Here is a 72,089-nt window from a genome sequence, read left to right as displayed (position 1 = left end):
GTGAGTGTTGCCAGTGGCTTTAGAACTTCCAACAAAAGTTATATCATGCCAGGTGATGATTTGGTGTTTATGAAGAATCTTACATTTTGGATGTTATGGTAAATAAATATCATTAAAACTGACTTGGGTTCAACTTAGGTAAACACCACAAATCATCATATCATATCATCTATATTATATTAAAACCACGAAAACCCTTAGTGAAATGTCATTCGCCTTTTTTACCCTTTAAAAACGAATTTTATATTGGACAAAATTGTAATTTTAGTTATTTTCCTAATATTTAGGACTTTAGAATCAAATAAAATATTATTTTTTAAATCTTTCCTTATTGATTACTATGTCAAAGTCCTAATATTTAAAACTTTAAAATTATAATCCTTTACTGAATTAATAAATTGTAAGTAATGCTTATATTTCAGAATTGTCTTTTCTATTTTGTTTGGTAGTATAATAAATTCTTAATCGAAAATAGAGTCGATCTCTCCGTCATTACAAACTAGGTTTGAAACTTTTGTAACTTTAACTTTCAAATTTTCATGGTGAAATTGTCTCTTTGTTGAACATAATTGAATTGTTAGTATCTGTTTGGAACACATTTGATTATAATGGATCAATATTAACTTTTCTTCATCGTCTTATAGTTGATGTTCTATATATCCAAAAGGTGAGATCTCATGCAATCTCTTTAAGCTCTGTTCTTTTCTTTTTTTCTTTTTTTGTAAATTCAATTTGCTTCTTGTTTCTTGCTTATGCTATATATAATATGGTTTGATTATTATTTAGGTTTAATCTTGCATAGAAAATAGGTTGTTGAGCTTAACAATTATGTACGGTAGGCTATGCATAAAATAGGTGGTTGGACAAGACACCGACTGAGTAGCCTTTTAAAAAGTTTTCGCATCTTAATGTATTTTTTTTAAAATTTCCTTTAACCTTGGTAAGTTACACAAGTTGGATAGAATTATTCTAGCAAGTTCGACGAATAAAATTAAAACTCTCTTCAATGTGTTCTAGACATAAAAGAAATTAAAATTCAATGGAAGGTATTAGAGTTTAATGGAATTCATATTAAAAGGTAAACTAATTTATTTGTTGATAGAATTATGACTGAAATTAGAATTTTAAAGCTAATGCATTCAAAATACACTCACCGTTTTTTGTTTGCATGCTTTTTTCTTTAATTAGAATATATATTTGAATTTGGAACTAAATACTTTTTAAATTACAAGAACAAATAAGTGCAAAAACCTAAGTACTATTAAATTACTTACCATGTGTACGTAAAAACGAAATGGTAAACAGAAATATAAATACATCTACTGATGGTCGAAAACTTCTACATTTCATTATCAAGTTAACTATATAGGATAAACAACCATTAGGTACATACATCTTTATTTTATAACTCAAAAGCTTAACCTTAATATTATATTTATGAATTTGTTTTATATAAAAAAAAAGGTCATATAAACTAGTGTTATATTATAAGTATAAAGCAAAAAGGTAAAAGTTAAAAGACGAACATGCCCTTATAATGCTCATGGACATTTATGCCATTAAAGAAATATACTATTATTTCTTCATACACCACTATGCAGGTTATCCTAGCTTCTCTTTGTTATGCTCAAAATAGAATTTGAAGAGTTCGAAAAGTTATTCCTCGTATGGACCAAATTCATCTTACTGTATCTAAATGGTCTTCTTCATTAATATATTTAATGATGCATTTAAAAGAAAATAAATCTCTCATGTAGTCATGTATATATATTATAGGGATGTATTAGGATAGGCGGATAAATTATACTGGATGTTTTCTTCTCTTCGTTTCAGATTCTTTTCTCTCAAATCTCTATGTGATAGTAATGGAATCACAAGAAACACCCTTTCTACATTCCTACTCGATCTCCTTATACTGTCCTGGATGATCTCTATTGCTTCATTCAAGAAAAGAAAGTTATAACCATATTCACCAATGCTCGCTGTTGTATATTCAAATAAGTATAAATCTTCTGTTACTCATTATCTACCAAAAAGAGGAAAAACTATAACAACATTTGGTTTATGTTTGTGATTTTTTCTGAAGTTTTTGAAATCTCTTTTTGGTATGAGTACTATTACGAATATTGACTAAATATTGTAGCATTTATACAACATATATTCTCTTGCATGCCATGAAACATTTTGAAGGAGCCAAATATATATTGTTACGGTTCAAACACGCTCTTCTACTTTCTTTAGTAGATAAGAGATTTCCAGTTTATGTGAATAGTCAGCTTGATTTTAGGGGCGTTAAATGTATAATATAATAAGCTGCGTTTGTAAAATTATACTCTTTTTTTACGTCAATAAATTTTCATCTATCAAAAAAAGAAGAAAGTTCTTTCCCCGAGCTTTCAGATTATAGAATTATTGATTGGCTAATAAATTTGATTTGTAAATGGTAGTCGTTCAACCGGAGGCTGCACCTCAAAAGAAAAGTCCGCCAATATGATTAGCAATTTTATTCTAATTGATGTGATTTCGAAAGAGCTTCAAGGATATTATTCATCCCAAAAAAGGTTAGTTGTAAGGTAGTCATGTAGTACTATCTGTTGGGGTAATTGGAGATTAAGTAGTAAAATGTTTATTCAGTTCATGAAATGGGAGGAGCTAAGGAAATTAAAGAAAGTAGTTCACAAGCTTATGTTTATAATTTCTTTTATATCATTTTCTCTTTGTATGTTTATTCGAGTCTGGTCATATATTTAGCTCTATACTGAGAGGTACTAAAGTTGCTCTTTTTACCATGAGGACGAATTGTTCCTTGCAAATGATATTTTGCCTAAAACCATAAAATCTTTATGGAGAGGGTCAAGGGTTGAGGTCGAGGAGGAAATTAAGGCCCCTATCCGTCCTTAATAACATTTTAAAAATCTTCCAAAATGTATCTTGGCATTTACTTTTTGAAAATTAATACGTTAATTATGATACCTATATGTACTCTCAAGCAGCTAGAACAAACCACATGATCTTCCATATTATATTCCCACCTTCTATCTTCACGTAATAACAAACATCTTACAAGCAAAATGGAGAATATGAGATTCATACAGGGTCTTATTCAGGCCAATCAATTGCCTCTTGTTTCATTTTAAAGTGTTATTCTTTATTATTTGGGATGCATATTGGATTAATTATTTGCTACTTAAGCTTAAATTGGTGTTATAATTCTTCCAAAAAGTTGCTTGGATTACTCTATCACAGAACTGATAACAATTTTGCCCATTTTGTACTTAGAGTTATTTATATTATTAAGTAATATTGCTAGCTGAAGATGCTTGCCTTTTCAATTAAAAAAAACTTATAGTGTGTCTAAATTGTGTTAGATTACAGAAAAATACACTTATATTACAACTATAGTTGGTGTTAGGATATACTTCATAGCTATTACAGGGTAAATCACAATAAAGAATGAAGGAGAGTTCGAAAAATATTGTTTATCCATCACTTTGATCTTGTATTTTTTCTTATTTAGAATGTGTTATTCCGTTTTTTGAGTTTGTATATTAAGCGCAATATACGTGTAACACATGTGTCCAAAAACTAGTTATTCTGATAATTATGAACATCAGTCAGAATATTAGAGTAACGTAAATATTACCTAATTCTAGAAATATGATTGCTCATATTTGTTTAATTCTCAAATCAAATATTTAAGCTTTTATCTAACTTACACGTACGATTTATACTGTAATACTTTTAAGATAGCGATTGTTTACCCGTAAAACGGCGTAGTTGAATTTATACGTGGTTTCTAGACAAGTGAGCTAATTTGATCCTGAAAGTAATAAAATAAGTAATGAATTATCAATACTTAGCCTTGAAATGTAGACGAAACAACAGAGATGACAATTCTGAGAACAAAGTTTTCGGGCACAGCGATGATGAAATCAAAAAGCAAGAAGCTAAAATTTTATTAATCTTTATGTAGAATATAATGTAAGTTTGCCAGAAAATTCGTGTCCTTTACAATGATAACTAACTAAGCTCACTAATTATAGCTGTGTCTAGGGAAGGAGGTCCTAGGATCGTGCCCTCCTTTAATGTCAATTATGAGGGTCATTGATGAGGATGTAATAGTGGACATAAATGCCAAATTTCCTGTAACGGGCCGTTGCTCTTAATGCTACAGAATATTCCTTATTAAATACTATTGGGCGCAAAGCATTTAACACATTTCTATGAACGTTATCCCTTCCGATGACAAGCCGAATATCTATGTTCGGTCTTCAGCCATCCTCGTCATGGGTTTCATGTGTCCTTCCTTTAGATGACCATGTATCAGATCATATTTTGCCTTATACAGATAGTCCTCCTGCTTTCTGTTGATATAACTTTGTGTTACGAGGAAGCTGGTAGAAACACTCTTTGGTGGAAATTTCTATAATTCCCTCTGTAGGCTTCTAACGGTTGATTATACGCATGTCTCTCCACGTTTAATATCTCAAACACGTGTCATCCCATGATTCAGCACAACTTTTGCCGATTAACGAGGTAATCATGGCCATGAATTTAGCCGACAAAAGTTTACTTATACGCATCATCCTTTTCCCTTATACTTCACAATTTTCCAAGATTTTGATTTGCATCTTTGTTCCTCATCTTTCCTCTAACCCTCTTCAAACAAATAACCTTTTCCTTCTTCTATTCAATGGATTCCTCTTCAAAGCGTGCCGATTCTTCAAAGAACAAAAACAAGTCCGAAGACTTGGCTCCTCCAACGGTGGGTTCCATCATCCCCGGAAGTCTTAACACCACAAAAGACTTTGAAAAAAAAAATCCCTATTGCTAACCCTCGTACATGGGCTATCAGTAGGTATCCTTCTTCCATACATATTTTTACACGTATCCCTTTACTTTGGGTACATTTTTCTTTGAATAGAGAGCTAGATTCCGTGATTGCAAAGTTTTGCCTCCGCTACCAAATATGTTTGGCATAAGTAAGTCTTTCTGTGTGAAGGACAGTTGCCTGCCTTTGATGTTTGTGCCAAGAGACCGGAGAAGAGCTAACATTAGCTCATATGATAAATATCTACTATCCCAAGATTTTTCGTAGGGGAATGATAAACCTCTGCAAATATGGCCACAATGCTCTGATGACCAGCATGGATGACAATAACGACCTTGGGTGGACGAAACGATTTGTTTCAGTTGCCACCGATAAAATCATTTCGATAAAGGCTTCATCCTTTCCGGTCTCTTGGAACCGCACTCGTAAGAATTTTCAATTAATATTTCTTGTTACTAAATATTCCTTTGTGGCTGTATTGACTCTTCATCTCGTCACTTGTTTCAACAACTCGATGGTTCCCACTAGTGGTGGAAGGTTTGGACCGGTGGGTCCAAAAGATCTTGGATGTTACGACGCCCGAAACTCGTTTGTGGAAAGTACTCACCCTTAGATATGGGTAGAAGGCCAAAAATTATGGTAATTTAAACTTACCTTGCTTCTATTTTTTATGTGAAGAACTTGGTTGAATCCTTCTGACTTGTTCATGAAATTAGGTCTACCCACAGAGTCTGTTGTTGTCCCCGAGAAGGACGTTTTGGCTGATCCTATTGATGTGGCAAGGCTGTTTCAGGAGGCGCTTACTCAAGCAAAAGTCTCCGGATCTACGTCGGGCACAAGTGTTTTATTACAGAGTCCCCGGCCGGAGAACAAGAAACCAAAAAGAATGCGCTCTTTTGTGGCCGGAGAAAAGAATAAGAGGGCGAAGACTACTGCCCCTATGTCATCTCTGGATGTTGTTATAACTAGCCCTCCTCCCGGGCCAATCATTGACACTGTTATGATTGACGATGATGGAGAATCCAGTGATAATGGGGCTTCTTTACATAGAAGGCGACATTCATCATCAACTCAACATAATGCTCAATCTGTTGGGTTAATTACACCAACCGAGGACGATACCTCGACACTTTGGGGGGGGGGGATTTGATTAAGTGGAAAATGGAAATTTTTGTCTTTGAGCCCCAATTGTTGTGCCCGGTATTGCAAGGCTAAGTATTGAGTCCATGTTGTCTTTGGTTGGCGAGCATCTAACAACCAACACTGTATTTGATGCAGCTGCTTATTACTCTTCAACTCCATCATCTTTATTTCCATCTTCACCAACACTAGTAATTGCTACGTCATTTCCATCTTCATCCACTTTTCCACCAGCAATTGCTACATCATCTCCATCGGCTGCATCTGGTCACGAAGGAGATGTTCATCCTCCCCAGTCCCTAGTTCATGGGAATTTGGGGCAAAATTATGCTGCTCATTCTGAAGATCCCCATCGAAGGAGGAATGTTACCCTTTCGATCTTTATCGAATGCAACCTGCTTTCTCGGCCAGTAGAGCTTGCTAATTATCTGAAGCCTTTGGCTTCAGAGAAAGATTGGGAAAAGGTTGAATAATTACATGCACAATGCCGCAGCGGTATGCTCCTTTCTTCCTTTGTTATTTCTTCTATTTTTATATGAACGTATTCTGAGTTTCATCTTTCTTCTTTTGTAGGCCAATTTTCTTGCTTCCGAGGGCCTTCAGCGGTTGATTCGTGACAAGGAAAACTTACTTCCACTTGGGATCAGCTTTTGGTATAGCGAGAGCTACTCGCCTCTCGGAATTGGAAGCCAAAGCTGTTGAGGCTATTGCATGGAGGCACATTTGCAGTAAAGAGAGCAAGAGGTGATTCCCTTAGTCAAGAACTTAGCCTGCTGAGGGTTAGATGTAATGAAGCCAAGGCTAAATGGGCTAATGTCCATGACATCATTCTTGCTGCAACAGAGCGTGAGACTGCCACTGCTGAAAAAGTGACTGACTTAGAGGCAGCCTTGAACTCCAAAATCGAAGATCTTGCTGTTGTGGGGGTGAAACACGCCCAGTTGTAAGAGAAGTACAAGAAACCTATCGAGCATAATAGGCTTTTTAATTCAACTGTCCGTGACCTTGATGTTAGCCTCAGATCTGTTAGGTCTGCCCGAGAAAGCCTTTCTATCGAGGTAGCTCAACTAAAAGAAGAACTTAAGCGCCGAGCGGCTTCCCTCATTGTTGAGAAAACTTATGCTATGTATAGTATGAGAAGAAAGACCTTGGAAGAGGCCAAAGCTGGTATTATTGATTTTGATGCCGAAATTGCTAAGGCCCAAGAGCTTGAGTTGGCTGCTAAAAATGGACTCCTGGCACAGTCTGATGCTCCTAGTTCTTCCGGTTCCAGTTTCAAGTTTTCAGGAACTGAAGAGGAATCAGAAGGTGATGATGCTGAAGAACAAACTGGAAAAAATGTCGAGCCATCGGTGGATCCACCTACTTCTCCCGGGGGCGCGGACATTTCTCTTCCTCCTAGTTTCGGAGATACTGTAATTTAGCTTTTCTTTTCTTTTTCCCATTCTTGTACTTTTGATGTTTTAGCACGTTCTTGTAAATAAAGACATATTTTTGCTCAAGTATTGTTTGAGGCTTATTTTCGTTTGAATATCCATACAAGTCTTTAACCTTTGCATTTGCTTAAGAATTCAGCGCATATTTTTCTGTTCACGCTTTGCTATGTATAGTCTCAGATGCTTTTTCCTCGAAGCATTTTGGTTCCGAGTATTATCCCTTTTACGTGAGGGTTTCTATAAGTATTTGCGCAAGTTTACTTTTTGCGTCCTTTCGTGTACGTCTTCAGGTGCATTTTCCCCGAAGGCATTTTAATTTCGGGAATAAATTCTTCCGAAACCAACCTTTTAATGTGAGGGTTTTCATAAGAGAGGGACCTCTTATGTTTACGGTGCTCTTGAAGAGGACATCTCTTGTTCATTACAACACTATCATTTGAACTACTTGTTTAACTTTCAAATGAAAAAGGTTAGTTCATCGTTCAGACCAGAAACAAGATAAAAACAAAAAAGGATTTCATTTCATTTATTTCCTTCTATTTTCAAAAGTATACAAGCATTTGCTATGCTAAAAAGAAATTGCCATTACTTGTGGCTATCTTGTACAACTTGTTTCTACGGGCTGGCTGCGCAGTCCCCGGTCCAGGTGACACATTTATGTTTCCAAATTTTTGTTCCTCAGTCGATGTGGCAGTTATTAATGACGTATCCTCATATCATTCCCCCCCAGTGTTCGAATGCAGAGAATGTAAATTGGAATACTGGAAGTCTTGTACCTTCAAAGATTCCACCAATGAATTGCTAGATAATCCTCAACTCGATAACATACCTTACTTTCCCCCTGGAATCTATGCTACCGAGCAAACAATTACCTAATAATCCTTTAGAGGTTTGTGCTCGTAAACGGTCGGGTAACCTTTGCTCAATTGCACACTTAACTTCCTAGCGGGAATTTGCTATAGAGCCAAAGACTATCTAACTATCCCCGAGTGGAAACTTGCTTGTTTGTCTTGCTATTAAAGATCTTATTGCTTCTATCTTTGTAGTATGCTTTCTGTCACTGCCTCATTAAAAACCTTACTAGAAAAACCCAATTGGGACAAAAACTGAATGAAGGGAAAAAGAGTACAACACATACTTTCGGATTGGATACTGTTTATCAGCAATAATATCTTTTGAGGTGCGCCATGTTCCAATTGCTAGGCAACTTGTCTCCATTTTGGTTCTCCAACTCATATGAACCTTTCCCGGTGACAACTAAAATCCGGTAGGGACCTTCCTACGTTAGACCTAGCTTCTCCGCATTGAGCTCCCGGGTATTTTGAGTTACTTTCCTTAGAACCAAATCTCCTATTTTGAAATAACAGAGTTGGTTCTTCAATTATAATACCGCTCCATTCTTTGCTTTTGAGCTTTCATTCTTACATGTGCCAAGTCCATGCGTTCCTCGAGCATCTCCAAGTTGATTAATATTGCTTCGTTGTTAGATTGCTCATATGCCTGGAAATACCTTAAGGTAGGTTCACCTACTTCCACCGAGATTATATCTTCTCCACCATACACCAGGGAAAAAGGAGTTTCTCATGTGCTCGACTTGGTCGTTGTTCAGTAGGCGCATAGAACTCCGGGTACTTCTTCGGGCCAATTGCCTTTTGCCGCTTCTAACCTTTTCTTGAGATTTTGAATAATCACATTGTTCATTGATTCCGCTTGACCATTTGCACTTGGATGATAGAGTGAAGATGTGATCCTATTTATTTTCAAATCTTCGAGGAACTTTGTAATTTTTGTGTTGATAAACTGTGGCCCATTGTTGCATGCAATATCTTTTAGTATTTCGAACCTGCAAATTATGTTTCCCACAAGAAATTGACCACTTCGCATTCCTCGATCTTCTGATAAGGACATGCTTCCACCCACTTTGAAAAATAGTCAGCCAAAATAAAAAAAAATTACCTTTTCGGGAGCCGATGGCACCGGTCTGATGATATCCATTCCTCATTTTATGAGCAACCACGGAGATAGAACCGAATGTAAAGGTTATACCGGTTGATGCACTAATGGTGTGTAGCGTTGGCACTTATCACATTTTTGTACGAAGTCTTTGGCGTCTTGTTCCATGCGGGGCAAGTAATATCTTGCCCGTACCTACTTCAGCACCAAGGAACCTGTGCCCGAGTGGTTTCCGCATATTCCTTTGTGGACCTCTCTCATGAAATAGTTAGCTTTGGATGTCCCTAAGCATCGGGCTAACGGGCCTTGGATAGATTTTCTATATAGCTGTCCTTTCTTGAAGTTGTATCATGTCGCTTTGGTGCACAATGCCCGGGATGCTTTAGGGTCTTCAAGTAACTTCCCGTGCTTGAGATAGTCGATTATTTCATTTCTCCAGTCCCAGACTAAACTAGTTGAATTTACCTCATAATAACCATCTGTATCCAGGACTAAGTTCATTAGTTGTACTACCGTCCTGGACTCCGATCCCTTTATTTCTGTCGATGAACCTAAGTTTGCCAATGCATAAGCTTTTGCATTATCCTCCCTTGTGATATGAGTAATTGACCATTCTTGGAATCGTGCCAACAGAACCTGGACCTTTACCACGTATTGTTGCATACATTCTTCTTTGGTGTCAAAGATCTCATAGACATGATTTACCACCAGCTGTGAGTCACATTTGATTTCAATGACCTCAGAGTTAAGTCCCCTAGCCATTTTGAGCCCTGCAATCAAAACTTTATACTCTGCTTCATTGTTAGTTAAAAGGTACTGTGCTAATGGCTTGCCCTAGGGTTTCCCCCAAGGCGTGATTAAGACTATTCCGAGCCTGGATCCTTTCACATTGGAAGCTCCATCCATGTATAACTTCCAAACCCCTTATGTTGACTCCAACACCATTACTACCTCCTTAGTTGGTACAGGCAGTAGTTCCGAACTGAAATCGGCCACGAAGTTAGCCAAGACTTGCGGCTCCATTGCAGTCCTTGGTTTATATTCTATGTTGAACTCACTCATTTTGATGGCCTGTTTGGCCAATCTACCTGAGATCTCGGGTTTATGGAGGATGTTCCGCAAAGGGAAAGTAGTCACCACAATTATCTGGTGGCATTGGAAGTAGGCCCTCAGTTTTCGAGCGGCAACTACGAGAGTTAAGGCCAGTTTTTCCAAATATGGGTAGCAACTTTCTGCTCCCGTTAAAATTTTGCTAACATAATAAATGGGTGATTGCATACCTTCGTTCTCTCAGACCAAAACCGCACTTACAGCAACTTCCGAGACCGCGAGGTAAACTAGCAACGTTTCACCTTATTTTGGTTTTAAAATCAATGGAGGGCTTGATAATTACTTCTTCAAATCTCTTAATGCCTGTTGGCACTCCGGTGTCCATTTGAAATTATTTTTCTTTTTGAGCAGTGCGAAGAAGCGATGCCATTTTTCTGACGACCGGGAAATGAACCTGCTTAAAGCTGTCATTCTTCCTGTAAGCCTTTGGACTTCCTTTACATTTGACAAACGATCCGGGATGTCTTCTATGGCCTTGATTTTATTGAGGTTTACCTCAATTCCCCTTTGTGAGAACAGAAATCCCAGAAACTTACCAGAACTTACCCCAAATGCACACTTCTCGGGATTAAGTTTCATATTATGTTTCCTCAGGTTGTCAAAAGTTTTTTGAAGATGTTTAAGGTGGTCACCTGCATTTAAAGACTTAACGAGCATATCATCTATATAAACTTCCATAGTCTTTCCTATTTGCTTTTCAAACACCCTATTCACGAGGCGTTGATAAGTGGCTCTAGCGTTTTTCAACCCAAATGGCATCACATTGTAATAATATGTGCCGAAATTTGTTATAAATGAAGTCTTTTCCTAATCTTCCGGGTTCATCTTGATTTGGTTATACCCGGAATAAGAATCAAGGAAACTCATTAACTCGTGCCCGGCCGTGGCATCAATCATTTGATCGATATTAGGCAGTGGGAACGATTTTCGAGCATGCCTTATTTAGATCCTTATAATCTACGCACATATGAAATTTATTGTTCTTCTTAGGAACTATACTACATTAGCTAGGCAGTCTGAATACTTTACCTCTCGAATTGAACCGATTTTAAGTAGATGGGTTACCTCTTTTTTGATGAATTTGTTCATGACTTCGGCAATAGGGTGCTTTTTTTGTCTTAGCGGAGGTATGTTGGGATCCGAACTTAACTTGTGCACGGCTATCTCCATCGGGATAGCTTGTGCTGCTGGTTAATCCTCCCTTATCTGTTTGATTCTTTCGGGTGTTGGAAACTTCAACAATTGATGATATGTTGAGGGAACGACTTTCATTTTGTGCAACCATGGTCTTCCCAGGATGATATATATCCCATATCACTATCTACTACTTCGAAAAGGGTTGTTTTCATTACTCCTTCAGCATTCGTGAGAAATAAAATCTCTCCCCAGGTCGTCACGCTCGTGAGGTTAAATCCATCTAGGAGCTTTGTGGCCTGAATAATGCCCCTGGTTAGTTTAACTTGCTCCAATACTCTCCATTATATGATATTAGTTGCCACGTTTAATTTTAAAATCTAACACATTTAAAGAAATTATCAGTGCATCGTTGTGTGGTAGAAGCAATCCTTCTACATCCTTTTCCGTAAAAGTGATATCGTCTTCCCGGAGCCTTTTACTATGAGTTATTGACACTTTTGTCTTCTTTAAGGTGACCCCATTAATTTCGTTTCCTCCGAAGATCATATTAATTGTTTGGCTTGGGGGTTCTTCTCCTACTTTTGGAGGTTCTACGTTGTCTCTGTTACTTCCATAATTGTTCTTAGCTTAGTCGCTTAAGAATTCTCTGAGGTGACCATTTTTCAATAGTGTTGCCACTTCTTCCCGAAGGTGTTGGCAGTCCCCTGTCCGGTGGCAATTTATTCTATGGTATTCATACTATAAATTAGGACTCCTCTGTTCGGGATCAGATCTCACTAGTAGCGGGAACCATGCCTCTTTGATGTTTCTCATGGATGACACCAATTCCACTTTACTAACATTGAAGTTGTATTCCGATAGCTTGGGGTAAGAAATATCTCGTGACCCTGACGTTTCTTTATCCTGCAGTGATCTGTAGTCCCAACTGCGATCAATCTTTCTGTCAATATTGAACTTGTTTGCTTTCTGGAAGCTTCTTCTACGGCCTTCAGTCCGCTCGTAGGGCAAAAACCGGCCCCTCGAAGTTCGTCTGCCCAAGTCGTTGCTTGAAACTCAAGCAGGCTTTCCTTCAATTTTTGGGAAGTGTTTGAACTTCTCGGATTTTATCTTTTGGTGAATTCTTCAGGTTCCCATTCATTCGGGACAGCGGGGAGCAACATTCTTTCCTTCTGGAACCGAGTAACGAACTCCCTTAATAACTCAGTCTCTCCTTGCGCAATTTTGAATATATCGGCCTTTCGGGGCTGTACTTTTTTGGCCCCGTCATGGGCCTTTATGAAAGAACCCGCGAGCATTTCCAAGGAATCTATGGAATGCTCGGGTAACAATGAATACCACGTCAAAGCTCCTCTTATGAGAGTTTCTCCAAATTTTTTTAACAACACAGATTCAATTTCGTGAGGAGCTAGATCATTTCCTTTTACCGCCGTTGTATAGGTAGTAATATTCTCCTGAGCGTCTGAAGTTCCATCATACTTTGGCACTTCAGGCATTTTAAACTACTTCGGGATTAATTCTGGTGCAACGCTCGGCTTGTACGACAATTGAGTATACTTCTTGGAGTTCGGGCCCTTTAGTACTGGTGGCACGCCCGGGATTTGGTCCATGCAGTAGTTTACTTCCCTCATAAATCATAAAGTTCATTCTTGAAAGGATCGTTTTTGTCATTGAGACCGGATCCTCTCCCCCCAGCCCCGTCGGAGCCAACTTCACCTTTGGGAGTGTTAATGTCGATCCTCTGCGTTGTTTGTTTTGCAGGAACATTGGAAAGAATCAGATCTCGTCTGTTCGCATTATTCAAAGCCCCCGATAGCGCCTGCTTCAACTCCGTCATAATATTGTCTTGCCAAGTTAGTTGTCCTAGAATGATTGCGTATTGCTCTTGAAAGACCCTTACCACGTCGACGACATGCTCCTTATCAGCATCATCGGGAGTCGTCTCCCGAACATGTCGAGGATACTGCCTATCATGCATCGGTGTGGCGTCATTCCCCTCGTTGTAGGTGTTATTGATCGAGTCCTCGAAGTGAGGCTTCTCTCCTTGAACCTCAGGGTTATGTGTGTCGTTAACAACATTATCTGTGATTTCTTATGATTTTTTAAGCCAAAAATACTCAAAGCACATTAGTAAAAAGGCAAGGATCAATTTAATTGCATGGTTGTCTAAGCCACACGGTGGGTGCCAAACTGTTTACCCGTAAAATAGTACAGTTATATTTATACGTAATATCTAGACAAGTAAATTAATTTGATCCTAAAAATAATAAAATAAGTAAAGAATTAAGCAATACTTAGCCTTGAATCGTAGACAAAACAGTAGAGATGACAATTTCGGGAACAAGGTTATCCGGCACAGCGATAATGAATTCAAAAAGCAAGAAAGTAAAATTGTATTAAGCTTTGTATAGAATATAATGTAAGTTTGCTAGAAAATTTATGTCCTTTACAATGATAACTACGCTCACTATTTATAGCTGTGTCTAGGAAATGAGGTCATAGGATCGTGCCCTCCAATTATGAGGGTCATTTAATGAGGATGTAACGGTGGACATAAATGCCAAATTCCCTATAATGGGCTGTTGCTCTTAATGCTGTAGAATATTCTTATTTAAATGCTACCAGGTGCAAGGCATTTAACACCTTTCTATGAACGTTCTCTGTTCCGATGACATGCATAATATCTGTATTCGGTCTTCAGCCATCCTCCACATGAGTTCCATGTATCCTTCCTTTAGATGACCATGTGTCATATCATATTTTACCTTATTCAGCGAGTGAAAACTAATCTCCCAAATTCAGACAGTCTTTGACGATAACAATAACAAACCCAATGTAGTCTCACAAATAGAGTATGAGGAGAGTGGTATGAACGCAGATCTTACCCCTACCTTGTGAAAGTAGAGATACTGTTTTTGATAAACTCTTGACTCAAAATTATATTGTAGTGAAAGAAACATGTGTTCAATGATTTAATTAGAAAATAACCAATTTTATTATCGAAATTCTTTGAACATCAATTTACTCTTACGTGGTATTCATAACTTTTGAATCATCGTTACCTTTCATTAAAAGTAACACTCAACCTAAAATGCCATCATTTGTTTCACTTAACAAAATCAACATTTTGTTAGACAAAGTAGTCAATGACATATTTGTATAGGTCAAAATCTGACCACAGTAGCCGACCCATCTCGAACCCCACCTAAGGGGCGGGATAGCGAGAACCATCATGACCTACTTCGGTCTAAGTACCTATAGTGTACAGTAAGTCAAAGACAATATTCAAGTAACGACAAAAGGCCACAGCGTGAAGGCACACCGACCAGAGAAGGTAGCCATGGTCTCAGAACTATATATAGGGGATGAATTCCCAAAGTAGGGGGGCTTTTTCGTTTTTCTCCCTCTTTCTCTCTCTCTATTCTCTACTTCTATTTTCCTTCTAAAAAGGATGTAAAATTGATCATCTTCTCTGTCTCATGAAAGAAGAAATGAAAATATCAATAAAGATTATTCGCTCTTATTTTAGTCCACTCACTATTATCTCATTCGTCTTCAGATCTGGGGTTTACTATGCTTGACTAAGATTAACCTCCTCATTATCATTAATTGTTTTAATCAAAAAGGTTTTGACATCTTTTGGTCAAACAATTTGGCGCCGTCTATGGGGATTTCTTAGCCAAATTTCCTAGTTTCTTCCTGATAAAAAACTGGAAACATAATCACCCACCAAAAAGAGCGGTAAGTAAACCTCACATGCTAATCTAGTTCATGATGCTACATATTAGTAGAAGTTACAACCAACATCCTCTCCCACACACCGGGCGATCCATGCACAAGCTAAGGAGAGCCCAACCCACACGGAGCTAGAGCACAAATGGGGGAAAAGAGAGCTGAATACGACCACCTAATTCAGAAACCACCACCCCATCAACCATTTAAACACCAGGCAAAGCGAGCAACGCTATAGATCCACCCTCATTCACCGACCTATCAGACTGGAATAAGGAAAATATCATTTTGGTTCACCCTCTATTATTTGTCCAAACAGGAACACAAACGCCATGCGGGCGAGTGAGCAAAGGAACATTCTAACTAGGGACGGGGAAAATACTACAAAATAACCGAAATATCTCCCACCTGGCACTCCAACTTCTAGAAAATGATGTCCCTTAAGTCTTACTCTTTCTCCCTAACCCAGGAGTTGTCCCAATAGGGTTTTCCTGGGAAGATTTGGATCGAGTCGATGAGGGAGACGTCACCGAGTTCAAAAGTACAATTCATCGTCACGCCCGTCAATGACATCTCTAGACCAGAAAGCAAAAGGATTAGACTGGAAAACTTCAACGTATGCACGACACGAACGTGAACAAAATATCAATGTTCTATACCCCTTGACATTACACCCTCCAATGCAAACAAAATCAAGCTAACTGGGACTCACCCCGGAAATGTAGAGGTCGAGCGAAAGTGGGACTCCTCCAGAGGATACCCGAAAGTCTCCAAAAAAAAACTAGGATTAACAACGGGTTAATGTTTCGACAAAAGAACGAAATAACACCCTTAAGACCAAGGGCCATCGCCAAAGAGTAGAGTTCGAACTCGATCGAACAATGACGGGTTAACATTTCGATGAAAGATTGAAATAACACCCTTAAGGCCAAGGGCAATCTCCAAAGAGCAGAGTTCGACCTCGATCGAACAACAACGGGTTAACATTTCGACGAAATATTGAAATAACACCCTTAAGAAGGGCCATTGCCAAAGAGAAGAGTCGACCTCGATCGAACAATGACGGGTTAACATTTCGACGAAAAATCGAAATAACACCCTTAAGGCCAAGAGCCATGGCCAAAGAGAAGAGTTTGACTTCGATCAAACAATAACGGGTTAATATTTCGATGAAAGATCGAAATAACACCCTTAAGGCCACGGGCATAACCAAAGAGCAGAGTTCAACCTCGATCGAACAACGACGGGTTAACATTTCAACGAAAGATCGAAATAACACCCTTAAGGCCAAGGGCCATCGCCAAAGAGTAGAGTTCGACCTCGATCGAACAACGACGGGTTAACATTTCAATGAAAGATCGAAATAACACCCTTAAGGCCAAGGGCCATCGCCAAAGAGAAGAGTTCGACCTCAATCGAACAACGACGGGTTAACATTTCGACGAAAGATTGAAATAACACCCTTAAGGCCAAGGTCCATCACCAAAGAGAAGGGTTCGACCTCGATCGAACAACGACGAATTAACATTTCAATGAAAGTTCGAAATAACACCCTTAAGGCCAAGGACCATCGCCAAATAGAAGAGTTAGACCTCGATCGAACAATGACGGGTTAACATTTTGATGAAAGTTCGAAATAACACCCTTAAGGCCAAGGGCCATCGCCAAAGAGCACAGTTTGACCTCGGTCGAACAACGCCGGGTTAACATTTTGACGAAAGTTCGAAATAACACCCTTAAGGCCAAGGACCATCACCAAATAGAAGAGTTCGACCTCGATCTAACAATGGCGGGTTAATATTTCGACGAAAGCTCGAAATAACACCCTTAAGGCTAAGGGCCATCGCCAAAGAGAAGGGTTCGACCTCGGTCGAACAATGACAGATTTACATTTCGATAAGAGTTCGAAATAACACCCTTAATGCCAAGGGCCATCGCCAAATAGAAGGGCTCGACCTCATTCAAACGACGACGGATTAACTTTTCGACAAATGTTCGAAACAACTCCCTTAAGGCCAATGGCCATCGCCAAAAGAGAAACGACTTTGCCCGAACCAACGGTAGTTTGGTCCTACCCGGATGACCCAAGTCATGACTGGCTTTGTCTGAAATAGCGAACATGTTATATAATCCCGTTTTGAATCAAGATCGAATCTATTCAAAATAATAAGTGACCTGTCGACCTCGCCCAAATAGGCAGATCAATGACTCCATTCAGACTCACACGATGAAGTCCTACCCAGCCCGGCTGAGATTAAATTCCCTGAAAATCAGGAATTGACCATACGGGAATCCAAAATTTCACGCCAAAATTATGTAAAGGAAAAGGAAGGAAAGTGCAAAAGACATACACCGATGAAAACTTCTTTTTAGTTAAAGCAGTTGTACAAATAGTCACAAATTACACACGGCTAAAAGTTGGGCAAGTCCAAAGGAAAAAAGGACAACACAAAAACAACAAACAAAAAAAAAAGAAGAAAAAAACAACACAAACAAAGATAAACAATTCTTTCACTCGGCACCATCACCACCATCCTCCTCATTACCCTCTATAGGAAGTCTTTCTTCAGCATCAACATCCTCGTCAGCCCCGGGCGTCGCAGGATCATATCCACAGTTAACACGAGCCTCTCGTGCCTTTACCCGTGCTCCTTCGTATGCAGCCTCAGAAACATTGCCCGCTTCCCACAAACTCTTATATATATCTTGTTGAGCTTCAACATGTACCCCAAGCTAGTGCATATAACAGGGAACAGTGGCAGAGGCAGATTTGACTTGGGCTAACAATTGCGCCTTCTCGGCCTCAAGAGCAGCGACCCGGTCCCCTAAAGCCGACGCTTCCTGGTCGATGTCACCAATACGCTCTTTGAGCCTCGCCTCCCTAAGCGTCACTGTTGCCCTCTCAGATTCCTGCTCAGATTGAAGGGCGCGGATAGTGTCCTCTAAATTAGCCGCCCTCGCTGAAGCCGCCGCCCAAGCATTCTTAATGATCTCCAACCCGGAAACCGTTCTCTCCAGTTTGGCTAACTTTCCCACCCATTCCGTACTCATCGCCTCGACTCTGATGGCATTCTGATCCATCTTGGCCTGCATCGACCGCACCTTCGCCTGAAGATGCTCACACTCTGCGGCAACCCTTTTGCCCAACTCAAGCTCTTCATCCTTTGCACAAAGTTGCTCCTAGAGCACACTATTCCTGCGAATAGCCTACATCAACTCCTGATCCCTCTTCTCCAATTCCTCACCAAGGGATCATTCACCGGCGTTCGCCTTCGGCCGCTCGTGCATCTCACAACAGTTGTTGCGGTAGCGCCGATACTTCTCCAACATCGTCATGAAAATTTTGGTCCGAGTGTCGGCCCTACGAGCACTCTCAATCTCCACCATGTACGTTTGAAAAACGAAAAAGATTGATTAAGGCCAAGGTCGTCGAAGATGAAAAGAACATAAAAGAAAGAAGAAACTTACCCTCAGGCCCATAGCGGCCACTTCATGCATCAAATCGATATCACGAATGTCCCGGAGAGCCTCGCTCTCGGTGGCGGAACACAAGAGGTCAAACTGTAGTACCAGGTGTTCCGTTTCCCCTAGGAGGTTAATATCTGATAAGATTTCAAGTATACGGGATGGGACTCCCGCATGTACCATCGAACGAGTAAGGCCCTATTCAAATATCCTAACGTCATCAGGATCAAGATCAGACTCAGATTCGTAGTCATGGACCACGATGACTTTCCCCCTCTCTGTGGCCAAAGAGGAAGCACGGCCCGGTCTAGAAGATGAAGGCCTGCCCAGAGTAACAACAGCGGCCGCAGGACTCCGACTCCCCGTCGTAGTAGTCTGTTGGTCATTTATAATGGCCGGAGTCTCTACCAGCAGGCTGATAACTGCAACCGGCTCTACTTCTGCAGACGGGTTAGCATCGTTCCCCGTCTTTGACTCCACTAAGGGGATGTCGTCCTCTAAATATATCACGTCTGACGGAGCCATTTCGAATTCCACTCGTCGTCTCTTTGACGGCCCCTTGCCATCCTCAGTACAAGAAGGCTCCCCTGTTGGGTATATAGTAGAAGTCGGAGCCCCAGATTGAGGAATAGTTTTCGTGCACACGGCTACGACTGCAGATTCAACTTGAGAATCCCTTGTCGTAGGTCTGGCAGCAGGCCTCGAAACAGGCCGAGCAGAGGACGCCGGCTGATGAAATGCAAATGGAGGAGCCCTTGCCCTTCGTACTCTCCCTGCTAACGATAAATGTCGTATAAGCAACAAAGCCAAATTGCAAAGTGGAAAACCTACTGCGGCAAAGCTGCTTACCAGTAAGGGGCTTACGTCCATATTTCTCGTAGAAGGACGACCATTCGCGAACTCCTGTCGTATGAGGAAGAATGGCGTTTATCCATTCACGGATATTTTCAGCAGGTGACGGAGGTAATCTTGCGGCTGCAAAAGCAAAAATAGTTAAATAACCGCCTAAAGGAAAGCGGTCGACTATCATTCCAACTAAAGGCACAAAACTTACGTGCAAAATTTCATCTCTCAGGGAATCCTACAGGATCCGCCACAAGGTGCTCGGTCCGCACATAAAAATAGTTTTCATAAAAGCAACTGTTAGCCCTGTTGTCCATCCTCACCACTAGACTTTTCGTCCCCCAATGTCGCATATGGATCATCGTGCCTCAGATGTGTTGAGGGGAAAAGATATCGAGCATGTGCCTCAACGTGACCTCCCGACCAGCAAGCTCTGTGAACTTGAACAGCATAAGGAACATTTTATACAAGTACGACGAAAGTTGAGCTGGACACACCTCATAGAAACGGCAGAAATTTACTACCAAGAGGGGAAGAGGAAGCGTATAACCGACAATAAAGGGATAGGCGTAGAACGCACAATATCCTGGGCGGTCGAAATGTATGATATCATCTCCTACCGCCGGCAGCATTTCGACATGGTGAGGGATCCCCCATTTTGCCCTCAACTCCGCAATCCCCGCCCTAGTCATAACAGAGGGAGCAGGTTCCGGCTCTTCTCCGGCAGGACTGTGGAAATCATTCCACGATTTTCCAGGGCGAGGCAATATTTCAGCCTCCGTCGGAACCCCTCATCTTCTATCACTTCCACTCCTCCGGGAGCAGGAACATCACTTTCCGACGTCGGAATTGCGGCAGGATTATCAGCACGGGAAGAACTACCAGCCATTTATATCGATTTAATGGAACAAAGGGCTTAAGAAAAAGAAGAGATGGGGATGAAAATTTCCGGCTAACCAAAGAGGATCGGAAATCTGAAAGTATCTGAAAAGAGGAAGATCTACAATGTTCTTTCAACAAAGGCAAGAAAGTGTGCCAATTTAATGGTGTCTTTTCTCTATTTATAGGGACATAAATTTCCCAAGCGGGAAACCCAAGAGTCGCCAATCGAAACTGATAAGGGCACTAAACGATTCAATCACCAGGAAACATGTGTCATAATGACAGTAGCCACGAACGACGTTTCAAATCGAAACAAACGCTTCGATTGCGAATGGTCGCGACGGTCCAAAGGCACTATTATAGCGCCGTCCCATTGCCTCGATTTAAAAACTACATCCAAGGCACGAACGGTCAGATTTCTCCTAAGTGTTCAGAATCATAATCTACCCGCCGGACCCACCAATAGATGACCCCGACGGAGGGAGGGACTACCTATATAGGTCAAAATCTGACCACAGTAGCCGACCCATCTCGAACCCCACCTAAGGGGCGGGATAGCGAGAACCATCATGACCTACTTCGGTCTAAGTACCTATAGTGTACAGTAAGTCAAAGACAATATTCAAGTAACGACAAAAATGCCATAGCGTGAAGGCACACCGACCGAAGAAGGTAGCCATGGTCTTAGAACTATATATAGGGAATGAATTCCCAAAGAAAAGGTGGGCCTTTTCCGGTTTTCTCTCTCTATTCTCTCCTTCTATTTTCCTTCTAAAAAGGATGTAAAATTGATCATCTTCTCTGTCTCATGAAAGAAGAAACGAAAATATCAATAAAGATTATTCTCTCTTATTTTAGTCCACTCACTATTGGGGTTTACTATGTTTGACTAAGATTAACCTACTCATTATCATTAATTATTTTAATCGAAAAGGTTTTGACATCTTTTAGTCAAACAATATTGAGTATTCTATCGCCATGTATTATCTTTATATATATAGTTGATTTCATTAAAATCTTGACCTGAATATATAAAATGAAGTAATAGAAACTAAGTGAGCTCAGAAATATCAGTTAGTGTAGATTTTACAGCATAAAGATCTTAACTACTAAGGGATTACCTAATCAAATGACAATAGCCTAATTTTCACCTGATATTATAGTAAAAACAAATGGACCATCTCTCTTTTCTTTCTGGTAATTTCTTTTCACATTATACACACATGAACTGCATCAGGAAATCATGGAAGTATCTATTCGACGTGAAAGGGAAACATAATCTGTCGTCCCTAGGTTACTTTTTTGTACGGACACACCCAATTCCTACTTAAATTTCCTTTTTCTTTTTCTGCTTTTTTCCTTTGCTATTTGTTACGTATCCGTAAGGGTGGGTAAGAGCTAGAGGAGCAAAGGATAAAAGAAACCTGGGGGGGGGGGGGGGATTGATAAAGCTTGTAAGTGATAGGACAGATCGATCGTTGGGTTAATCTTAGCTTTGAAACAATGTATAGTGTCATGTTCTGTAGCTAGCTAATTAATGGGAAGTGATCTAGATCATGAAAACAATTTAACAACTTCATTTTACCACCTTTGTCCTTTAGTTGGTACCAAACCTGTTAACGTCTAATTTCTTAATTTCTCCAAACATGTAATTAACTCCCATTCACAATAAATAGATACGCAAAATTGAAAATTTCTAGTTCCTAGCTATACTTTTGTCTTTTTTTTTCCAAGTGGTAAGTATGGTTAGGCTTTACACATTTTTCTTTGCTAGAAGAACTCTTTGATAGTTGTTTTACCATTTTCTGAGTTTGATCCTTGCCAACTACAATTTGCTTTGTCGGTCTTGTTTAACTATTACATTTCGAGGTCGTTTAAATATATGCATTGTATATCATCATAAATGAATCAACTCTTAAGTAAACCTTCGACGACGATAAACCATATAAAAAAAAAGAAGTAGACTAAAAGAGACATAAATATTTAACGTGGTTCGGTCAACCGATCTACGTCTACGGAGGAAATGAGCATTTCATTGTATAAAAAGGGAGTACAAAATATCGAGAGAACAACCTCACGAAAAGGCAAACACAAGTGACACACTAACACTTGTCCCGTAAAGTTCTCCCCCTAAACACGACTCTTAATTCCCATATGGCTATATTGTGGATGCTACTGAATGAGAAGGAAGGATCTTCAATTTATAGAAGTCCAAATCTTTTTCTACAAGAAAATGGACTAGCCAAATATGGAAGAATTATATTTTTCTTCTCGGAAAAGAAAAATCCAATTACGGTAAATATGTTGTCATTTCCTTCATGAGATAGAAACCAATTATGGTAAGAAAATCTGGACACACACCTAACAATTCTCCCCCTTGGCCTGAATTTTCTGACAAAATAAACTTGATCAACCTTCTTCACATAGCCTTCAATAGATCGCATCTCCAAATCTCCACCACAAAGTTTGTCTCAACGTGAGCAGTACTCCGGTCAAATTCTTATATAAAAAGTCATGATTACCATCAATTATATATGTTGCGGCTAGAATTGAACCCGCCAAGATGAACCTGTCTTGAACCTCTCTTTGATACCACTTGTTAAGACCGAAAAAATTAGGTGTCATACGGAAGCTAGTAAGCAAACCTTCTACGACAATAAATCATACAAGAAAAGAGATGTAGACTAAAAGAGACACAAATATTTAACGTGATTCGGCCAACCGACCTACGTCCACGGTGGAGATGAGCAATCCACTATATAAAAAAGGAGCACAAAATATCGAGAAAACAACCTCACGAAGAGGCAAACACAAGTGACACACTAACACTTGTCTCGTAAAGTTCTCCCCCTAAACACGACTCTCGAATCCCATATGGCTACATTGTGGATGTTACTGAATGAGAAGGTAGGATCCTCAAATTTATAGAAGTTCAAACCTTTTCCTACAAGAAAAGAGACTAGCTAAATCTGGAAGAATTATATTTTCCTTCTAGAAAAAGAAAAATCCAATTATGGTACATATGTTGTCCTTCCCTTCATGAGATAAAAAATCAGTTATGGTAAGAAAATCTGGACAAACACCTAACAATTCTCCCCCTTGGCCTGAATTTTCTGATAAAATAAACTTGATCAACCTTCTTCATATAGCCTTCAACAGGTCGCATCTTCAAATCTCCACCACAAAGTTTGTCTCAACATGAGTAGTACTCCGGTCAAATTTCTCAGATAAAAAGTCATAATTACTGTCAAATATGTTGCGGCTATAACTGAACCCGTCAAATATGTTTTGTAACCCTCTTATTGTTATAGTGGAGCTTTTAGGATCTTTGTGATCCTGTGATTTTTACCTTCGACTTGAAGGGTTTTTCACGTTAAAATTTGGTATTTTTTATCTTCTTTAATTTCGGGTTTAACTCTTCCTCGACATAACAGCGGTATCAGAGCCTTGGTTATTTATCCAAGATTTTATGGAATGAAGGCGAATATGAGCAAGATGATATGTTTAAATGGGAGCAATTATAATTTGGAGAAGCAAGATGAAAGACTTGTTGTTCGTGAACAAGATGCTTATACCCGTTTTTGTAGCTCATAAATCCGAGAGTATATCAGATGAAGATTGGAATTTTGAGCACCAACAAGTATGTGGATATATTCGACAATGGGTTGAAGATAATGTTTGCAACCATATCGTGAATGAGACACATGCGATATCATTGAGGGAAGAGCTAGAGGCTCTTTATGCTTCAAAAACTAGAAACAATAAATTGTTCCTGCTAAAGCAATTGATGACCTTTAAATACAAGGAGGGCAGCTCTATCCTTAATCACATAAATAATTTTAAGAGTGTCCTTGATCAACTATCAGGAATGTGAGTTAATTTTGATGATGATATACAAAGACTTTGGCTTCTTAATACTCTGTCAGACTCTTGAGAAACTCTTTGTCTTTTCTTGATAAATTCAGCTCCTGGAGGTAAGGTGAGCATGAAATATACCAACAGTGAGGTGTTAAATGAGGAAGTAAGGAGAAAATCTTAGGGTTCGTTCTCACAAGCAGATATCTTGGTCACAGAAGACCGGGGGAGAGACAGAACAAGAAGTTGAATATGACATATGCAAAAGTGGTTGGTACTCCTCTTGCTAAACACTTCAAATTGAGTATTAGTCAGAGTCCATCTACTGATGAAGAGAAAAAGGAGATGTCTCATATTTCTTATTCTTCTACCGTTGGTAGCTTGATGTATGCTATGGTTTGCACTAGATCAGATATTGCACATGCCGTTGGTACTGTTAGTAGATTCCTTTCTAATCCTAGAAAAGAACGTTAGGATGCAGTTAAATGGATATTAAGGTATTTGAAAGGTAGTGAAGATTTAAAGTTGTGCTTTGACAATTGAAATCCTGAACTTGTTTGTTACACAGACTCTGATTTAGGAGGCAATCTTGATAATTCAAGATCCACTTCCGGTTATTTGATCACTTTTGCAAGGGGAGCTGTTCTTAGCAATCTAGACTACAGAAGTGCATAACTCTATCTACCACAGAAGCCGAATATATTGCTGCCACAAAAGGTGCCAAAGAAATATTATGGATGAAGGAATTTATTAATGATCTTGGCTTTGAGCAGCCAAGGTAGATCTTATTTTGTGATAATCAAAGTGCTATCTATCTCACCAAGCACTCCATTTTTCATTTTAAGATCAAACATATAAATAGAAAGTATCATTGGATAAGAATGACCATGGAAGAGAAATTATTAAGGTTGAGAAGATACACATTAATGAAAATCCTTCGGATATGCTGACAAAAAGCGGTGGTTGTAGATAAACATGAATTTTGCAAAATATTGGCAGGCATGAAGCCTGTCAATAGTTCCTCCACTTGAAGACACATTTGGCCCCTTGTATGGAGGGGGAGTTTGTTGGGCACATGCCCATGTTGTCCAACCAAAGGATCAATGGCCTAATCCTATTTTCTTTTGGCATATTCTCTTTTGTTGTCAGACTTATCGTCGTTCAAGGTTTGTTTTACTTCCTTTCGCATGAAACCTGATTATTTCGATCCTAACATAAATTAATCAACTCTTATACAACTCCATCTTACCTTCCACAATAAAAGAAATTAAAAACCACGAAAGGAAATTAATTAAAAAGCAAGGAGGATTTTTTTGGAATATGATAAATATAAATGCGACAAGGAAAATCAATCCTCAGAAAAACAACGTAACGTTGGATCGTTATTTCATTTTTTTGGTTGAGAAAATGATGTGCTTATTTAGTCATTTGGGATAATTACTAATAAATAATAGGAAAATAAAATGGGTAAAGTAATATTTGTTGGAGCATCAAGGGTCCTATTGATTATACCACTAGTATGTACAAACTGATCGTGAGGACTCTTAAATTCCATTCTTTAAATTCTTCACCTTCTATCCGACACACTTTTCGACGACTTGATTTATTCATTCATCAAAGAAGAAAGCTCAAATCTAAAAGGATTGACCTATTTCCCTTTGCAACTATCGAAAATATATCTTGAAAAAATAAAAGACACAAACTCGAAGATATCTCGACCAACTTGAAGCCTTTTTAGGGGTTCAGATCAAGTGTGTCCTTTTCTTTTTAGCCTTGTGGATAGTGACGGAGCCATCTTTGTTTGATTTAAGGAGTGTTAATTGATAGTATTCTTGCTGAAAAATTATGTTGTGTAGACTAGGTTATATATATATATATATATATATATATATATATATATATATATATATATATATATATATATATAAAACCTAATCTCCTCTTTCGTGTGTTTACTTTTCTATATTTTATTAATTCGCAGAGTAGTTCCACACAATCCTAAGAGACCAATTCCTTAATTATTCTTTCATATTTGGCCTCTATATTCTATATGACCTTAATTCCTTCAATAATGATGAGGTATGTTTTGATGATTTGCCAAACAGTCTTGTGGAACCAGTTATGATCGATTCCTTTTGTCCGGTTTTGAGGAGGAATATCAATTCTGGGTTTGTCATCATCAAAAAGGGGAAAATTGAGAAGATGTTATTTTGTGTTTTGATGATTTGACAAACTTCATGAGAGAACCAGATAAGGAACCTGATACAATTAGTTCCTTTGTGTTCAGAGTAACTAGTCAGATGTCTGGTTGAATTCTCAATGAAATCAGATAAGAGAACAACAGAGGGAACAAATGGAGATCAGTTCCTCCGGTCGCAGTTAAAGCTGGTGCACTATACTCGCAGCAGTAAAACATCATTGTTAAAGTGTGTAGCGTACCGGACACTCTCTTGCATCATCTTTCAAGACCTCATACATATATTGTTAACATGATGCAAGGGGTTTCACTTAACACTTGCAAATCTAAAAATTATATTCTCTCAAGTGCTAGCTGCCACACCTTTCAAGGCTCTCTCAGAACAAAGATGGTACAAATTCAAGGATCAGATCCAGAGATAGAAGATATCTTAAGTCCTTAGGTATGTAGAATCTTTGTCATTTTGTTTTTCATTTGTAATCCTACACTACTTTCAAGAAGTGCCTTTGTAGGACAAATTTTAACCATTGTTTGGTTTGGTTACTTGATTAGAGTTAGTTAAGGTTTGTTTGCTTTGTAATAGAGTTATTGTAAGGGTTGAGGGATTAAGAGTTTAGTTCCTAGATTGCAATAGGTTGTAATCTAAAGTTTGCTCAGTTAGTGAAGTTGAAATCTTACCGGTGTAGGTCGTAATTTTTAATTTTCACGTAAATATTGCTTTGTTCTTTACTTACTGCTGTTTTTGTAGAAACTAATAGAGAACCATGTTAATTCTTTATATACTTCGTTTGGTGGACCCTTAGTTTCTATCAAATAAGAGGCTTTTGTATTAACAGAATCCATACTCAATATAGAAAAGTTCTTTTACGTACAAGCTGCCTCATGCATTAATGAATAAATCTCCCCTCTTACCGGTGAGCAGTGGCGGAGCCAGAATTTTCACTAAGAGGTGTTAAAATATAAAGAAGTAAACACATGAAAAAGTCAAGGTCAACTGATACCTCATTTGGATAAGGTGGCTACGCCACTACCGCTGAGTGCAGTGTGGCTAAAGAAAACTAACATCTAATAAATTTCCCCTGTAGAGCTTGCTTCTAGATATTCATTAATTAAACAATAATTTGGTTTAGGAAGATAACTAATGAAGGAATTAATCAGGTGAAAATAGTGAAATAATTTATTCCTTTTGAAGTACAAGAAAATACAGTCTCTAGCTAACAGCTTAAGTTGGGTCCACTTCATATATAAACTTTATGTAACATGCAAGAAAGAGTCGATAGGAGAATTGCCCTAGAGAAGTTTCTTTAATTTGGTGTTCATGAAGTATAGAGGGAGAGAGGACACCAATATCCATCTCACCTAACTAAAGAAAAATGACACACCAACAAATTAAATTAAAAACCTTTTCACCTATATATACTTTGCGTTGGCAGGTCATAAATCCAGAATACAACAATTCTAAAGAACATTAGAACTGAGAAGCAAAAGCTGCATTGAGAAACTAAAAACACAAAGGCAAAATGGAGTCTTGGCTTCGTTTTTTCGTCCTCTTGGCTTGTCTCTCTCCAGCTTTTGGCATTACTCGGCATTACAAGTTCAATGTAAGTACTATCTACTCTCTTTTATGTTTTTCTTAGCTAAGACTAAGAGAAGCATCTGTTACGTTGTGCTATAAGAACAATGAATGTTTTTAGCCATGTTATTGTAGCTGTAATAAACAACTTACTTAACTGATCTGTCGTTGTGATACGTAGTTTGATTTGACAGAAAGCTTAATAAAGAAAGGGAGACTTTCGAAACTTGTAGTCTTAAATATTTCATAATATTTGGGTGGCCATAATTTTTTTTTGAAACTTGTAATTTTAAACATGTCATAATATTTGTGTGATTATATAAGAAAATATTGAAATGTGTTAATCTTGTTAGAATTAGAATGGGCTAATAAGGAAATAGTGTCAAATAGAGAGAAACATTCAATTTGCTACTATTGACCAAGTGATTGTTGCACTTAGTTGCGCTTTTCGGGAAACGATATGCTGTGAGAAATCATTAGTTTCTTCTTCTAAACAAATTTGTTTTCCTCTTTTTCTTCCATTTTTTTTTTGGTGGAAAAAGAAGAGAATATAATGCTTCTAAAGTTTTTCTGCAATTCCGTCCATTATTAACGATCGAACTGTCAGAAAACGTATTATTAATTTAGAAAAGTCGGCAAGGTAATTAAGTAGCTAGATCTCTTCAACGGCAAGTCCATGTAAATAATTAGTTAAGAGTATATTCCAATTAGCAAAGTAATTAATTAGAATGAGAGTAATACAAAAGAAAAAAAGTAGTTGATCAATTAAAATAAATTGGTAGAAGCCACATGCAGAAATTGTTACTTTTTAGCTATATAGAAGGTGAAATAAGCGAAAAACCATAGATGAATAAGCCACTTTTCTACAAAAAAGAACAAGTTATATTTCTTGAATTTAACGTATACATATAATCTCTACATAGTATATTTTTTTTGCTTTGTTTCCTTAACTAAGAATTAAGATGGTGGGTTTTAGGTGGTAATGAGGAACATGAGTCGCCTGTGTTCGACCAAGCCAATTGTCACTGTTAATGGAAGGTTCCCAGGACCCACAATATATGCTAGAGAAGATGATAGAGTGCTCATCAAGGTTGTTAACCATGTCAAATATAACGTCTCTATCCATTGGTAAGTCATTTTTTTTAAATTTAATTTGCTACCTATAATTAACTTTAAAGAGCTCGGAATATTAAATTTAATTAAATATTGAATCCGTACAGGCACGGGATCAGACAACTTAGAACTGGTTGGGCAGATGGACCGGCATACATCACACAATGTCCGATTCAACCAGGGCAAAGCTACATATACAACTTCACAATCACAGGGCAAAGGGGTACACTCTTTTGGCATGCTCATGTTTTGTGGCTAAGGTCCACTGTCCATGGTGCTATTGTCGTCCTCCCTAAGCGTGGTGTGCCTTATCCATTCCCCAAACCCAACCATGAAGCTGTCGTTGTTTTAGGTGAACATATTTTATATGTATATATATTCTTTGTATTGGAAAAATATGAAGTTGGGAAATGAAAATTTTAATGATCTAATGCAGCTGAATGGTGGAAATCGGATACTGAAGCTGTGATCAATGAAGCTCTAAAGTCAGGTTTAGCCCCTAATGTTTCCGATGCTCACACAATCAATGGTCATCCTGGACCAGTTTCCAATTGTCCGACCCAAGGTATTAATACTTGAATCCGTGATAACACTACTCTTTCATTTCATTTTATATTATATGACTGTATAATGAATAATTACGTTGAAGGACGAAAGAAATACTTTTATAAAGTATTCTTAGGACTTGCAATTTTAAATATGTTACTAAGGTCAAATAAGAAGTTCAAATTTAAAGAGTTTTTAGATATAAAAAGGTACTCCGTGGTCAAATTGAGTGACTACAATTTTGTTATAAATAACTTGTAATTTAACTTATTGATCATATGCTAATGCAGGTGGATACACTTTGAGTGTTAAACCTGGAAAAACATACATGTTACGAGTGATCAATGCTGCGCTCAATGAAGAACTCTTCTTTAAGATTGCTGGCCACAAAATGACAGTAGTTGAAGTTGATGCAACCTACGTAAAGCCCTTTAAAACAGACACAATCGTAATCGCCCCTGGCCAAACCACAAATGTTATAGTCACTGCTGATCAAAGTTTCGGAAAATATATGGTTGCTGCTTCTCCCTTTATGGACGCCCCTATCGCCGTCGACAACATCACGGCTACCGCCACGTTGCATTACTCCGGCGCATTGGGCAGTTCTCCCACAACTCTCACTAGTACTCCACCCCAAAACGCCACTTCAGTCGCCAACAATTTTCTTGACGCTCTCAAAAGTCTTAATTCGAAAAAATACCCAGCGAAAGTTCCACAAACAGTGGATCATTCGCTGTTTTTCACTGTTGGACTAGGAATTAATCCATGTCCAACGTGTAAACAAGCTAATGGCAGCAGAGTTGTCGCTAGTGTAAATAATGTTACATTTATTATGCCAACCGTAGCGCTTTTACAAGCGCATTTCTTTGGCATAAATGGAGTTTTCACAACAGATTTTCCAGCGAATCCGCCGTTCGTTTTTAACTATACTGGAACGTCACCCACAAACTTGGCTACAACGAAAGGGACAAAGGTTTATCGGTTGCCTTATAATGCAACAGTTCAATTAGTTTTGCAGGATACTGGAATTATAGCCCCTGAAAACCATCCAATCCATTTGCATGGTTTCAATTTCTTTTTAGTGGGTAAAGGACTAGGAAATTTCAATTCCAAAACAGACCCTAAGAATTTTAATCTTATTGATCCTGTTGAAAGGAATACAATTGGAGTGCCTTCTGGAGGATGGGTTGCCATAAGATGGCGTGCTGACAATCCAGGTACGTCAACTTCTTTTTTCCCGTTTGAGTCTAAGTCCTATGTACTGATACAAATACTATAATACTAAATATTTACCCACTTATAACGTAACTGTAAAGAAATTTCTATAATAAGCATTATTTGATAAAAATGATGCTCCCTCCGTCTCAAATTATATGTGGTGTTTCTCTTTTATATTCATATTAAGAAAATATTAAATCGAAAAGATTTTTGATTATTTCACCCTTATTTATATCCTAATCTCTCTTTATTTAATACCTACTCATTATTAAGGTATTTGTAGTCTTTAGAACAATTAATATTAAGGGTAGAATAGGAAAAAATAATTAATTTACTCTTGAACTTCTAAAATGACAAATAATTTGAGATAATTATTTTTAGAAACCACGGCAGATAATTTGAGATGGAGGGAGTAACCCTGCTATGTATAGGTTAAACTACAATTCTATCAAAATTTATATTGTCAACGTATATAACTTCGGTACTTTAGTCTTATTTTTCATCCCTTTTTACTTCAATTGGGTATAATGATTTATTCTTTTGTTATAATTTGGGTGACATTGCAGGAGTTTGGTTTATGCATTGTCATCTAGAGGTGCACACAACATGGGGATTGAAAATGGCATTCCTTGTAGATAATGGCAAGGGTTCTAATGAGTCACTTTTGCCACCACCAAAGGATCTCCCAAAATGCTAAAATAATGATGGAAATCCATTTGTTTCTCCTCTCAACAAGTTCAGACAAATCTTAATTTGCAACAAAAGCTGCACCAAGCAATGAGAGAAGAATTAGAGTCAATAAGCAATGTACTATTCATTTTCTTGAGTGAAAAAGACTAGGAGAATTTTGCTCAAGCAATATTCAATAATTATGTTTGTATGCATATATACATTTTTTTTTGTCCTTGTTCAAGGAAGTTTGAGAGATGGATTGTACGTTTCTTTTACCTCTTATTATTGTCACTCCCAAGTCATACTTTCTGTTAAAAGTTTTCTGAATGTTTTAAATTTAGAAATAACATTACAGTAACAGAACTAAAAATAAATGCAAAACATACGTCATTGAAGTTTGAATACATACATTATTTATCACTTAACTATATTGATATATTCACTTTAATTTTTAACTGTAAAGGTCATATTATATGATTTGATGTTAACGAGTAGGGGAGTCCCCCAAACACAAAGTGCGGCCAAGACTTTACCGCTGGATTATATATTTCTTAATTATTTTTCTCTACTATGTAGCATGTACAAACATGATTAAAGTGCTCGAACAAGTGGATAATGAAATTAGTGAAATATTACAATAACCAAAATAAGATGTTTAGACTTTATCACTGAAAACTCATAAACTTCAAATCTTGAATCCGCTTATGAATATAATATTTTTTTTTTTGAAATTTATTTGATATGGTAAAATGCACTCCTTGATTAAAGTAGTTGAACTTTGATGTGCAACCCAACCCAACCCACTAATAAGAGGCATTATTTTTATACATTGCCAGGCTTAACAAATGTATTCTACTTTAAGTGGCAATACAATTGTGACACAATTTTTTTTTAAAAAAATAACTGCAATGACGGATCCAAAATAATTGAATGTTGGATATATTTGTTACCATCTCACCCTTGGTGAATGGCCAGCAAGTAGGTTCAGTGGTCAAAAATTGGTGGAGTTTGAGGCTTCTACTTTTGGAAAAAACATGACATCTTATTTTAAATCATGAGCCTTTAGACTTGTTGAGGTACAAACCTTGTGATTTTAAGTTTTAACCATGGCATTTATATTGTTATAAAAGCATGTAATGAAGAAAAAATAAAATAAAAGTTAACGTTAAAAGATTTTCAAATATAAGAAGATACATTCTGTTGAGTATTGAAGTTTTGAGATTAACAAAGTGTGACTAACTGCTCAAAGAACCAGGTCCTCAATGTAGCTGCTTAACTGTTGTGAAGAACTAGCTCACCAGGTTAAAGGATCAGCTCCTCATGATTGATACTTATACATATGTACAAGACAGTAACTTTATCTCAAAGTTACCCAAGTCCGAGTTTGGTGTCAGATGATAAGTGATAAGGATCATTGTTCAAGAAGATACAGATGATTCACTCAGAGACAAATAGTCCCAAAGCTTGTGGAATCCTTGAAACAGTAGGAGTCATATCAAAGAGGAACCTGACCTTGAATAGGACTCCTAGAAGATCTGAAGTCGTGTTCAAATAGGATTGACTTTGGACTTCCAAACTATCCTTTCACACATCAACTAAAGTGATATAAGTTGTTTTTACTTATGTAGAGCACTTGCTTTTGTATTTCTTTCGAGTCATTCTAGTGAATGTATTTTAGAAAATTGAGTTGTAATCAAACGTCATAAACAGTTAGTGCTTTGGAGTGAGTAATTTGCTTTACAAGTTAGAGTACCCTTTTAATCAAGCAAAAAAGAGTAGTAGGAGTATTGGAGAGTATTGAATTACAGTCTTGTAATTGATACATTTTGGCTCATTGTTCTAATGGAGTTCGAGTTGAAAATCCTACGTGGTAGGTCGTAGTTTTTGCGCCTTTTAAGCCGGGTAATTTTCCATGTAAAGTCGATGCGTTCATTTTATTGCTTATTTACTTTATGCTCAAGGAACACGGTAAAGAATCAAGTTCTTTAGAAATCCATACGGGCACTCAAACTAACATATTCCTTTTTAAACAAATCTAAGAAATAAAAAGGATCATACAAGATCAAACAAAGGGAAGTAACAAAGTTGATTTTTGTAGTTGGAATTTTGTCACGACCCAATCCTCCCTCCGTGAGATATCGTGACACTACCTAATCTCTACGACTAGGTAGCCTAACATTTGCAAAAATAACAAATATGAAAGCAAAACTCTAACAACTAACTACAAAAGATAATCAAATGACTTATTAAAATGTCGCACGACATGTACAATACCAACACTCGAGGATACAAAGTATTTTTTCCAAAACCCAAAACATCATAAGTCACAAGCTATATAAGAAAAACTAGTATCTCTATACACCAGAGTCTAAGAAAAATAGGGGAAGGTAAACGACATAAAAGGGAATAAAGGGGGACTCCGAGGTATGCAGACGCGGCAGATAGACCTTGAAGTCTCCAACTATCTCTACTCATTGATGACATGGCTGGTAAGAAGTACCTAGATCTGCACATAAATATGTGTAGAAGAGTAGTAGGAGTATACCACAACGGTACCCAATAAGTAGCAAGCCTAACCTCGGTCGAGTAGTGACGAGCTCATTTCAGAGCCCTACTCGTATATATAAATTAAATAAGGCAGAATAAAAATATCGCAGTCTAGTAAGAGACTGGAATTTAATAAAGAGGAAATCACAGAAGAATAACAGTACAATACACAAGGGTAAAATAGCAGGGGATCTCCCGAGATACCGTCTCATAGTCCCAAAAATAAATATGCAGGGGGAGGGATCTCCTAGGATACCATCTCGTATTCCCAAAGTAAATATGCAGGGGGATCTCCTGAGATACCATCTCGTACTCCCAAAGTAAATACGCAGCTCAAACAATGAAAATAACAGTTACAACAAGGAATCTTATAGTTTAGACTAAGTACAAGTTAAGGACAAAGTAGGAAATCCACTAAGCATGTTGCACCGAGTACAGATAAGCATTTAAGATACATAGACATGTGATATTAGACTAGACAGGGTAACTACACATGTTGGTATACCTCAATTAAGACGAGACAGGTTATTACTCAGTAAAAATTAGATTTTTCAACAAATAGTTTGTGTACGCACTCGTCACATCACGTACATGGCGCTCACATATCACAACAGTACCAAATCCTAAGGGGATTTTACCCACACAAAGTTAGGCAAGCCACTTACCTCGAACCGAGCTCAATCAATCAGTAACAATGCATTTTCCACTATTTTTCGACTCCGACTGGCCCAAATCTAGCCAAAAGAAATTACATACCACAATATAACTATAAGAAACTAATCTAATTAACGAAATCAAGGCTTAAGTAAGAAATTAGAAAATCGTCCCAAAAAGTCGACCTGGGCTCATGTGTCGGAATCGGATAAAAGTTACAAAATATGAACACCCATTAACTCACGAGTTCACTCATACCAAAATTATCCAAATCCGATATCAAAATCCCAATCAACACTCAAAAATTCGGTTGAGAAACTTTTCCCATTTTTTTCCAAAATTTTCAACCCAAATCCGAAATTAAAGGGTGGAATCAACTTTAGATTAATGGAACATAATCATAAATGAGTCAAGAATCATTACCCACTATTTTTTTTTCCTGAAAATCCCCCAAAATTTTGTCCGAATCCGATCTCTCTATGTCAATTTTTGATAAAAATGGCTAACCCTCATTTTTGAATGTTTATAATCCGTCCAGGTGCTGACATTACGCGATCGTGGAACATCTCATGCGATCACGTAGAACAAAATTCCAATCGTTTAAAAATACTCAACGCGAACACGGATATCTGTTCGCTAATGCGTACCATTTCCAAGCTGACCTACGCGATCGCGTAACACTCCACTTGACCGCATAGATTAAATCCTCTCACTGCCCAGTCTCCTTTTTTCTTCACTATGAATGTAGAGAGGGCTATGCAATCGCATATCCATGGCCACACAAACTTCGCGATCGCATACGAGCTCTTGTGATCGCATAAAACAAAAAAGGGACTGCCTAATTCAAGGATACTCGATCCCGTCTCCTCCTGTCACGACCCGGAATTCCCACAGTCAGGACCGTGGTGACGCCTAACATTTCACTTGCTAGGCAAGCCAACGTAAGAGAATCATTAAGCCAATTCTTACACTTTTTAGCAATTAACAGCAAATAAACTATAATAAATTATAATAAATGCGAAAATTTCATAACAACCTCAATATATGTACTACTATCCGGATCTGGAGTCACTATTCACGAACATTCTAGGATTTACTACAAGTAGAAGTCTGAAAGAAGTACAACTGTTTGAACGAGAGAAATAAAAAAAAGAAAATAAATAGACGAGGACTTCAAGGTCTGTGAATGCCGACAGATCTACCTTGAGTCTCCGGTGGATCAGTCCGACTACTATGCCTCTCGATCAGTTAGGACCAATACCAAAATCTGCACAGAAGTGCAGTGTAGTATCAGTACAACCAACCCAATGTACTGATAAGTGTCGAGCCTAACCTTGGCGAAGTAGTGACGAGGCTAAGACAAGACACCTACAAATAAACTTGTGCAGTATAACATTATATGTACAAAGATAACGACAAGTAAAAACTAGACAAGAAATATCTGGAGGGAGGACATGTTGTGGGGATCACAAGATAAAGAATCACAACAGTAATAAGAACTTAATCTACCAATATACCTTGAACAGATAGGAACAAGTAATTACAGTAAAGAAAAATGCACGGCATCGCCCTTCGTGCTTTTACTCTCAATCTCACCATAACATTCAATAGAAACGGCATGGCATCACCCTTCGTGCATTAACACTTACAATATGACACTACATCACTCTTCGTGCATTAACACCTACAAATCATGGCACGACATCACCCGTCGTGCATTAACACTCTCCCTCACCAAAACAATGAACAATAACAATAGGGAGATGGAAATAATAATAACAAGTCTTACTTCAACGTTTGGTTCCATAATACCAACCTCAACTTTGAATCAATACTCAATAAATACCAAAGTTTGTAAACTACTTGGCATCACCGTGTCGTACTGTGTCCCTAAGGATAAGCAAATAAGGCAGCTAGCCTATCAATGTAAGTGACCATATATATATATATATATATATGTCTCACTATATGCCATCCGTAGATTCGGGGAAGATACTGAATTTTTATATTTGAAAATAATTTCCGTACGAATCTCTGATTTTGCTGCACATAACTCGAACTTTTGAAGTCAAATCCATGACTTAAAACACTCTTTGTACTCCCTTTATGATTACATATCTTTTTAGGATAATATTGTGTGGATCAACTTGCATGCACATTGACTATATCAGAAAATACCTGCTAGCATTTATGCCTGGTCCTTTCAACATTACATTAAAAGTTTTTGTTTATGTTAATAAGATTAAACAACCAATATATTATACATAGATTTCAGTTAACACATTATAAATTTATGGTAAAGGAGATTCAATTGACCATATGTGAGCCGATGTGGCTCTGCCACCGACTGACTCTATTATCTATTTATATCAGGATCTAAAGTCTAGTCATACTATTACAGGGTGATTTCGAAACATAATATTTTAGAAGGATAAGTACAGTGGGAGACTAGTTTGGTCAAGCTTTTTAAGCTAACTAGAAAAAGGACATAGGCAAAATGTCATGGAAAACTCATTGTTCATCTCTATACACCAGAGTCTAAGAAAAATACGGGAAGGTAAACGACATAAAAGGGAATAGAGGGGGACTCCAAGGTCTACGGACGTGGCAAATAGACCTTGAAATCTCCAACTATCTCTGCTCACTGATGGCGTGGCTGATAAGAAGTACCTAGATCTGCACATAAACATGTGTAGAAGAGTAGCATGAGTATACCGCAATGGTATCCAATAAGTACCAAGCCTAACCTCGGTTGAGTAGTGACGATGTCAGTTCAGGGCCTTACTGGTATATATAAATTAAATAAGGCAGAATAAAAATATCATAGTGTAGTAAGAGACTAGAATTTAACAAAGAGGAAATCACAGAAGAATTACAGTACATAAGGGTAAAACAGTAGGGGATCTCCCGAGATACCGTCTCGTAGTCCCAAAAAGTAAATATGCAGGGGGAGGGATCTCCCGGGATACCATCACGTAGTCCCAAAGTAAATATGTAGGGGATCTCCTAAGATACCGTCTCGTACTCCCAAAGTAAATACGCAGCTCAAATAATGGAAATAACAGTTACAACAAGAAATCCTATAGATTAGACTAAGTACAAGTCAATGACAAAGCAGGAAATCCACTAAGCATGCTGCACCGAGTTCAGATAAGCATTTAAGATACGTAGACATATGATATTAGACTAAACAGGGTAACTACACATGCTGGTATAACTCCATTAAGATGAGACAGGTTATTACTAAGTAAAAATCGAATTTTTCAACAAATAGTCTGTGTACGCACTCGTCACCTCACGTACATGGCGCTCACATATCACAACAGTACCAAATCCTAAGGGGATTTCCCCCACATAAAGTTAGGCAAGCCACTTACCTCGAACCATGCTCAATCAATCAGTAACAATGCCTTTTCCATGATTTTTTTAACTCCAAATGGCCAAATCTGGCCAAATGCAATTACATATCATAATATAACTATAAGAAACTAATCTAATTAATGAAATCAAGGATTAAGCAAGAAATTAGAAAATCGTCCCAAAAGGTCGACCTGGACCCACGTCTCGGAATCGGATAAAAGTTACAAAATATGAATATCCATTAACTCACGAGTTCACTCGTACCAAAATTATCCAAATCCGATATCAAAATTCCAATCAAAACTCAAAAATTCGGTTGAGGAACTTTTCCCATTTTTTCCAATTTTTTCAACCCAAATCTGAAATTAAAGGGTGGAATCAACTATAGATTAATGGAACATAATCATAAAGGAGTCAAGAATCATTACCCACTAGTTTTTTTCTGAAAATCCCCCAAAATGTTGTCCCAATCCGAGCTCGCTATCTTAAGTTTTAATAAAAATGGCTAACCCTCATTTTTGAATGTTTATAATTTGCCCAGGTGCTGACATTACGCGATCGCGGAATATCTCATGTGATCACGTAAAACAAAATTCCAACCGTTTAAAAATACTCAACGCTAACACGGATATCTATTCGCTAATGCGTACCACTGCCAAGCTGACTACGCGATCGCGTAACACTCCACTTGACCGCGTAGATTAAATACTCTCACTGCCCAGTCTCCTCTTTTCTTCACTGTGAACGTAGAGAGGGCTATGCAATCGCATATCCATGTCCACACAAACTTCGCGATCGTGGACGAGCTCTTGCGATCGCATAGAAAAAAAAGGGGACTGCCTAATTCAAGGTTACACGATCGCGTCTCCCCCTGTCACAACCTGGAATTCCCACAGTCGGGATTATGGTGGCACCTAACATTTCAATTGCTAGGCAAGCCAATGTTAAAGAATCATTAAGCCAATTCTTACACGTTTTAGTGATTAACAACAAATAAGCTATAACAAATTAAAATAAATGCGAAAATTTCATAACAGCCTCAGTATATGTACTACTATACAGATCTGGAGTCACTATTCACGAACATTCTAGGATTTACTACAAGTAGAAGTCTGAAAGAAGTACAACTATTTGTATGACAGAAACAATAAAAAAGAAAAAAAAATAGACGGGAACTTCAAGGTCTATGAATGCCGACAGATCTACCTTGAGTCTCTGGTGGATCAGTCTGACTACTACGCCTCTCGATCAACTAGGACCAATACCAAAATCTGCACAAAAGTACAGTGTAGTATCAGTACAACCGACCCAATGTACTGATAAGTGTTGAACCTAACCTCGGCAAAGTAGTGACAAGGCTAAGACAAGACACCTACAAATAAACCTGTGTAGTATAATGGTATATGTACAAAGATAACGGCAAGTAAAAACTAGACAAGAAATATCGGGAGGGGGACATACTGAGGGGATCACAAGATAAAGAATCACAGTGGTAATAAGAACTTAATCAACCAATATACCTTGAACAGATAGGAACAAGTAAACACAGTAAAGGAAAATGCACGACATCACCCTTCGTGCTTTTACTCTCAACCTCATCATATGATTCAATAGAAATGGCATGGCATCACCCTTCGTGCATTAACACTTACAATATGACACTACATCACCCTTCGTGCATTAACACCCACAAATCATAGCACGACATCACCCTTCGTGCATTAACACTCTTCCTCCCAAAAATAATGAACAATAACAATAGAGAGATGGAAATAACAATAACAAGTCTTACTTAAACGTTTGGTTCCACAATACCAACCTCAACTTTGAATCAATACTAAATCAATACCAAAGTCTGTAAACTACTTGGCATCACTGTGTCCCTAAGGACAAGAAAATAAGGGTCATCATACTACCGCTCCCTGATGCGCTCAAACAATGAAGACCGAGCGACCGTACAAGCTGGAATACGACTGAGCTAAGAAACATCCAACCTCATGAACTGATTGGCCAAGGCCTAAACATATAATGCAAGCAGTCTCTCATCGACTGGTATGTACCCAAGGCTGCCCATACTCACTGACTTTATACTCAAAGCATCGGCCACCATATTGGCTTATCCGGGATGATATAAGATGGTGATATCATAGTCCTTCAATAGCTCCAACCACCCCCTCTACCTCAAATTGAGCTCCTTTTGTTTGAACAAGTATTGCAAACTCTAATAATTCGTGAATACCTTACACGACACGCCATAAAGGTAGTGCCTCCAAATCTTCAGTTCATGAACAATGGCTGCCAGCTCTAAGTCATGAACATGGTAATTCTTCTCATGAACCTTCAACTGCTGCGAAGCATATGCAATTACCTCACCACCCTGCATCAATACCGCAACAAGTCCAATACTAGATGCATCACAATAAACTTTATAAGGCCCTGAACCTATAGACAACACCAACACCGGTGCCCTAGTCAAAGCCATCTTGAGCTTCTGAAAGCTCGCCTAACACTCGTCTGACCATTTGAACGGGGCATCCTTCTGAGTCAACCTGGTCAACGGGGCTGCTATAGATGAGAATGCCTCCACAAACCGACAGTAATAACTTGCCAATCCCGAGAAACTCCAGATCTCTGTAGGTGAAGTGGGTCTAGGCCAGTTCTTAATTGCATCAATCTTCTTAGGATTTACCTGAATACTCTGTGCTGACACAATGTGCCCCAAGAAGGCGACTGAGTCCAAACAAAACTCGCATTTTGAAAACTTAGCATATAACTTGCTATTTCTCAGAGTCTGAAGAACGATCCGAAGATTCTGCTCATGCTCCTCCCGACTGCGGGAGTAGATCAAAATATCATCAATAAACACAATCACAAAGGAATCCAAATAGGGCTTGAACACCCGGTTCATCAAATCTATAAATGTTGCTGGGGCATTTGTCAGCCCAAATGACATCACTAGGAACTCATAATGTCCGTATCAAGTCCAAAAAGTTGTCTTAGGGACATCAGATGCCCTAATCCTCAACTGATGGTAGCCAGACCTCAAATCAATCTTTGAAAACACTTTGGCACCCTGAAGTTGATCAAATAAGTCGCCAATCCTTGGCAAAGAATACTTGTTCTTGATGGTGACTTTGTTCAACTACGGATAATCTATGCACATCCTCGTCGATCCATCCTTCTTCTTTACAAATAATACGGGCGCACCCCAGGGCGAGACACTAGGTCTAATAAAGCCCTTATCAAGAAAATCTTGCAACTGCTCCTTCAATTCTTTCAACTCTAGCGGGGCTATACAGTATGATAGAATGGAAATGGGCTGAGTGCCCAGAGCCAAGTCAATACAGAAGTCGATATCTCTGTCGGGGTCATCCCCGATAGGTCTGTAGGAAATACCTTTGGAAACTTACGAACAGTCGGTACTGAATCCATGGAAGGAACGTCCGTACTAGAATCGCGGACATAAGCCAAATAAGCTAAATACCCCTTCTCGACCATATGTCGAGCCTTCACATAAGAGATAACCCTGCTGGTAGAGTGGCCTGGAGTCCCTCTCCACTCCAATCAAGGAAACCCTGACAAGTCTAAAGTCATCGTCTTGGCGTGACAATCCAATATAGCATGATAGGGAGACATCCAATCCATCCCCAAGATGACATCAAAATCGACCATATCGAGAAGTAGGAGATCTATACAAATCTCAAAACTCCCAATGGTAACCACAAATGAACAATAAATACGATCTACAATGATAGCATCTCCCACATGGGTGGACACATACATAGGGGCATTCAAAGAATCATGAGGCACAACTAAATATGAAGCAAAATAGGATGACACGTAGGAATAAGTAGAACCCGGATCAAATAGTACTGAGGCATTTCTACTGCAAACTGGAACTGTACCTGTGATAACCGCATCAGATGACTCAGCCTCAGGCCTAGCTAGAAGAAACATAACATCGGGGCTGGGCCCCACCACTCTAAACTATATCTCGAGAACGGGCCTTGGCTGGCTGGTCTCCACCTCAAGCGGCCTGACCTCCACCTCTAATACCCCCACCTTCACCTCTAGTTGTCTGAACCTACCTCTAGCTAGCTGAGTGGGCGGTGAAGCACCTGGTGCCGGAACCATGGCACGAGAACCCTGATACCGAGAACTGCTCGATGCTTGAGGAAAAAATCTAGCAATATGCCTCGAATCACCACAAGTATAACAAGACCTCAGTTGCTGTGACTGTTGACCCTAAAACTAAGTAACCACCATGAAAACTCTGGAGTGGAGGTGCACTAATAGAAGCTGGTGGTGCACTGTAGGCTAAATGATCGGAATAGTACATATGAGGGCCACGACTACCTGAAGCACCATGGGATGCCTGGAGTGCTGAATGAAATGGCTTGGGCGGATAGACTCTACCAAAAGTACCACTGCCTCCAGATGAGGCACCACTGAATCCACCAGAATGGCGAGGTCTCTTGTTAGATTCCTGACCACTCCCCTGATCTAGAACTATCTCGACTCGCCTAGCAACATTGGCAGCCGTTTGAATAGAACTCTTGCTCCCAGTCTTCTTAGCCATCTCTAATCTGATAGGCTGAGCAAGTCCCTAAATAAACCTCCTTACTCCTCTCTCTCTCGGTAGGAAGTAAAAGAATAGCATGACAGAAAGGAACTTATTGAGAAATAGCTGAGAGAACTGGTCCCAAGTGAGAGCATGCGACCCAGCTGGTCTGGTCAACACATAATCCCTCCACAATTTCTTGGTGTAACCCCACAACTGAAAGACAACAAAATCGACCCCATGGGTCTCAACTATGTCCATGTTTTGTAACACCTCATGAAAGTTGTCCAGATAGTCTTGGGGGTCCTCTGAAGATGCACCGCTGAAGTGAATTGGGAAAAGCTTAGTAAACCTATCCAATCTGCATAAAGCCTCAAAGGACATAGATGATCCATCATCGGTCTGTGCCGCAACACCCGGCAGAACTATCCCAACTGGCTGGCTGCTGGAGTCTGAAACTAGGGAGCCATTTGCTCCTGAGTGTGAGTAGCGAGAATCTGTGCTCCTCACCCAGCCTGAGAGATGGCTGGTGCTACAAGAAATGTGCCGGCCTGTGCCACACTCTGCACGAGGCCCACTAAATGGACCAAAGCATCCTAAAGCATTGGGGTAGCAATTAACCCCTTTGGGACCTGAGCTGGTCCTGCTGGAACAGTATGGGCTAGTGCCTCCTCATCAAACTCCACCTAAGGCTCCACCGTTGGTGCTGCTATTGAGCTTTGGGCTAAACCCTGCCCCTGTCTCGGCCTCTGGCACGGCCTCTGCCTTGACCTATTCCACTGGGGGCTCTGGTTGCTGCTCAGTTGAAGATGCGGTACATTTTCTCGTCATCTATGAGAGATTAAGAGTAGAAGAGTTCAATTAGCAATGAGAGAACCAAAATCGCACGACAGAGAAGAATAAAGGTGAAAATTGTTCCTAAACTTTACAGCCTCTGAAAGATAAATACAGGCGTCTCCGTACCGATCCTCCAGACTCTATTAAGCTTGCTCATGAATTGTGAGACCTAGGCAACCTAGTGCTCTAATACCAATTTTCACGACCCGAAATTTCCACCATCAGGACCGTGATGGCGCCTAACATTTCACTTACTAGGCAAGCCAACATTAGAGAATCATTAAGCCAATTCTTACACTTTTCAGTGATTAACAACAAATAAGCTATAAGGAATTAAAATAAATGCAAAAATTTCATAACAGACTTAGTATATGTACTACTATCTCGATCTGGAGTAACAATTCATGAACATTATAGGATTTACTACAAGTAGAAGTCTGAAAGAAGTACAAATGTTTGAATGAAAGAAACAATGAAAAAGAAAAAGAAATAGACGGGGACTTCAAGGTCTGTGAATGCCGACAGATCTACCTTGATCTCTGGTGGATCAATTCGACTACTACGCCTCTCGATCAGCTAGGACCAATACTAAAATCTGCATAGAAGTGCAATGTAGTATTAGTACAACCGACCCTATGTACTGGTAAGTGCCGAGCCTACCTTAGCGAAGTAGTGACGAGGCTAAAACAAGACACCCACAAATAAACCTGTGCAGTATAATGGTATATGTACAAAGATAATGGCAAGGAAGAGCTAGATAAGAAATATTGGGAGGGGAACATGATGAGGGGATCACTAGATAATGAATCACAATAGTAATAAGAACTTAATCAACCGATATACCTTGAACAAATAGGAACAAGTAAACACAGTAAAGGAAAATGCACGGCATCACCCTTCGTGCATTAACTCTCTCATAACATGGCACGACATCACCCTTCGTGCATTGACACTCACAATATGGCACGATATTACCCTTCGTGCATTAACACTCACAAATCGTGGCACGTCATCACCCTTCATGCATTAACACTCTCCCTCACCAAAACAATGAACAATAACAACAAGGAGATGGAAATAACAATAACAAGTTTTACTTCAATGTTTGGTTCCACAATACCAACTTCAACTTTGAATCAATACCAAAGTCCGTAAACATGATAAGAACGATCAACATAATGATTTAACTAGTCTAAGCATGGATAATATGATCACGGAAAGAAACAATTGTAAGAATAAGACCCACTTGCTTGCTATGACCCGACAACAACGCATAGGTACTCGTCACCTCACCTATACATTGTACCCAACATTCAAACATGTAGCAAATAAGCAAATAAGACCTAATCCCTCAAGCCAAGGTTAACCACGGCATTTACCTCGCTCCAACGGCCAAACTCAAAGCTTAACCACAACTTTTCCCTTCAAACAAGCCTCCAAACCAATAGAATCTAGCAATTACCAACCAAACGATTCAAATAAAGCATTAAGAACTACCCACGATTGCAAAGAATTCAACTTATGCTATTATTGAAAAAGTTAACAAAAGTCAAAACCCGGGCCCACTTGGTCCAAACCCAAAATTCAGACTAAAACCCGATTACTCATTCACCCCCGAGTCCAGATATATAATTGGTTTTGGAATCCGACCTCAATTTGAGGTATAAATCCCCAATTTTCTAAATCCCTAGTTTCTACCCAGAAACCCCCAATTCTACCATGAAAACCTTAAATTTTAGGTTGAAATCTTGTAAATGAAGTGAGATTGAAAGAAACTAGTTTAGCATCACTTACCAATGATTTGGGGAAGAAACGTTCTTTGAAAAATCGCCTCTAAGGTTTTTGGTTTTGAAAATTTGATGAATGGGAGAAAAGTCCCGTCTAAGTCATATTTACCCAGCTACAGATGTCACAAATGCGACATGGGCTTTACAAATGCTAAGCCCTTCATACCCCTGCTGTCTTCGCAAATGCAAAGACTGGTTCGCAAATGCAAACTCTAATGGGACCTCAAATGCGACACAATCATCGCAAATGCGAAGAATGCCTTCCCCAAACCCCCATCGCAAATGCGAAGTATATTTCGCAAATGCTAACCTGTGTGGCCCAGCTTCTCTTCGCATTTGGGATGAGAAGCTCGCAAATGCAAACCCCTAAGAGGTCGAAAATTTCGATGCCTAATCTCGCCAATGCGAGATCAGAGGCCTGCAACAAGATTAGATACACCAGCAACTTTTTTGAGCCAAATTTCACTTCCGTAGCCTATCCGAAACTCACCCCCGAGCCCTCGGGGCTCTAAACCAAAAGTGCACACTAGTCTAAAAAAATCAAACAAACTTGCTCCCGCGATCAAATCGCCAAAATAACACCTAGAACTATGAATTTAGCTCGAAATCAAATGAAATTCTAAAGAAAATTTTGAAATTTCTATTTTCACAACCGGACGTCCGAATCATGTCAAACCAACTCCGTTTCTCATAAAATTTCACAAAAAAGTCTTAAATATTATAATGGACCTGTATCGGGCTCCGAAACTAAAATATGGACCTGATAACAATTAGACAAAACATTAACCAAATTCTTAAAACCATAAAATTTTCAATCTTTCAATTTTCAACAAAAATTTATATCTCGAGCTAGGGACCTCGAAATTTGATTCTAGGCATACGCCCAGGTCCCAAAATACGATACGGACCCACCGGGACTATCAAAAGATGCATCCTGGTCCGTTCACCAAAAACATTGACCGAAGTCAACTCATTTAACTTTTAAGGTAAAAATTCTTATTTTTATTAGTTTTTAACATATAAGCCTTCCGAAAAAAATATCCGGACCGCGCACACAAATCGAGGAAGGCTAACTTAAGATATGTAAGGCTTCAGAACATAAATTTTATTTCTAAAACATGAGATGACCTATCGGGTCATCACACCTCTTACGCGACCGCATAAGAGGAAACTAGTAACTGAAAACACCAAAAATTTCTGCAATATTTCAAGCCCAAAACTAGTCCGTTAACCATCCAGAATCCACCCAAGGCCCCTGAGATCTCAACCAAACATACCAACAAGTCCTAATACATCACATGAACTTAGTCGAACCCTCAAAACACATCAAACAACAATAAAAACATGAATCACCCTCTAATCTAAACTTAATGAACTTTGAAACTTCAAACTTATACAACCGATGCTGACACCTATCAAATCACGTCCGATTGACCCCAAATTTTGCACATAAGTCATAATTGACATTACGGATCAACTCCAACTTTCATAATCGGAATCCAACCCTAATATCAAAAAGTCCACTTCCGGTCAAACTTCCCAAAAATTTAACTTTCGCCATTTCAAGCCTAATTCAGCTACAGACCTCCAATTCATAATCCGAACACGCTCCAAAGTCCAAAATCAACTAACGGAGCAAATGAAACCGATGAAACTCCATTATGGAGTCGTCTTCATACAGTTCCGACTTTAGTTAAAATCCTAAAACTTAAGCTTCTATTTTAGGGACTAAGTGTCTCAAATCACTCCAAGCCACAAACAAAACCTCCCAAAAAGTCACATAAGCAGAAAAAGATACGAGGAAAGTAGTAAATAGGGGATCGAGGCTATTACTCTCAAAACGACCAGCCAGATCATTACAAATTTGTAATAACTTTAAGTTGTAATATATATTTACTCCCAGATATGTTTCAATGGTAATCATGTTTCACGATATTTCTTTGAAGAGATATGACTTATAGTTCTGCATTTACCATACTTTGAGAACTTAAAGAACCTTCTATTATATTAATTAAGCCATATTTCTCAAGTCTTTTATATGGGTTTGAAGGACTAAAGTATTTTGTTACTTAGAAATGTAAACTTAAAGTTGTGAAGAAAGCATACAAGCTTGAATTTTACATCCTTTGGAGTAAAGAACAAAAACACATAGAACAGAGAGGGTCAGTAATTATGCTCAATAGAAAGAGATAGCAGCTTAATTATGATATCGGGGTATTGTTATTGGAGTATTTTTTTTAGTCAAATGTTGAAGTCCATCAAAGTCTTCGGGTTAGTAGACCAACTTTGAGAACAAACTCTCTCAAAATACACACATGAATACAACCACTATATTACCAATCATACCACTGGAACCGTCGGATAAGAACAACCAAATGGACGTGGAAGAAACAACACCATATTTCTATAAGGAAATGTTTCTCAACAAACCGGTAGTTAGCTAAAGGGAATATTATGACGAGGATTCTACCACAATCATCGATGATAAAGGAAAAAATATTGAAGGCTCAATCGCCCTTTCCCAAGAAGACAAGAACCGCCTATATCTACCATGGCGCTTCTCAGTTATCATAAAGGTCTTTGGACGTAGAATGTCTCACCACTATCTTCATTCTAAACTAATTGATTTATGGAAACCTTCTGAACAGTTAATCTTGATCGACATGGGATGGGATTTCCTTATTGTCAAATTTAGTCTAGAAGAAAATATGGCTAAAACACTACATCTAGGGCCATGGTTTGTCTCTGGGAACTTCCTATCAGTACGTAAATAGGAATCAAAATTTGTGCCACAAGAAGCCACCCTCTCTACCACAGCTATATGGATGTGCCTACCCCAACTACCAACAGAATTTTATGACAAAGAAATACTGAAAATAGTTAGCAGGAAACTGGGCAAATTACTAAAAATTGACTCGTGCACCTCTTTTACGTTGTGAGGAAGATACACACGCATCTATATCCAAGTTCCCCTGGAAAACCCAGTGGAAACATCAGTAATAATTGGAAACCACAAGAAAGCAGTGATTTACGAAGGCGAAGGTACGTTATGTACGACATGTGGAAGAATTGGTCACACAACCAAAAATTGTAATTTCAAAAAATTCCAACCACTACTATCCCACGAGGTACCAAAAAACTCATAAGTAAATATCAAGGAAGGGGACAAGGATGGATGGAAGACAATAACCTTCCCTAGATGAAAGAAAACAGGTCAACAAAAGACGAAGGAAATGAACAATGGAAATGAAAACAATCAGTAGCATGCATCAAAAGCACAAAAGATCTAAGTAAAAATGTTCGATGCAAATTCAGGTAAGTTTCTAGAAACCAAAACTTTTCAATATAATTCTAAGTCCAATAATACGCAGTCAAAAAATTACAATAGGCCCAGTGGTCCAGTGGATAAACAAAATCCCATCCCCACTCCCCAATAGCCCAACACATGCGGCCCCAACCCAAGTACAATGCCAAACGCAAGGGGGGAATGAGGCCTGAGGGAGCTGATAACAAAATTTGTTCTGGGCTACTTAAGTATGCCTACACGGAGGCCCTTATCTATAGGCGAACCTCACACGCAAACAATGCTGAAGTTGTGGCACTGGGCCACCAAGCTAGTACTAAACAAGCAATTGGGGTCTACACCCAATTGGAAACACCTAGCCCAAATAATCACCCCAACTCAAACACCTACGTGTCCCTTACCTCTCTCTTAGCGGACTACTTTAATAGGGAACTCTCACCACACTCCATGAACACTCAAGTGCCTCACCTGAGAACCCACTCAATCTTAGGTGACATGACATCCTTCGTCTACTCAAACAGATACCACATTAATTATGCATCCATTTCTCCAGATACATTAATCGATAACCTTTTCACTAACCCAGATTTGACACCAAAAGACATAATTATAAACCGACTCATTAAAATAAACTCCCTCTTACCCAAAGTATCAAAACAAAAATGGAAAAAAATCAACCACCACCCACCATTGTGACTTTTCTTCCACTGCCACCGGACCACTCTTCGGCATCCTGGTTGGAGATGGTGCTACAAGGACAGGGCCTAGCTTACAATTTCACCCTGAAAAATTAGTCAGTGACATTGATTGTCCAAAACCTGGTGCATCTGGCGAGGGTAACTATGGAAGCCCTAAATAGGGCCTTGGCTGCCTTTAGCCCATGCTTGTGGCTAGCGATGACAAGCAACGGCAACATGCAACCAAACTTGGATCCTTCAATGCTCAACAACCTAATCTCTCAAGTGTTCTAGTCAATTCCATTCTTCCCAGACCCGAGAACGGAGGACCCAATAGTGTTTTTGGTGTTTGTGACCATTGAACCCCAAAACCACCAGGCTCCATCACCTTCTAATCCAGTAGAGAAGAACCAGTCATCACCGCTGGAAAACATTACAAGGGAACTCAACAAAGCCCTAGATATTCTTAAAAGGAAAAGCCCACCGAAAATGGAAGGAATAACCTACGACCCTTTTCGCACAGACTCTTTCCTACTTGACTCAATCAGAGCAATCGAGTTCAGTGTGAAGACCAGCGAAGTGCATGTGCTGCTATGTCCTAGAACCATGACCAAATGCAGATTAAGCCTAGTCTCTCACTACACCCAGGGTATGACCAAACCACTCCTCAACTCGATACCAATAATCAGCATGAAGATAAAGAATCAAAGGAAACTAACAAGGACTCCTCAGGGAACGGAGAAGCCTCTAAGAAACCAGTCCCCACACCACTAACCACCCTTGATGAACTATATCATATGGAATGTTGGGGTGGAAAAAGTGTTGAGTTCAGAAGGCACTGCATGGATATGGTTCAGCTTCACAAGCCAGCACTGCTGGTCTTGCTAGAAACTAAGATGACAGGCCATAAAAAGCTGACAGAGGAGCTGCATTTTGACATGCTTATCCAATCTCCGGTTGTTGGCTTATCTAGTGTGATTGTGATGATGTGGAGAGAAGACAGCGTCACTGTAGAAGAGGTTTCCACCACCCTTTAGGGCATCCATGCCATAGTTAAGGTACTCCCAGACCACACCCCTTAGTTATTTTCTGCTATTTATGCTAGTAACATTTTAGCTAATAGAAAGTTGCTTTGGGAAAACCTAGTTACTATCTCCAAAATCAACCCTACCAACTGGTTTGTAGGTAGATACTTCAATAAAGTCTTAAAAGCTAGGGACAAATTTGGGGGCAATCCTATTAACACAAGCCGTAGTAATTATTTTTGAGATTGCCTGAATAAATGCAAACTACTAGACTTAGGTTACAAAGGAAGAAAATTTACCTAGACTAACAAAAGATACAAAAACAAGACTATCCTGGTTCTTGAAAGGATAGATAGATGTTTCGCCAATGAGAGCTGGACTTCTCAGTACCCTGAGGCTACTATCATACACCTTCCTAGGACCCACTCTGATCATTGCCCTATTCAATGTGATAAAGGGTGACTCCCTCAATTATTCCAACAGACCTTTTAGGTTTGAATCCATGTAGACTAGTCACCCCTCCTTTCCTAGTATCATCAATGAGGCCTTCACCCATAACTCCCCCTAATCCAATCTACTGAAACTTTAAATAACATTGTAACCTAATGTAACAGACACACTTTTGGCAACACATTCCACAAAAAAAAAAGAATCATTTCCAGAAATGTTGGGATCCAAAAATCCCCAAATTACCAGTTCAACAATTACCTGTTAAACCTAGAAAGCAACCTGACTAGAGAACTTGACTCCGTCCTCAACAATGAGGAAGATTTCTGAAAACTCAAATCTAAGATTAACTGGCTAACTGAAGGGGATGCCAAAACTAGATTCTTTCCCACCTCCACTCTCAATAGGAGAAGAAAAAATAGGATATTGTCCTTCAAAGAGGAGAGTGGAAACTGGCTCTATGACCAAAGGGACATTAAGGCTTCCATTATATTTTTCTTCGAGAGCCTCTACACCTCTTCACACACCCAAGCTCCCAACTCCACTACCAACCATCTAGACAAACTGTCAAAGAAATAGATTGGATAGGCCTCTTGAGATCAGTGAAATCAAAATGACCATTTTTTCCTTCAAACCTTTCAAGTCCCCAGGGCCAGATGGCTTCACCCATTTTTCTACCAAAAGTACTGGAGCATTGTAAGGAACTCAGTAATTGACTTTTGCAAGCAATGTTTCAACACTCACTCCATGGATGAGACCATGAATCAAACTTTACTCTGCCTCATCCCCAAGTACCCCCAGGAATCCATGCTCAAAAACTTCAGGCTAATAGGGCTTTGTAACACCATCTACAAGACCATCGCTAAGATTATTGTCAATAGGATCAAGCCTATGCTACTTGATACAATTGGTCCTATCCATGCCAGTTTTATTTCCAATAGGAGGGCTTCTGATAACTATAATCATTGTCCAAGAGTATATTACTCATTTTGGGAAAATGAAGGGGATATAGACTCATATGATTCTTAAAATTGACTTAGAAAAAACTTTTGACAGGCTAGAATGATCTTTCATTAGAGACACACTGTATGCCTTCAATTTTCTCCATGGGATGACTAAGTTAATTTTGTCATGTATTAACTCATCCAACATCTCTATCCTAGTGAATGGGGGCAAAACTAATTCATTCAAACCCTCTAGGGGTATCAGACAACGGGACCCTATCTCCCTTTATCTGTTCATTTTGTGTCTGGAGAGACTCTCCAAGTCTATTGATAAAGTTGTACTTGATGGGCATTGGCACCCTATCAGTATCAGTAGGTCTATCCCAAAAATCTCCCTTCTCTTCTTTGCTGACGACCTTACCCTATTTGGAAAGGCCAACACTAGGGACTGCACCAGAATATCTTATATCCTGCAGGCTTTCAATGAGAATTCTGGCCAAAAAATTAACCTCACAAAGTCCAAGGTCCTTTTCTCCTCTAACACAAGGCAGGATACCATGGAATGTCTCACTAATGCTCTTTCAATACAAGCTACGACTTCCTTTGAAAAATACATTGGATTCTCTATGTTCCATAAGAGACCATTAGTATTGGTTTCCAGTTCATAATAGATAATATGCAATCCAAGCTGGCTGGATGGAAAACAAATTATCTCAACATGACTGGAAGGACCATTCTGGCTAATGTATCTCTCAGTAGTATCCCTAGCCACATCATGCAATACATCAAATTGCCCACCAAAATTACCAAGCAAATTGATAGAATTCAGACAAACTTTATCTGGGGCACAACCCCTAACAAGAAAAAAATGCACCTGGCTAGCTGGAATAAAGTCACTAGGCAGAAGGCCTATGGTAGGTTGGGGTTGCAAAAAGCTAAGCTTAAAAGTAAAGCTTCCCATGCCAGTTTGGCTTAGAGGATATACCATAATACCTCCAGCGTATGGGCTAGAGTGCTGATCTCTAAGCACTATAACTGGAATCAAACCCCTAGGAAACCTAAATCTCCTATCTGGAAATGCATCCTCAAGGGATGGGTTACATGCAACAAGGCTTGTAGATGGATTTTTCACAAAGGTAATAGGGTGAACTTCACGAATGATGCTTGGATCCCTAACCAGACAGCCATTAAAGAAAGGATTAAAGGCCCCCTAACCCCAAATGACATAGCTATCAAAGTAGGTTGTCTACAATTCTGGGAATTGGGACTTCTCCTCCATCTTTATGGACATCCCTAATAAAATCACTAATCTGATCAAATCAACTTTTATTCCTTCCAACACTGCCAAGAGGATAGGCTAATATGGGGGTTGACTCCAAATGGATCCTTCACAACCAAATCAGCTTATACCTTCCTTAGTAGTAATAAAGAGCCTTAGGGAACGGGGAGGAAGGCACATTCACTTGGATATGGAAATTAAAAGCACCTAACAAAATCGAGAATTTCACATGGCTACTTGCCCAAAATAGACTGCCTGCTGGGGCCTTCCTGCACAAAATTGGGGTTAACTGTAACCCCAGTATTGCTTCTACCTAACAACTCATGAAACAAGTGACCATATTTTTTTCAATGCACAAATGCAAGTCACTTCTGGCAGGAATTATTATCCAAGAGTTCTACTGCAAGTCAACAGCTAAATCCCACCTTTTCTACCCAGCTATGGCCATCAGCATGGAAAAAGCTAAAGAATCTCTCCTTCAACAATATCATTCCTTGGGAGAACATCACTCCTTTTTGTTTTTGGCACATTTGGCTAACTAGAAATCACAACCTCCTTAATAATAATTAAAAAATAAAGCATTAGTACCAGCAACACCATCTCTAAAGCAACATAACACTATATGTTGGCAAAAAGTGGTACTATCAAGAAGCCTTTCCATACCAGCTTTAAATGGGAGCCCCCAGGAGAGGTCACTATAAACTCAACATGGATGGGGTTGCCAAGGGTAATCCAAACATAGAGGGAATTAATGGAATACTCAGAATTTATAATGGGAATTGGATTATGGGGCATATGGAAAATATACCACATACCACCAATACCATGGCTGAACCAAAGTCTCTATTGAAAGGGCTACAACTAGCAGATCAAAGTGGATTGATCCCTCTTGACATCAATACTGACTCGGCTGAAGTAATTCAAATGCTACTCACAGGCAACTCAAATTATGATCCTATGATTTGTGAATGTAGGTTGTTAATGCAAAGGGTGGACAAGGTGAGGCACACCCGTGAGCACGTAATTTTTACCCGACTAAAATACTCCTATAAAATTCACAAATAGATTTTTCCTTAATTATTTAATTTTATAAAATTTGTATGAATTTTTATTAGTTAATTGTTTTCATTTAGTTACATTTTTCATGCATTTTGAATATTTTAAAATCATACAAAAATACCAAAGAAATGTCTAAAATACTCGTTGCATAACATGTTAAGTTTATTTGCATTTAGGATTTAATTGCATTATTAAATAAAAATGACAAAAATAATGTCATTTCACACTTTAGCTCTAAACTAGTAATTTGCTTTCATTAGTTTTGAATTGATCAAGTGGTCAAAAAATAAAAATAGATAATTAGGTTTAATTCCAAGTTAGATTTGATTTAGAAGTTAATTTAGGTTCTTAATTGATTTGATTAATATTTTTTTTAATTAAAAAAGGAGAAAAACAAAGAAAAGAGGAGATTTGTTGGTCTTTTTCAAACTAGGCCAAAAGATTTAAATTGGCCCAAAAAACCTAATCAATTTCAATCAAAATGGCATCGTTTGGCTAGCTTTTGATCTGAGCCGTTCAATTGCTTTAATCCCACGGCTATGAACTGATCACTCATCCCCTTATTATTGTCCAAAATCCCCCCCCCCCCTCAAACCCTAGATATACCCCAAAAACCATCTCCCTCACTTCTCTTAACTTCAGTCGCCGAGCCACCCATCGGAAATCGTCTCCGCCGGTGGTTTAGCTCCAAATCGCCCCAAATTCTCACCAGATACTTTTCATCACTCCCTCATCCCAATTCATTGACCATTTCTTCCAAACCCCATCCAAAATTCATGATTTTAGGATTAGAAATTCAAGAAAATCCAAAATCTCTTTTTCCTCTTTAATCGTTACTCATTTAAAGGTTAATGTTACACAAAAGTCCATAATAGTGAGTATTGACATTTCCTGGTAGCTTCACTTTGTGTCAAAGCCTGGAACTATCTCGCCTTGTTCTCCCATTTTCCAGCCAGTAGGAGATATTGTCACATATAACATGGACTTGCATGGAGAATTGGCTAGTGTTAATGTGGCAATTTCTCCGGCTCACTTGGATTCTGCATTTGTTCTCTTAGTTCGCTGGATTTGTATGCAGTAGGTATACTCTCATTCTTTGTTCATTCATGCATTTTTACCTTTATAACATTGTTGTTTATATCTGCCATATTTGAAGAATGAACTTGTTTAATTCTTGAATTAATTGACATTAGGATTAAGAACACTCTTGTTCGATTTCACTTAAATTGATTATTTTTATCATATGGATTAGTTTGTTTAGATCCTGATGTCAATTCCCTATGTGTTAGTGTTTGAATTTTTTTTATCTTAATTGGTTTTAGGTTCATAATTAGAAGGGGGTTGGGTCTAGGTAATCATTGAATATGATAGAATAAAGAAGATCAGTGTGTTTTGAGCCCATGTTGTGATGACCCGCTATTTTTCTGATCTAAAGATTTTGCTAGAAAATCTAGTGAAATAATTCTTATTACCTTAAGGAATCTGGCAGCTTTGTTAGAAAGTTTCTAGAGGAAGGACTAAAATGCAATTGCATAATTGTATTAGGTCAAATTGGGGTCAAAAGAATTAATTTTCAAAAGCTAAAGGGGTCAAAGGGATTTGAAAAATTAGGGAATCTGATTTGGTTGTTTGGGAAAGTCTCTAGAAGGGACTAAAGTATATTAAAAATCAAAGTTTAGGTCAAAATTTGGGGTAAAAGGGTTAAAATCAGAAGTTAAGGAGCTGAAAAAATAAGAAAAAACTTCTAGAAAGGGACAATTGTCCCAATCTGTTAGAAAAGATGCTATTTTCCTGAATTTTAGGGAGGGATGACAAATTCCCTTTTATCCCCCCTCATCTCTATCTTAAGGCATTCATATATTCTATATAAGAGAGGAATTCTCTACAGAAATACAGAGAGATAATCCCTGAAAAACCTGGTAGTTCCTTTCATTTTGAGACAGACTTCACACACAGAAAATACACTCTAAAAATTGACACTCTTTTTCTTCATTTTGAAGACTGTTTTTACACAGAGATTGACTACATTTTCAGAAATTACATTCATCTTCATCTCTAAGTAGAAAAACTTTCCGGGTTTTTGAAGTTGGGTTCTCTTTAGCTTCATTTGCTGGTTGTTTCTTTATTCCTGTTGTTTTTCTGCTGCTATTTGGTTTCTTGCTATTATCGCCAAGTTTAGAGACTTATTTTCTATTTCTTTCGTTTCTTTCTGCTACTGAGGTATTACTCCTATTTAGATAATGTAAATTTCAGTTTGTTTGAAGGTGTTTGTTACCCTGTCAAGTTTCAGTATTATGACTATTGTTTGGTGTTTATCAAATTGTGTTTGTTTTGGTATTGTTAGAATACAGTTTTGGATATGAGCTAAGTTACTGTGTACATCATGTTAAATAACGATTGAAATTTGTTTAGCTGAAGTTATTTGCAAATCTGTATGAAGTTTCTCATCTATACAATTTATTCTTTAGCCATGAAGTTTCTACTTTGTTATCAGTTAGAATTAGAGAATATGATAAAGTATTTGTTTAAGTTGTAAAATCTTATCTGTAGTAACTATTGGTTTTTCATGATAGTTGGAAAGCCCCAGTGGTAACTACACACATAGCTCTAATTTAGGTTTCAATTGTTAACTGATTTGGCTAAACCAATAGGTATTGAAGCAAAGAAGGGAACACCAGAAATATGTGTGTACTCCAGTATTTGGAGTGTTGATCTCATGCCAAAAGTTCTTTACCTAATTCAATTGTCATTGTTATTCTATTTTTAGGATCTATGTAATAATTCATAAAGTGTAGTTCTATTTTTGCAAGCCTCAATAGGATTAGTAAGGTAATGTTAGCCCGATTTGTGTTATATGGGTAACAAGACCGGTGCTATTGTCCCCCTTATTTTTACTTTTCCTAATTGTTGTATTTTTCTTTTTTGTTATAAATAAAAACTAGCCCTAGGCGCTTGCCTAGCGGATTGCCAAAAAAAAATGATTCAGAACTTGTAATTCTTTGATGTATAAATTGTCTATATATTTTCAAGATTTGTGCAATTGTATGTTCATTCTTTTAAAATAACCATCTCTTACCTTTTATCTAAACCTAGTGTGTTAATCTCGTTAAGATATGTCTGGCAAGTTCAAAAATCCTATCTCCAGTAGTAGGGTTGTTCCAAACCGAACCGAAATCGAAAACCGAATCGATACCGAAGTTTAATGGCTTATTGATATCAGGTTAACGATTTAATGGACAGAGAACATATTAAATTTTTTTTTATTAACGGCTTATCGGTTTGGGAGCGGATTATTCAATTTTCTTAATGGATAATCCGTTAATCCGTTAAGATATATATATATATATATATGAAATTTATTTTTATGCATATATATATTAAATATCAAAAACCCTTCCACTTCAGTCTTCCACTCTTCCAGTACTCTATCTCTAAGTTCTAACGCCTAATTCCTAAATAATCAGAATTATGAAAAATATGTAACATAATCCTTGGTAATTGCTTTACAAAAGGCAGAAAGTTCATAATCAAATTCAAGCATACAAATATTTTGGAATAATCATACAGATGAAGTAGTATTACATTATAAACAAGTATTTCTCATGCATAATGCACAAAGGATGCAACATCACTTAACTGGACAAGATAAGTTAGCAAATGCATCAGTTATACGATATAGGTGAGGGCGTAGAGATGTCTTTTTCAGGCATGAACAATGAATATTACGGACACATGATGAATATCAAAAACCCTTCCACTTCAGTCTTTCACTCTTCCAGTACTCTATATCTAAGTTCTAACGCCTAATTCCTAGATAATAAGAATTACGAAAAATATGTAACATAATCCTTGTTAATTACTTTACAAAAAGCAAAAAGTTCATAATCAAATTCAAACATACAAATATTTTGGAGTACTCATACAGATGAAGTAGTATTACATTATAAACAAGTCTTTCTTAGGCATAATGCATAAAGGATGCAACAGCACTGAACTGGACAAGATAAGTTAGTCAATGCATCAATTATACGATATAGGTGAGGACGTAGAGATATCACTTTCAGGCATGAACAATGAATATTACGGACACTTGATGAAAGGTGATGCGCCTGAAATCTTAGTCGTAAACATGAACTAAGTGAGTTTTCAATTTGTAAGTGGGCTACAGCCAGACATGGATTAACACTCCCACATGGGTTCGGAATTAGTACTCCGTTTGTAGGTGCATATTTTCTAGTAATTCTGATCGAATATAGATTGAATTGGGCCGATAAATCGCCCGATAAGAGCTAAACCGATATCAATCCGCCCGATATCTTATCGGGTGGCTAGTGGATTAATACATTTAAAAGCCGATAACCGATAAGCCAAATCGTTAAGAGTAAATAACCGTCCAATCCACCCAATAAGCAGCCCTATCCAGTAGTGGTGTTCAAAATCGAACCGAAACCGAAACTTAATGGCTTATCGGTATCGAGTTAATGGTTTAACGGACGACAAAAACGGTTTGAAATTTTTTTATTAACGGCTTATCAGTTTGGGGGCGGATTATTTAATTTTCTTAACGGATAATCCATTAACCCGCTAAGAATATATATACAAATAAAATGTAATGTTTTACCTATATACACAATGTAATTTTTCGACGAGAGTTGATCACCCTTAAGACCATGTGGCTTGGCCACTGTAGACAAAGGTGAGACCTATAAGAAATTTTTACCTCCTATAGCAAAGGTTAACACTTTATTTATTTTAAATAAATACCATTTAAAAAATTATATTCTATCGATACCTTTTAATGTTTATAGCAAAATATCTAATTTTGGTTACCTCCTACCCCTAAGCCACTAAATAGTTATTCAGTTACAATATTTTCTTTCTCTCTCTACTTTGATACATGTCATTCTCTTCCCTCAATCTAATACACTTCTCTCGCCACCACTTTCTTTCCCCAGAAAAATGTCATGTGCATCATCATATGTCGATGGTTCTTCATCATCATGCCTCTTCCTCTTCCTGTGGCGTTGTTCATGGCAACTGATGGCGGCGGCGCCATAGCCATTCCATGCATGTGGCCGTCATTGTTCATTTCTTTTTTGCCCTATTCTTGGATTTTATGGAAGCTCAAAACTTCTCTTTATTGCACCCATAAAAATCTATCTAAACCACAAGAAAAAAAAGGGAAAAAAGTTTTTTTAAACAATTCCTTCCCTTTCCTGAATCTATTGACATATTAGACGTAATATCAAGAATTCAATAATGGAGTGGCGTCCGTTTGATGTCACTGTGATCTCCGCCCCAGGCATAAAAAAAGCGAAAGAATTGAGGGTTTTTGCTCGACGGCGGATTCGTCGAAAATTAGGGTTTGTTCTTGAACAAAGATCACGGAGTTTGGGGCTGAGCAACTTGATTTTCTATTAATATATTTTAATGTATTTTCGACATATTACGCCGTATTTTCATGTATTTCATTGTATTCATTGTCTTTTTTTCATTGTAATTCAATGTATCTCGTTGTATTCCATGTATTTCATTGTATTCACTATCTTTTTTTCATTGTATTTCAATATATCCCGTTGTATTCTATGTATTTCATTGTATTTCACTGTCTCGCTATATGCCATGAATGTATTCATATGTTTTTTTAATTAATATAATTTATGTATTCAGATGTATTATATAATTTTTATGAAGATTGCTATGTTTTTGGGTTTATTTTTCGGGTTGGAAATCTTTTTTATAACTGAAAATACAAAATTTGTGTGTTATAATTGAGTTTGTTGAGTTATATTAGGAGTCTATTATGTTAATTGATTCACTTTCCGTTTAAAAAATTGTAATCCCTTGTTTCACACCGTGAATACAGTCGAATACAATAATTTGTCCAGCTGTAATCCCATGTTTCATGCCATGAATACAGTCAAATACACTCGAATACAACAACTGATTAGCTGGACTTCCTTGATTCACGCCTATTTTTGCTACTGTATTCATGAATACAGTAGCTTAAATACATCTAATACATCTTATAACAACTGAAAACGTATCTACAATCCGTAATATAGCAAATGGTATCTATAGATAGCTAATTACCACTAAAAGATAGTGCTTTATGAAAATTTCCCATAAAAGAAAGCCAAATAAAATGAGTCATCTAACTGTGACAAAAGATAGAATTTGTTGTCTGAAACAAGATAACAACACCAGTTACACCACTGCTTCATCAACTTTGCCTGGGTTTTAAGGCATCCCAGAATTCTAAGCATGACGAACATCTGTTTTAACAACGGCCAATTGGAAATCTTTCACATGGACTAAGGCCAATATGCATAAACATAAATAAGATTCTAGACAGATGATTTACCCATCACGGTGTGTCTTCTCCTTTGTCCTTCTTAGTACGTCGACCACCTATTTGAACATACAGAGACTAAATTTTATTTTATTTTGATTGAATTAGGCCGATAAACCGCCCGATAACCACCCGATAAGAGCTAAACTGATACCAATCCGCCCGATATCTTATCGGGTGGCTAGCGGATTAATACATTTAAAAACCGATAAGCCAAACCGTTAAGAGTAAATAACCGCCCAATCTGCCCGATAAGCGGCCCTACTATCCAGTAGGCTATTGGAGTTTCCATCGATTTGGGCTCAATTTCGAGCCCATTTTATGTGCTGATGTTTTTAAGAGGGGTTAGCACATCTGGGTCCACATGCAATTTTCTTAGCCCATTAGAGGTCTTATGCAATATTTGATGGAATTGAGCTCACACTTGTTTGTATTCAGCTAATACAGTAACAATATCTTATTAGAATTTCATAACTTGATTGTCTTTAAACAATAGATGCTGACAGCCAAATTGATTCGGTCCACTTGAATAATTACTTCATTCTGTCATCTTATGAGCTATCCCCTTCGATTACCCTTCCTTTAGTCAAAAAAAAGGGATTTGGTCAAAAAAAATGCAATAATCGATCTTACAAAGAGTTCTTTCCGTAAATTAGGACTTTACTGATAATCACAAATTAGAATAGGAATTGAATCACAAACATCCGTAGAAATATTTCTTTTAGGCACACATTTAATTAAATTATCATGATTATGTATACGTTCGCGTGACACGATTATGATTTTTAAAAATAAATATTCGTAGCAATGTTTTAGGCATGCTTTTAATCTACTATCGTAATTGTGTATACGTTCGCGTGACATGGTTACGATCTCCAAAAATAAATCAACGTATGCGTTCGCTCAGCTTTGGCCAAACAATCTCAAATTAATAAAGCGTGACTAATTGTGTATACGTTCGCGTGACATGATTTTAGTGCCCCGAATAAAGCAGATTTACACACATGTAATCCGTTTTAAAGATTAAATTCATAAACGCCATAATTAAAAAGCGGTAAAAAGTAAAATACACATAGGTTCTAAAATGAGTAATTAAATAATTTAACTAAGCTAGGTATGATTTAAAGTGACCGTGCTAAAACCACGCAACTCGGGAATGCCGAACACCTTCTCCCGGGTTAACAGAATTCCTTACATGGTCTTCTGTGTTCGCAGACTTTAAAACAGAGTCAAATTTCCTTGATTTAAGATTTAAAATAAATCAGTGACTTGGGATACCAAAAATATCTCAAGTGGCGACTTTGAATTAAATAAATAACCTCATTTCGATTAATGTAACTTAAATTGAAAAAATTTCCTATCCCTCTCGGGAAAAAGGAGGTGTGACAACACCTATAGGGAGCAGAATAGGGTGGCCGATGCACTGGCAAAAGAGGCAGCAAAGTTAACTTTTTGGGAAGAACCATCATGCTAGCAGTTCCTCCGAGGTTTGCAAATGATGTATTTTGGGCAGACATCCTAGGAACTGAAGTTGTTAGAAATTTTGTAGCATGTAATATTGGTACAATTGAACAAAATATAACGACTCAGCCGGTTATTTTAAGAATTAACGCCTCGATCTCCTATTAATTGCTTCCCCCGTATTTGTTTCTGCTATTGTGAGTTGACGGGAGGATTTATTTAGAGTTTCGGAAAGTTTTGGGACACTTAGTCCCTAAATGAGAGTTTAAGTTTTAGAATTTGGACCGTAGTCGGATCAGTATGAAGACGGCCTCAGAATGGAATTCCTTTGTTTCCGTTAGCTCCGTTGGGTGATTTCGGAATTAGAGGAGTGTTCGAATTATATTTTGGAGGTCCGTAGCTTATTTAGGCTTGAAATGCCAAAAGTTAAATTTTTGAAGTTTCCGGTTTGATAGTGAGATTTTTATCTAAGGTTTGGAATGGAATTTCGATAGTTGGAGTAGCTCCATAGTGTTGAATGTGACGTGTGTGCAAAATTTCAGGTCATTCGGACAAGGTTTGACAGACTTTTTTATCGAAAGCATAATTTGAGAGTTTTTGGAGTTCTTAGGCTTGAATCAATAGTTAATTCTATGTTTCGATGTTGTTGTAGGTGTCTTGAGGATTGGTATAAGTTTGGATAGTGGTATATGACTTGTTTGTGCTTTTGGTTGAGGTCCAGGGGCCTTGGGATGATTTCGGATGGTTAACGGAAAGTTTGGAGTTGGGAATTTGCAGCTGAAGCTATTGCGTTTACTGTCATAACCGTACCTGCAGCCTGGGGACTGTAGGTGCGAGCCCGCAGAAGTGAGATCACTGCCGCAAATGCGTCCAAAGGTGAAGACAACTGAAACTGCAGAAGCGGAAGGTGTGCCGCACCTGCGGGACCGCAGATGCGGATTTTGGGTCGCAGGTGCGGAGAAGGGGACTAAAATGAAAACCACAGAAACAGTTCCCTTGACCGCAGAAGCGGTAGCGCAAAACCAGAAATGGATCGCAGGTGCGAAAAACCTGGGTCAGAAAGTATAAAAAGATTTCCTTCGCGAATTTGGGTTATTTTTTCAAAAAATTTTAACGGGAAGAAGCTTTGGAGAGCATTTTCAAGGGAGATTTTCAGATGGATTCCTTGAGGTAAGGTCTTTGGTTCTTAAGCTCGTTATTGGGGTGATTTTTATCATTGTAAGCAAGAAATTTGAAGGAAAATCAGTGGTATATTGAGGGTTAGGGCTTGGTTAATTGGAGAGCTTTGAGTAGTGATTTGAGGGACCATTTGAGGTCTGATTTTGGTAATTTTGGTATGACTGAACTCGTTAGAGTATGAGGATTCTGAAAATATAAATTTTACCCGATTTCAAGACGTGGGTCTAGGGGCGTTTTGGTCATTTTGCTAATTTTGTGTATTAGCTTAGAATTACTTAGTAGAATTAGTTACTTGAAGTTATATTTACATTATGCAATTGATTTGAATAGATTTGGGCCATTTGGAGTCGAGAACTCATGGCAAGAGCGTGGTTTCAGCTTGATTTTGAGCCGATTCAAGGTAAGTGGCTTGCCTAACCTTGTGTGGGAGAACTCCCCTTAGGATTTGGTATTGTTGATATTTGAAATGCCTTGTACGTGAGGTGACGAGTGCGTACTTGTGCTAATTATTAAAAAATTGTATGTTTATTAATTAACTATAATTGTGTTTCTTTTCATGTTCATACTACTTGCAATTTATGCCTACTGTTAGCTTAGGGAAGCATGTCTAATTGACTTAATTGCTTTACTTGTTCAAACCTTATTTGGATTTTATGCAGCATGCTAGGTTAGGAATACCTGTTTTACCTTGGTATGAAATTTGGATTGAATTGAGTATTCTTCGTATTGTTGCTGTGTGTTTACTTTGGGACTATGAGACGGTATCCTGGGATATCCCCCTGCATGTTTACTTTGGGATTACGGATTTGTATTCTGGGAGATCCCCCTACACTTTTATATTGGAACTACGGGACTGCACCCGATAGATTCCCTCAGTACTGGGTATCTATATTTGGGACTACGGATTGATATTTCGGGAGATCCCCACGCATTATGAGTTGGACTATGGGACGGTACCCGGGAGATCCACAGGGTATTTATATTTGGGATTATAGGACGGTATCCTGGGAGATCCCTGGTTGTTATCTCTGTGTTGAGTTGTATTTCTTCCGTGATTATTTTGTCTCTGTTGTAGTTGTTGTTGTTCTTACTATCCTGTATTGCTTCTTACTGTCTGCACTTAATTATACTATCTTATTCCATACTGTTATACCTTATTTTTCATTTAAACTCAGTAGGGCCCTGACCTTATTCATCACTACTCGACCGAGGTTAGGCTTGGCACTTACTGAGTACCGTTATGGTGTACTCATGCCCTTTCTGCGCATGTTTTACATGTGCAGATCCAAGTACTTCAACTCAGCCCTACTCTAAGTAATATCAACGGGTCGAAGTATATCTGCCGCGTCCACAGACCAAGGAGTCCCTTTCTATTCTCCCTTATAATATCAGCCCTTTTGTATTTACTTTTGTGTAGACATTCTGGAGTTAGACACTTGTAGTTATTCAATAGCTTGTGATTTCATGAGATTGGTTTTGGGAAATGTAGTTCAGTTTGAGAGTTGTATTGTACATGCCGAGCGGTATTCTTAAACGCTTCATTTTGATATTTTTCTACAGTTTTGGCTAGTTATATTCCGTTGTTTTTCTTTTCCGCAATTTATTAGGCTTACCTAGTCGTAGAGACTAGGTGCCATCACGACAGTTCACAGAGGGCGAACTTGGGTCGTGACAAGTTGGTATCACAGCTTTAGGTTCATAGGAGTCATGAATCACAAGCCGATTTATTAGAGTCTTGCAGATCGGTACGGAGACGTCTGTACTTATCTACGAGAGGCTATGTAACTGTTAGGAAAATTCCACTTCATTTGATTTCCTTGTCGTGTGAGATTTTATATCACAATATTAAACTTCTGTCTTCTATTTTCTCACAGATGGTGAGGACACGCGCTACCGAAGATGATCAAGCACTCGTGCCCCCCTACTAGAGTCGTCAGAGGTCGGGGAGGTAGAGGTCGCCCTAGAGGGGGAGGCCAGACCAAATACTATGCCCTTCCTGCCCGTACCGAGGTTGTCGCCTCCGATTCTGTCATCACATGTATTGTCCTGGTTTGTTATTGAGATGCATCAGTTTTATTCGATCCAGGCTCCACCTATTCTTATGTGTCTTCTTATTTTGCCCCGCATTTGGGTGTATCTCCGGATTCTTTGAGTTTTCCTATTTATGTTTCTACTCCTGTGGGAGATTCTCTTGTTGTGGACCGCATTTATAGGTCGTGTGTGGTTGTTCTTAGTGGTTTTGAGACCCGAGCCGATTTATTATTGCTCAGCATGGTATATTTTGATGTTATCTTTGGCTTGGACTTGTTGTCGCCCATTATGCTATTCTTGATTGTCACGCCAAAACCGTGATGCTAGCTATGCTAGGTGTACCGCGAGTAGAGTGGAGGGGTACCTTAGATCATACTTCTAGTAGATTTATTTCATTCCTTAAGGCTCAGTGTATGGTTGAGAAGGGGTGTGACGCGTATCTAGCTTATGTGAGAGATGTCAGTATTGATACCCCTATAGTTGATTTAGTCCCGGTAGTACGGGATTTTCCTGATATGTTTCCAGATGATCTTCCGAGCATGCCGCCCGATAGAGATATTGATTTTGGCTTTGATTTGTTGTCAGGCACTCAGCCCATTTCTATTCCTCCATATCGTATGGCCCCTACTGAGTTGAAGGAGTTGATGGATCAGTTACAGGAATTGCTTGATAAAGGTTTTATTCGGCCTAGTGTATCACCTTGGGGTGCTCCTGTCTTGTTTGTGAATTAAAAGGATGGTTATATATGTATGTGCATTGATTATCGCCAGTTGAACAAGGTTACAGTGAAGAACCATTATCCTTTGCCTCGTATCGATGATTTGTCTGACCAGCTATAGGGTGACGGGAGTTTTCTAAGATTGACTTGCGTTCAGGTTATCATCAGTTGAAGATTCGGGAGCCAGATATCCCCATGACTGCTTTCAGGATGCGGTATGGTCATTATGAGTTCCTTGTTATGTCATTTGGGCTGACCAATGCCCCAACAGCCTTCATGCATTTGATGCACAATGTGTTCCGGCCATATCTTGACTCATTCGTCATTATCTTTATTGATGATATTCTGGTGTATTCCCGGAGTCGGGAAGTTCATGAGCAACACCTGAGGATAGTGCTTCAGACTTTGTGAGAAAAGAAGTTATATGCAAAGTTCTCGAAATGTGAGTTTTGGTTGGATTCTGTGGCATTCTTAGGCCACGTGGTATTGAGTGAGGGTATTCAGGTGGATCCGAAAAAAGTGAAAGCAGTGCAGAGTTGGCCCAGACCATCCTCAGCTATAGAGACCCGCAGTTTTCTTGGCTTGGTAGGTTATTACCGTTGCTTTGTTGAGGGGTTTTCATCTATTGCATCCCCTATGACTAGGCTGACCCAGAAGGGTGCTCCCTTCCAGTGGACGAAAGAGCATGAGGCGAGCTTTTAGAAGCTCAAGACAGCTTTGACTATAGCCCCAGTTTTGATATTGCCTACAGGTTCGAGGTCTTATATTGTCTATTATGATGCCTTGAGGATTGGCCTTACAGCGGTATTGATGCAGGACGGTAGGGTGATTGCCTATGCGTCCAAACAGTTGACGGTACATAAGAAGAATTATCCTGTCCATGATCTTGAGTTAGATGCTATTGTTCACGCCTTGAAGATCTAGCATCATTATTTGTATGGTGTGCCTTGTAAGATTTACACATCTCACCAGAGTTTGCAGCATCTGTTCAAGCAGAAGGATCTTAATTTGCATCAAAGGAGGTGGTTAGAGCTGCTGAAAGACTATGATATCACTATTTTATACCACCCGGGCAAGGCCAATGTGGTGGTCGATGCTTTGTGTTGCCGAGCGGAGAGTTTGGGGAGTTTACCAGCAGTGGAGAGGCCTATGGCGATGGATGTTCATGCCTTAGCCAGCCAGTTCGTGAGATTGGATCTTTCGGAGCCCAGTCAAGTTCTAGCTTGCGTGGTTTCTCGGTCTTCCTTACTTGATCGTATCAGAGAGCGTCGATTTGATGACCCTCATTTGCTTGTCCTCAAGGACAAGGTTATGCACGGTGATGCCAGAGATGTGACTATTAGTGATGACGGGGTATTGAGGATGCATGGTCGGGTTTGTGTACCCAATGTTGATGGGCTTTGGGAGTTGATTTTAGAGGAGGCCCATAGTTTGCGATATTCCATTCATTCGGGTTCCAAGAAGATGTACCAGGATTTGAGGCAGCACTATTAGTGGAGGCGGATGAAGAAAGATATGGTTGGGTTTGTAGCTCGGTACCTCAATTGTCAGCAGGTGAAGTATGAGCACCAGAGACCGGGTGGGTTACTTCAACAGATAGAGATTCCGGACTTTGTAGTTGGGCTCCCACGGACTTTGTAGTTGAGCTCCCATGGACTTTGAGAAAGTTCGATAAAATTTGGGTGATTATGGATCGGCTGACCAAGTCTGCACACTTCATTCCTATGTATACTACCTATTCTTCGGAGCGACTGGCGGAGGTTTATATCTGGGAGATTCTTCGTCTGCATGGTATTCTAGTTTCTATCATTTCAGATAGAGGTACTCAGTTCACATCAAGGTTTTGGAGGGCCGTATAGCATGAATTGGGTACCCGAGTGGAGTTGAGTGTAGTATTTCACCCTCAGACGGACGGACAGTCCGAGCGCACAATTCGGATTCTTGAGGATATGCTCCGTACGTGTGTGATTGAGTTTGGAGGGTCTTGGGATCAGTTCTTGCCAGTGGCGGAATTTGCCTACAACAACAACTATCAGTCCAGCATTCAGATAGCACCGTACGAGGCTTTATATGGTAGGCAGTGTAGATCCCGGTGGGTTGGTTTGAGCGGGGTGAGGCTAGATTATTGGGCACAGACTCGGTTCAGAATGCTTTGGAGAAGGTTAAGGTGATTCAAGATAGACTCCATACAGCCCAGTCCAGACAGAAGAGTTACGCGGACCAGAAGGTTCGTGATGTTTCTTATATGGTTGGAGAGCGGGTTTTGCTTTGGGTTTCGTCTATGAAGGGCACTATGAGATTTTGGAAGAAAGGGAAGTTGAGTCCGAGGTTTATTGGTCCCTTTGAGATATTGCGGTGTGTTGGGGAGGTTGCTTATGAGCTTGCCTTACCTCCCAGCTTGACAGGAGTTCATTTGGTATTTCATGTTTCGATGCTCCGGAGGTATCACGGTGATTCGTCGCACGTGTTGGATTTCAGTTTAGTCCAGTTGGACAAGGATCTATCTTATGTTGAGGAACCAGTGACGATAATGGACAGGCAGGTTCGGAAGCTGAGGTCAATGATCATTGCATCAGTAAAGGTTCAGTGGCGGGGTCAGCCGGTCGAGGAGGCTACCTGGGAGACCGAGCAAGATATGTGTAGCAGTTACCCTTATCTTTTCACTACTTCATGTATGTCTCTATGCTTGATCGAGGATGAACGAATGTTTAAGTGTAGGAGGATGTAATGACCCAGTTAGTCGTTTTAAGAATTAACGCCTCGATCCCCTATTAACTGCTTTTCTCGTTTTTTTTCCTGCTATTGTGAGTTTACAGGAGGATTTATTTGGAGTTTCAGAGAGTTTTGTGAACTTAGTCCCTAAATGAGAGCTTACGTTTTAGAATTTGGACTGTAGTCGGAGCAGTATGAAGACGGCCTCGGAATGGAATTTTGTTGGTTTTGTTAGCTCCGTTGGGTGATTTTGAGCTTAGGGGCGTGTTCGGATTGTGTTTTGGAGGTCCGTAGCTTATTTAGGCTTGAAATGCCGAAAGTTGAATTTTTAAAGTTTTTGATTCAATAGTGAGATTTTGATCTAATGGTTGGAATGGAATTCCGAAAGTTGCAGTAGCTCTGTAGTGTTGAATGTGACGTGTGTGCAAAATTTCAGGTCATTCAGACGTGGTTTGATAGATTTTTTGATCGAAAGCGTAGTTTGAGAGTTCTTGGAGTTCTTAGGCTTGAATTCACGATTAACTCGATGTTTCGATGTTGTTGTAGGTGTCTTGAGGATTGGAATAAGTTTGGATAGTGGTATATGACTTGTTCGTGCCTTTGGTTGAGGTCCCAAGGGCCTCGGCATGATTTCGGATAGTTAACGGGAAGTTTAGTGTTGGGAATTTACAGCTGAAGCTGCTGAGTTTGCTGTCATAAACGCACCTACGGCTTGGGACCGCAGGTGGGAGCCCACAAAAGCGAGATCACTGTCGTAGATGCGGCCAAAGGTGAAGACAGTTGAAACCGCAGAAGCGGGAGGTGTGCCGCATCTGTAGGACCGCCAATGCGGATTCTGGGTCACAGGTGCAGAGAAGGGGGCTTAAATGAAAATCGCCGAAGCAGTTCCCTTGACCGCAGGAGCAGTAGCACAGAAGCGGAAATGGACCACAGGTGCGAAAAACCTGGGTCAGAAAGTATAAAAAGATTTCCTTCGCGAATTTGGGTTATTTTTCATAAATTTTCAACGGGAAGAAGCTTTGGAAAGCATTTTCAAGGGAGATTTTCAGAGGGATTCCTTGAGGTAAGGTCTTTGGTCTTTAAGCTCGTTATTAGGGTGATTTTTATCATTGTAAGCATGAAATTTGAAGGAAAATTAGTGGTATATTGAGGGTTAGGGCTTGGTTAATTGAAGAGCTTTGAGTGGTGATTTGATGGATCATTTGAGGTCCGATTTTGGTATTTTTGGTATAACTGAACTCGTGAGAGTATGAGAATTCTGAAAATGTAAATTTTAATCGATTCCAAGATGTGGGCCCGAAGGCATTTTGGTCATTTTCCTAATTTTGCGTATTAGCTTAGAATAAATTAGTGGAATCAGTTACTTGAAGTTATATTTACATTATGCAATTGATTTGAATAGATTTGGGCCATTTGGAGTCGAGAACTCATCGCAAGAGCGTGGTTTCGGCTTGATTTTGAGCCGATTCAAGGTAAGTGGCTTGCCTAACCTTGTGTGGGAGAACTCCCCTTAGGATTTGGTATTGTTGATATTTGAAATGCCTTGTACGTGAGGTGATGAGTGCGTACTTGTGCTAATTATTAAAAATTATATTTTTATTAATTAACTATAATTGTGTTTCTTTTCATGTTTATACTACTTGCAATTTATGCCTACTGTTAGCTTAGAGAAGCATGTCTAATTGACTTAATTGCTTTACTTGTTCAAACTGCCTTATTTGGATTTTATGCAGCATGCTAGGTTAGGAATACCTGTTTTACCTTGGTATAAAATTTGGATTGAATTGAGTATTCTTCGTATTGTTGTTGTGTGTTTACTTTGGGACTACGGGACGGTATCCCGGGAGATCCCCCTACATGTTTACTTTGGGAGTACAGATTTGTATTCCAGGAGATCCCCCTACACTTTTATATTAGAACTACGGGACTGCACCCGGTAGATTCCCCCAGTACTGGGTATTTATATTTGGGACTACGGATCGGTATTCCGGGAGATCCCCGTGCATTATGAGTTGGACTACGAGACGGCACCTGGGAGATCCACTAGATATTTATATTTGGGACTACAGGACGGTACCCTGGGAGATCCCCAGTTGTTATCTCTATGTTGAGCTGTATTCTTTCCGTGATTATTTTGTCTATGTTGTAGTTGTTGTTGTTCTTACTATCCTGTGTTGCTTCTTACTGTCTGCACTTAATTATACTGTCTTATTCTATACTGTTATACCTTATTTTTCATTTAAACTCAGTAGGGTCCTGACCTTCCTCATCATTATTCTACCGAGGTAAGGCTTGGCACTTACTAAGTACCGTTGTGGTGTACTCATGCCCTTTCTGCGCATGTTTTTATGTGCAGATCCAGGTACTTCGACTCAGCCCTACTACCCTTGAGGCGAGGAGATTCTCCAGAGACTTCGAGGTATATCTGGCGCTTCCGTAGACTGAGGAGTCCATTTCTATCCTCCCTTATAATATCAGCCCTTTTGTATTTACTTTTGTCTAGACATTCTGGAGATAGACAATTGTAGTTATTCAATAGATTGTTATTTCATGACATTTTGAATTTTGGAAAATGTAGTTCAGTTTGAGAGTTGTATTGTATAAGCCGAGTGGCATTTTTAAACGCTTCATTTTGATATTTTTCTACAGTTTTAACTAGTTTTATTCCGTTGTTTTTCTTTTCCGCAATTTGTTAGGCTTACCTAGTCGTAGAGACTAGATGCCGTCACGACAGTTCACGGAGGGCGAACTTGGGTCGTGACACAAAACATGGCAATATTAGGGGAACTACAATACCTCAGTATAGGCAGTACTATGCATTGTAAATATTATATCGAATATAGCTTTTATATATATATATATATATATATATATATATATATATATATATATTCGACTTTTAACCAAAAAAACAATCTTCGGGTTGACTGTTTTGATGTGAATTTAAGTCTGAGTCTCTAATGTCATTATCCTCTCATTAGTTTATTTCATATTTACCCCCCCCCCCTCCAAAAAAAAATCACATTGAGTTTTGCTTTTGAGTTTAAAAGAAACCTAGTATTTGTACCCGCGTTGCGCAAAAAATATTAAACATAATTTTTTTTTAATATTACTTGTAAAATACGTAGACACAAAAGAGCATGCAAATGCTATTATTTTATGAATATGTAAATGCACGTGATATTCATATATTGAAGTCATAAGAAAACACATGTATCTATTAAAAAACAATTAGTGAGAAAAGCATTCGTAAGACAATGCAACCTTAGATGATTGTCCATATTCTGATTTTCAGACAGATGTATTAACACCGTTTGAGAAAGGTCAGTACTACACGATATGTTGGCACATGTTAACAAAGTTCCTCTTAAAAGACACAAAACATAATTTTCCTTTGACCTGGTTTCAAACCATCAAGCATTGATGGAATAGATTTTTGAAGGTCAACTATTGAA

General features: G+C 38.7%; 1 protein-coding gene across 1 annotated transcript; it reads left to right on the top strand.

The window, feature by feature from the left end:
* Positions 1 to 28,019: 28,019 nt before the first annotated feature.
* On the top strand, positions 28,020 to 32,011 carry LOC107811434 (laccase-4). The gene is made up of 6 exons (XM_016636360.2): positions 28,020 to 28,179; positions 29,128 to 29,279; positions 29,372 to 29,616; positions 29,701 to 29,829; positions 30,101 to 31,027; positions 31,595 to 32,011. Exons 1-6 carry the CDS (start codon positions 28,099 to 28,101, stop codon positions 31,723 to 31,725), a joined length of 1,665 nt encoding a protein of 554 aa, XP_016491846.1. The 5' UTR covers positions 28,020 to 28,098; the 3' UTR covers positions 31,726 to 32,011.
* The last annotated feature ends 40,078 nt before the right edge of the window (positions 32,012 to 72,089 follow it).

Source organism: Nicotiana tabacum, chromosome 5, assembly GCF_000715075.1.
Source record: "Nicotiana tabacum cultivar K326 chromosome 5, ASM71507v2, whole genome shotgun sequence".
Taxonomy (NCBI): domain Eukaryota; kingdom Viridiplantae; phylum Streptophyta; class Magnoliopsida; order Solanales; family Solanaceae; genus Nicotiana; species Nicotiana tabacum.
The sequence above is the reverse complement of the archived record's forward strand: the minus strand, read 5'-3'. Positions and strand labels throughout refer to the sequence as shown.

What these genes read in the sequence shown, in the direction of transcription:
- LOC107811434 (XM_016636360.2), top strand. Translation starts at nt 28,099, where the DNA reads ATGGAGTCTTGGCTTCGTTTTTTCGTCCTCTTGGCTTGTCTCTCTCCA. An exon ending in CTCGGCATTACAAGTTCAAT is followed by an intron (nt 28,180 to 29,127) that starts GTAAGTACTATC and finishes GGTGGGTTTTAG; the next exon opens with GTGGTAATGAGGAACATGAG. An exon ending in TGAAGCTGTCGTTGTTTTAG is followed by an intron (nt 29,617 to 29,700) that starts GTGAACATATTT and finishes GATCTAATGCAG; the next exon opens with CTGAATGGTGGAAATCGGAT.